Source organism: Triticum urartu, chromosome 2A (assembly GCF_056163025.1).
Source record: "Triticum urartu cultivar PI428250 chromosome 2A, HENAU_Tu73, whole genome shotgun sequence".
Lineage (NCBI taxonomy): Eukaryota > Viridiplantae > Streptophyta > Magnoliopsida > Poales > Poaceae > Triticum > Triticum urartu.
Genome location: NC_141874.1, coordinates 28,307,519 through 28,379,607, shown reverse-complemented (window position 1 = coordinate 28,379,607; position 72,089 = coordinate 28,307,519). Strand labels below are relative to the sequence as shown.

The following is a 72,089-nucleotide window of genomic DNA, read 5'->3' as shown; positions in this document are numbered from 1 at the left end:
TTAGCAATTACTACATTATTTGTGAAATCTTGCAGATAGGATGCCAAAAACCATTGTTTCCTCGACGATTTTTGAGGAAAGGTTGTATGTGATACAACCGGAAGGTTTTGTTAATCCTGAAAGATGCTAATAAGTATGCAAAGCTCCAGCAATCCTTCTAAGGACTGGAGTAAGCATCTCGGAGTTGGAATGTATGCTTTGATGATGATCAAAGATTTTGGGTTTATACAAAGTTTATGAGAAACTTGTATTTCCAAAGAAGTGAGTGGGAGCACTATAGAATTTCTGATAAATATATGTTGTTGACATATTGTTGATCAGAAATGACGTAGAATTTCTGGAAATCATATAGGGTTATTTGGAAAGTGTTTTTCAATGGAAAGCCTGGATTAAGCTACTTGAACATTGAGCATCAAGATCTATAAGGATAGATCAAAACGCTTACTGGTACTTTCAAATGAGCACATACCTTGACATAATCTTGAAGGTGTTCAAGATGGATCAGTCAAAGAAGGAGTTCTTGCCTGAGTTGTAAGGTATGAAGTTAAGACTTATAGCTCAACCACGGCAGAAGAAAGAGGAAGGACGAAGGTCGTCCCCTATGCTTTTATCATAGGCTCTCTATAGTATGCTATGTTGTGTACCACAGCCATGAGTTAGTCAAGGGGTACAAGAGTGATCCAAGAATGGATCACAGGACAGCGGTCAAAGTTATCCTTAGTAACTAGTGGACTAAGGAATTTTCTCGATTATGGAGGTGGTAAAAGAGTTCGTCGTAAAGGGTTACGCCGATGCAAACTTTGACACAGATTATTCTGAGTAGTAGACTGGATTCGTATAGTAGAACAGTTATTTGGAATAGCTCCAAATATAGCGTAGTAGCTGCATCTACAAGATGACATAGAGATTTGCGAAGTACATACGGATCTGAAAGATTCAGACCCGTTGACTATAACATCTCTCACAAGCATAACATGTTCAAACCCAGAACTCATCGAGTGTTAATCACATGGTAATGTGAACTAGATTATTGACTCTAGTAAACTCTTTGCGTGTTAGTCACATGGGGATGTGACCTTGAGTGTTAATCACATATCGATGTGAACTGGATTATTGACTCTAGTGCAAGTGGGAGACTGTTGGAAATATGCCCTAGAGGGAATAATAAATTAGTTATTATTATATTTCCTTGTTCATGATAATCGTTTATTATCCATGCTAGAATTGTATTGATAGGAAACTCAGATACATGTGTGGATACATAGACAACACCATGTCCCTAGTAAGCCTCTAGTTGACTAGCTCGTTGATCAATAGATGGTTACGGTTTCCTGACCATGGACAATGGATGTCATTGATAACAGGATCACATCATTAGGAGAATGATGTGATGGACAAAGACCCAATCCTAAGCCTAGCACAAGATCATGTAGTTCGTATGCTAAAGCTTTTCTAATGTCAAGTATCATTTCCTTAGACCATGAGATTGTGCAACTCCCGGATACCGTAGGAGTGCTTTGGGTGTGCCAAACGTCACAACGTAACTGGGTGGCTATAAAGGTACACTACAGGTATCTCCGAAAGTGTCTGTTGGGTTGGCACGAATTGAGACTGGGATTTGTCGCTCCGTGTAAACGGAGAGGTATCTCTGGGCCCACTCGGTAGGACATCATCATAATGTGCACAATGTGATCAAGGAGTTGATCACGGGATGATGTGTTACGGAACGAGTAAAGAGACTTGCCCGTAACGAGATTGAACAAGGTATCGGGATACCGATGATCGAATCTCGGGCAAGTATCGTACCGCTAGACAAAGGGAATTGTATACAGGATTGATTAAGTCCTTGACATCGTGGTTCATCCGATGAGATCATCGTGGAACATGTGGGAGCCAACATAGGTATCTAGATCCCGCTGTTGGTTATTGACCGGAGAGTCATCTCGGTCATGTCTGCATGTCTCCCGAACCCGTAGGGTCTACACACTTAAGGTTCGGTGACGCTAGGGTTATAGAGATATTAGTATGCGGTAACCCAAAAGTTGTTCGGAGTCCCGGATGAGATCCCGGACGTCACGAGGAGTTCCGGAATGGTTCAGAGGTAAAGAATTATATATATGAAGTGCTATTTCGGCTATCAGGACAAGTTTCGGGTTCACCGGTATTGTACCGGGACCACCGGAAGGGTCCCGGGGGTCCACCGGGTGGGGCCACCTGCCCCGGGGGGCCACATGGGCTGTAGGGGGTGCGCCTTGGCCTATATGGGCCAAGGGCACCAGCCCCAAGAGGCCCATGCGCCAAGAATGAAGGGAGAGGAAGAGTCCTAAAAGGGGAAGGCACCTCCGAGGTGCCTTGGGGAGGAGGGACTCCTCCCTGGCCGCACCCTTCCTTGGAGGAAGGGCCAAGGCTGCGCCTCCCCCCTCTCCCTTGGCCCTATATATAGTGGGGGGAAGGGAGGGCAGCCCAACCTAAGCCCTGGCGCCTCCCTCTCCCTCCCATGACACATCTCCCTCCTCCCGCAGCGCTTGGCGAAGCCCTGTTGGAATCCCGCTACTTCCACCACCACGCCGTCGTGCTGCTGGATCTCCATCAACCTCTCCTTCCCCCTTGCTGGATCAAGAAGGAGGAGACGTCGCTGCTCCGTACGTGTGTTGAACGCGGAGGTGCCGTCCGTTCGGCGCTAGGATCATCGGTGATTTGGATCACGACGAGTACGACTCCATCAACCCCATTCTCTTGAAAGCTTCCGCGCGCGATCTACAAGGGTATGTTGATGCACTCCTCCCTCGTTGCTAGATGACTCCATAGATTGATCTTGGTGACACGTAGGAAAATTTTGAATTATTGCTACGTTCCCCAACAAATGAAATGCCCGGTGTTTGTTGGTTGATCGAATCGCCTCGTTTGTTCTGTTTGAGATCGATGCACAACTGCTTAGCTACGTAGTGCAAGAATGTTGTACTATTCGTTATTGCAGTATGACTGGTATGATGAGCTCAAGTGCATGCATAATTTCCATGCCATTTACATTGGGGAATATATATATGTGTTGCCATGTTGAAGAAATCAGCTGCTTTGGTGGTTACTGCTGTCAACAACGTTTGCCCTCGACTTTTTTGGTGAATAATGTGCTTCTTCTGTTCATGACAATGCAGATGCCCTGTTATGCCCTGTCAACGATTTGCTTCCCTCGACGCTGCGAGTTATTAGTTCTCATGGCCCAATGAATTCTCTTCACTGTGCTCTAGGCAGTCAACTGTGGTAGATGCTAGAGTATTGTAACTGCATTTCACATGCCAAAGTAAATGTAGCCTATTAGGACAATATGATTATTTTAGAATAGTTAGAGGAGCATCGGTTTATTGCATCAGATGTGATATGTCAGGAGATTTATTCCATGTGTTAACATTTTCTTCCCAACAGTTCTGTCAAGATGAGATCTATCCATTGTCCATAATATATTGCTGAATAATAATATGTGTGGTGTCTTTGACATAAATAATAAATTGGAAGATGTTCAAAGATTTAGGCCAACTGGAACTTTAACAATATTGGTGATGATGACGAGTAGTTCTTATTATCTTCTGTGTTCACGTCTCTAGATTTTATCTCATGTGTTCACATCTATCTTAATACCTTGCCTTGCCTTATTCGGTTCTAGTGCATAAAGGTCTATGGTCAATTGATATTTGTGCTTCCACTACAGAAAGGTCTATGGTATATTTTGTCTGTCCTTTTCAAGTAAAGAAATCTAAATGTTATCTGTATAATACCTTGCCTTGTTTGGTTGTATCGGTTATACCTGTGTGTTGTCCAGTAGGTTTGTTAGGTTTGATAGCATAGAAGAAATAGACAGGGTACTCCATATGTTTTATGATCTGTTGTAAGGGTACTAATTGGTCTCTTCTGCTGCTTATCAGAGATGGCGGGAAGCAGCCACCGCCGCTCCGCGACACCGCAGTACGAGTTGGATGCTTCCGAGTTCTTCACTATCATACTTGGGACTTCAGTATCATCCATGACGCAGGTATATAAAACGAGAGATCTCCCCTTCACCCATCTCATTATGATATCTGTTGTTTTCCTACATCACTCATTGTCCCAAACTGCAGAGGCTGCCTGACAGTTTTAAGAACATGCTGATGGGTGAAGATCCGCCAAATAATGTGAAGGTGCGACAGGCCGGCAGCGGGTTTCGCATGCTATGGGATGTGGAGTTGGTGATCAAGGAGGGCCACATGTACTTGTCTCGTGGGTGGGAGAAGTTCTACCGTACGTGCCTACGACCTGCGGCTGGGGTACTTCCTTCTCTTCAGGTACGACGACGCCACCATGCTCATCGTGAAGGTGTTCAACGCGACTATGTGTCGCATGCGCTACGCTGAAGATTATGATGCCGGTACGTTCTGCCTCTTCTTATTCCTCTACATTTGGCTTTGTCTCACATCGATTGTTAACGGTCATTGTTGCATTTGGACAGGTAATGGGAGCAGCAGCAGCGACAATGGCTACAGCCAAAGCAGCAGCGACCATGGCTGTAGCGAAAGCAGCAGCGATTCTGGCTGTAGCAAAAGCAGCAGCGATTCTGGCAGCAGCATAGACAACAAGAAGGATGATCCGGACTGGAGTGCGGGAGAAGAGGAGCAGAGTGGGGATGAGGAGCTGCAGGATGGGGATGGGCATCAGGCTGAGGATGACCTAGCGCTGGTGGTGGCTGACCAAGGGCAAGAGATGGTGGTGGCTGACCATGGGCAAGAGATGGAGGTGGCTGAGGATGACCTAGCGATGGTCGTGCCTGAAGGTGGCCTCGCGATGGTGGTGGTGCCTGACAATGACCACGCACCGGTGGTGGCGCCGGTGATCCCACAGCTGGGCGACATGACCACGCCAATTGAGATAGAAGACTACATCCCACTGCCTCCACCGCCTCGCCGCTCTTGGCGCATCAGGCTGAGGAAGGAGAAGGAGAAGAACAATGCATGAGAACTGAACTTTGTCAGGTATGTCAGATCTCCAAAATGATATATATATATATATATATATATACTTAGTTACCTATGTTATCTCTAATATGCTTAGTTTCCTATAGGTTAGCTTCATGTTACCTAAGTTGGCTCTAATATGCTAACTTAGAGCTTATATGCTTAGTTTCCTATAGGTTAGCTCCAAAATAACTTATGTTAGCACAAAATGATCAAGTTTACATAATAAGCTTATAGTCTTTTTCTTATTCTTCTTCTTTTCCAAAATGACATAGGTTAGCTTCATTTTACCTAAGTTGGCTCTAATATGCTAACTTAGAGCTTATATGCTTAGTTTCCTATAGGTTAGCTCCAAAATAACTTATGTTAGCACAAAATGATCAAGTTTGCATAATAAGCTTATAGTCTTTTTCTTATTCTTCTTCTTTTCCAAAATGACATAGGTTAGCTTCATTTTACCTAAGTTGGCTCTAATATACTAACTTAGAGCTTATATGCTTAGTTTCCTATAGGTTAGCTCCAAAATAACTTATGTTAGCACAAAATGATCAAGTTTACATAATAAGCTTATAGTCTTCTTCTTATTTCTTTTCAAAAATTCTTCTTATTCTTCTTCTAGTGTTCTTCTTCTAGTATTCTTCTAGTCTTCTTCTTTTTCTTCTTCTAACTTCTTGTTTATCATTTTGCAGATTTGATTTAATTCACGGTAGCTTGCATGGATGGAGTGCTTCTTTTCCATTTGTGTTTTTATTTTGTATCAATGTGAAACTTTTGTGAATTGATGGATAACGGTGTTGGATGAACAATGTGAAACTTTTGTAATATGTAACGATGGAACTATGTGTTGGCTATGTATGTATATATGATGGAACTTGTGTGTTGGCTATGTATGTATATATGATGGAACTTGTGTGTTGGCTATGATTGTTATATGGATGCCTGTTGTATATATATGTGTTGGATATCTCATAGGTGAAATAGTGACATGAGACTAAGAAAAAAATAAAAAAATTGTTACTAATGGCGCACTAACGTGTGGTGCGCCATTAGTATAGCAGACACTAGTGGCGCACCGTGGGCAAAACTAATGGCGCACTGCCTGGTGTGCCATTAGTATACCAGATACTAATGGCGCACCACTGGTGCGCCATTAGTAAAAAATTCTAGTGGCGTGATACTAATGGCGCACCAGTGATGCGCCATTAGTAGGCAAAACTGGTGCGCCATTAGTAGCCCTTTTCCTAGTAGTGATTAACTCACCCATCCTCTTGCTGGGGTATGTCATACTCCTTGATAGGCCACTTACTTACGTCCGGATATTTCCCTGGTGTAATAAGATTTGCCTGACGCATATCGTGTGCTATAGCCATTCGCTATAAAGAGGATAGTGTTAAAGAACAATCATAAACAATATGTAAGAGCAATGGTACAAATGTTGGTTACATTACCAGTGCTTTAACAGTCCTCTCAGTCAGGTCCAGAGGATAGAGCGAATCGAGAGCTTGGAATTTTTCTTGATCATGTGCATGACCACGGTCATCCAGTGGCTATTGTCGATATTCAACGCGATATACGTCTAAAGTGCAAAAAACCATTACGGATCAAAAGAAATACTTGATGAACTATCCTGTAGTGATGAATCACAAACATTACGTACCTTATCACACACAGTATACTCTTTCGTGACTCTATTAACTGCTCCAGCTTTGGTCGGAGCACTATCCATGTTGCAGCTCGATGGCAATGGATCGTCATGTGCGATAGCATGATCTACAAGGAATTTGGACCTCCACGCTGGACAGAGGTAACGATCATGACCAACACGCAGCTCCAAATGTCCCATATAAGCATCAATAACCTGCATAGAATATCAGTGTATTACATGTTGAAAGTTGAGACATAGATTATTGAGCATTTTAAAAACAGGACATGCAAGTAGTACTTACATCGTCTGACAACCATCTATGAGCTAGTACCGGTAGAATCCTTTCGGAAGTCAGAGTTATGCCACGCCCTTCACTGTAGTAATTTTTTTGTTCTTGTTCTTCTCAGTGCTAGCAGCTAACTCAACAAATGAAATAGCTGCATCAATTATTTCCGGCGTCAACTCATCTGCCACAACCTTCGGCACATTATTGTTCGAAAATAGAGCTGCATGAAATAATATGAACGTCAACAATGGTGATCATATGCATTGGTAGTAAATAAAAAAATTAAGAATGTTAGTTACGATACCTCTAGTAGCAGTACTAGTACCAGAGGTTCTCTGACCACGGCTGGTACGCCTGCCGGGCTTGTCAAGTGCGTAGGGGGATTCAAATTTCTTGGGAATGGTCCGCTTCCGCTTACCGGACATAACCTCCTCATCCTTATCGATTGTTGCACCCTTTTTCCATTCGCCTTAGCCATGAACTTGCTGACAGAAGATGGACAAATGTCTATGTCCGATGAAGGTGCTAGAGTAGAAGTACCAACCACCCAAGGGTTTTCCGGTGTACCCCCACATACATCATTACGCTTAGCAGGTGAAGCTTCCTTGTGTCCATTCATCTTCGGTGGGGTTTTCTGTTTGGCAAACTAAATCGTGTGAACATTTCTAGACGTAAAAAAATTAAACGAGAAAATTATAGACAGAAAGATAAATACATAGTACCTCAGGTACGGTTTTATGATCGGGAAGCACTATATCAGGCTGCGTCATGTCAATGATCGGCTGTCCACCATTGTCCATGTCTTCCTTGTACACGAATTCCTTCTTTTCATATGGACCATTCTCGAACGAATCCACTTCGTCCAGATCATTCTCCACGGATGGCACGGCAGCAGCCGGCTTGTACATGACACCTGCTTTGTTCAACTTCTCCAACAACCTCTGCAATAGAAATATAAACTTAGTAATGGTAGCATGGTTTAAAACAGCAAACATACTGTAAACTATAAAGTTTGGGTGTGATACCTCAACAACTTGATCAGGGATTTGCCTCATCTCGGTGTGTATGAAGTCCATACACCGCTTCATTAGAAGCTCCATCAAATCTTCCGACAATGCGGCTGTCGTCGACTTCTTTGCGTTTCCAGTTGCAGGCTTGGTTTTTGGCTTCATGGTAGGCGTATTATTTGGGATATTGGGCTCCTGAGCCCTATACTCCTGGGTAATATTATTTTCGATCTGCATGCAATATTGAAGTACATGTGACGAATAAAAAATAAATAGTATTAAGTTAGAAAACATTTAAGAAAGACGAAACACAATGACTTACCCTTATGTTACCACGGCCGCGCCCATTGTCATAGTCGAACCTATCTCTCCTAGTGGCTGCACCTTCTGTCCAGTTCCTCATAAGAGGTTGTATGGACAAGTTGGGATTATAGGCGCATTCGCCTTCGACCGGTTGCACCTTCTCCCAGTACAAGTACTACAAAAAAATATAAGGATTTAGAGTTAGTAAAATACATCACATAAAATTGCAATGATATGATAATTGAGATTATGCAACAGGTCTCATATGTGTACCTGCAAGAGAGCCAAATTGCCTTTCGGCCATTGGCGGAGGTGTTTGCCTTTCTTCACTATGCGAAGGCAATCAAGGAGAACACGCATGGTGAAGGCATTCCAGTTAATCTTTGAAATACGTTTTACATCTTCGACCAAAGCGTAGTACTGCTTTGGCACAATCTTGCTCGACATGGGAGCAATAATTGTTCCTAATAGGACAAGCACTACTTTGCGAAGGAAATCGTCGTCGGTGGCTTTACTTTTAATTATGTCCTCAATGAGATTATCTATCACTATGTTTTCTGATGTCTTACTGAGAAATTGTGGCGGCACCCGCTCCTTCATGTCCTCGCCTTCTTCAGTCAGAATGTCCGAAGCGGACAGTCCTTGGTTCTCGAGGTTAAAGATGCACTCGACGTCGACCGCACCGAGAGTCACCTCCCCAACCTGCTCTTGTATAATGAATCTGCCCGTGCTGGCCTGAAAATTCTCAATCATATACCTAATCAGCAGGGTACGCATCTTAATAGATGGTATCTGCAGCATGCTGCGCAATGATGTATCAGCCACTCTAGCGCGTTGACCGCTCGATAGATCTGCAACAAGCTTGCACCATTTCTCAACTGCGCATACTATTTCTCCATTCAGCTCGTCCATCCTGTTGAAAGAAAATATATAACTTTGTGACATTAGCTAACACTAAAGCAAAAAGAAAAATAGACATGCAAAAATATAAAACTTTCTTTCAGTAGCTAACACTAATGCAAAAATAGCACTAATGGAAATACAAAACTATCACCATGTATACTGCAAAATGCAGCCAAGTGTGTGCTGACATGAGGCAATAAAAAAATAACTACAATTGGTAATTGAATTTACTTACATCTAATCAAGTTCTTTGAGTATCATATAAATTATATAATCAATAAATTTAATATGGTAAACTGTTAGTAATTCGTATGGTTGTCTTACTAACAGGGTTACAAATTGTTCAGCTGTAAATAAACTGGAGCCTATAGCAATGGTACCTATTTGAGGTTCATCAACATCTAATGTTAATAACTCTTTAATGTTCTATGTGCACAACAATATAATTGGATCGTGTGACAAAAATATAATTGGATCTTGTGACAAAAAATGTATTGCATCATGCTTCTCGAGAAACAACATCTTATTCTACCATGCTATGAAAGAACCAAAGAATGTTTTCATCTACGCCATCTGGTCAGAACGCATCTAGTCGAGTTCATACTAGTTGAAAATATGTGGTAAACCTAAGTCCATCAAAGCAACGAGACGGAGGAAGTAGCTTGCTATGAAGGCGCGAGGGAAGGAGGACAATTTACTTGATCGGTCGACGAAGATGAAAGAAGCCGGCGATGCGTTCTCGACGTAGTTCGTCGAGGTCGGCCTGCACGTGCGGACGACCTTGATCTTCTCGGGGTTTTTGTGGCGTGTGGGATGCGGCGGACGGAGCTGTCGACGCCTCGCCGGCAGGAGTCGATCTAGTTGACAACATGTGCGAGGAGGAGGAGATTATATACGAGGTCGACGCCTAGGTCGTCATAACTTCCCTGTGGCCAATCTCGCGATCTATATTTTCCTCCGTTGAAGCGAGGCTGAACGTTCTCCTCAATCGTAGGGATTAGGAACATATGGATTAGCACGATCCCAGAGTTGTGTAACAGAACGGCAACTACTCCCGTGATCGACGTGCGTGTGATCGACGTGCATGGAAAGCGCAGCGTTGTGGGCTCCACAATATGGATCCGACACTTATTTGCGGTCTGGGCCGGCCCACCTACCTGCATTGTTTCTTCCCTCAAAATAAATATCATTGGTTCATCCCTAAAACAACTCTTTGTGACACCTATTAGTTATTGTATACTTGTATATGTTCAACAATATTTATAGTATGTCTATCATTTCTACAATATTATACATGCATCGAGTGTCGGAAATGAACGATACTTGTCATGCATGCATGCCATGGTCATCGTAGGTTACGGATAAAGTTTGGGATCATTTCGTGAGATCGTAGGTTACGCATAAACCACTTTCAGACCTGCCGTCTGGCAGACCCGAATGGTCCTGCTTGTACATGGTACATGTGGAAGCATGCATGAGATGACCCCAACTTTTGGGAGCATGTGGGCTTGGCCAATGTGGTCCCCCAGGCAAGGTGTGCACGAATTCGGACACAAAACGCACGTTGCGTCATGTGGGGGCAGTGTTGTAGGGTTTTGTCGCCAGAAAACCCTAGAAAATGCATCGAGTGTCGCAAATGAACGATACTTGTCACGCATGCATGCCATGGTCATCGTAGGGTATGCATGAAGTTTGGGATCATTTGGTGGGACCGTCAAGGAAAACCAATTTCAGACCTGACCTCCGGCAGACCCGAATGGTTCTGCTTGTACATGGTGCATGTGGAAGCATGCATGAGATGACCCCAACTTTTGGGAGCTTGTGGGCTTGGCCAATGTGGTCCCCCAGGCAAGGTGTGCACGAATTCGGACACAAAACGCACGTTGCGTCACGTGGGGGTAGTGTTGTAGGGTTTTGTCGTCGGAAAACCCTAGAAAATGCATCGAGTGTCGCGAATGAACGATACTTGTCACGCATGCATGCCATGGTCATCGTAGGGTATGCATGAAGTTTGGGATCATTTGGTGGGACCGTCAAGGAAAACCAATTTCATACCTGACCTCCGGCAGACCCGAATGGTCCTGCTTGTACATAGTGCATGTGGGGGCATGCATGAGATGACCCCAACTTTTGGGAGCATGTGAGCATGGCCAATGTGCCCCCCCCAGGCAAGGTGTGCACAAGTTCGGACACAAAACACACGTTGCGTCACGTGGGGGCAGTGTTGTAGGGTTTTGTCGCCGGAAAAAACCCTAGAAAATGCATCAAGTTTTGGAAATGAACGATACTCGTCATGCATGCTTGCCATGGTCATCCTAGGGTGTGCATACAGTTTGGTCTGAATTGGTGAGACCGAGAAGATAAACATGCTTCTAGTACATGGTGCATGTGGAGGTATGCATGCGACTGTCCCAACAAGATTTGATTTAATAATATTTCAAGTATCAAATAGAAAATAAAATTTATAATTTGGAATGAAGAATTGAAATAATTAAGAAGAATTGAAATAATGAAGAAGTGCAATAGAACATAACATATTATCTTACATTTTGGAAATATTTCGAATATAAAGAAGAGAACAAATATTAGAATGAAGAAGTGAAATAAAACAGAACATTTTATCTTACAAACTAAAAATATTTCAAAAATAATAAAGATAAGAAATATTAGAATTAACAATTAAAATAAAACACACCATTTTAGTTTATATTTCGTAAATATTATCAATATACAAAAGAGAACGAACAAATGAAATAAAACATAACAGAATTTGTCATATTTTTTAAATTTTACTAAACACTTTTAGAAATAATATAGAAAAAAGAGATTTGATTTTAAATATTAGAAATATAAACAAGAAAAGAAACAAAGAAAATATAAAAAATATCAGCGCGCGGGTAAGGCTGCCCTGGGCCAGCCCGCCCGAATTGGGCCCAAGGCGGAGCCGCGCAGGGCACATCGCAGCGCACAGCCGTTGGGTGCTGGGAGTTTAGTCCCACCTCACCAAGCGAGGGAGCGCCGCACAGGTTTATATACCCGGCTGCGACTCCCCTCACAAGCTCCTATCAATTGCAGACAGTACATTGCCTAACTCTCGTCCCCTCTGCCCCATGGGGCCTACTAGCAGCAGAGATATTCTGCACCACGGGCCTGCATCCTGGCCCATGCACCGCAGGGTTCCTAGTCGTATGCAGGCCTTGGTGTATGAACTCTCCTGCTCTAGTAGGTGGGCACTTTTTTTTGGCATATTGCCATGTGTATTGATCTTCAAATCACACACTAAATTATACACATGCTCACTTGCATTCAATACACAATTTTTTGTGCATACATGACAAGTTAATGTTTTGACCTTCAAGTCATCTAATAAATTTTACATGTGCTCACTTACATGTAATACACATGGATATTAATTGGATTTCAACAAAGGTGGGTTTCCAAGTTTTTATATTTTTTTGAATTTTTTATTAATTTATAATGCCCTCTAGACTGACTGGTCAAAACATCGGTCTATACCTCAGGGGGGCATTGTAAAATATTGTTTTTCCAAATTTTCTTTCATAGCCATGATTGGCACATGTGGGTTACCATGTTCAAGAAAGTTTGTGTGATTTGGAGGTGGTGGGAAAAACCACATTTGTTCAAAAACTGGCTTAAGTTAACCAAATGGCCCCTCCGGAATGCGGTCATTTTTTCGACCACCTCCAAATGACCTCAACTTTGGCACACATGATCTATTGCACAAACAAAGGTGGGTTTCCAAGTTTTTATATTTTTTTGAATTTTTTATTAATTTATAACGCCCTCTAGACTGACTGGTCAAAATATCGGTCTATACCTCAGGGGGGCATTTTAAAATATTATTTTTCCAAATTTTCTTTCATAGCCATGATTGGCACATGTGGGTCACCATGTTCAAGAAAGTTTGTGTGATTTGGAGGTGGTGGGAAAAATCACATTTGTTCAAAAACTGGCTTAAGTTAGACCAAATGGCCCCTCCGGAATGCGGTCATTTTTTCGACCACCTCCAAATGACATCAACTTTGGCACACATGATCTATTGCACAAACAAAGGTGGGTTTCCAAGTTTTTATATTTTTTGAATTTTTTTATTAATTTATAATGCCATCTAGACTAACTGGTCAAAACATCGGTCTATACCTCAGGGGGGGCATTGTAAAATATTCTTTTTCCAAATTTTCTTTCATAGGCATGATTGGCACATGTGGGTCACCATGTTCAAGAAAGTTTGTGTGATTTGGAGGTGGTGAGAAAAATCACATTTGTTTAAAAACTGGCTTAAGTTAGACCAAATGGCCCCTCCGGAATGCGGTCATATTTCGACCACCTACAAATGACCTCAACTTTGGCACACATGATCTATTGCACAAACAAAGGTGGGTTTCCAAGCTTTTATATTTTTTTGAATTTTTTTATTAATTTATAATGCCCTCTAGACTGACTGGTCAAAACATCGGTCTATACCTCAGGGGGGCATTGTAAATATTCTTTTTCCAAATTTTCTTTCATACCCATGATTGGAACATGTGGGTCACCATGTTCAATAAAGTTTGTGTGATTTGGAGGTGGTGGGAAAAATCACATTTGTTCAAAGACTGGCTTAAGTTAGACCAAATGGCCCCTCCAGAATGCGGTCATTTTTTCGACCACCTACAAATGACCTCAACTTTGGCACACATGATCTATTGCACAAACAAAGGTGGGTTTCCAAGTTTTTATATTTTTTTGAATTTTTTATTAATTTATAATGCCCTCTAGACTGACTGGTCAAAACATCGGTCTATACCTCATAGGGGCATTGTAAAATATTCTTTTTCCAAATTTTCTTTCATAGCCATGATTGGAACATGTGGGTCACCATGTTCAAGAAAGTTTGTGTGATTTGGAGGTGGTGGGAAAAATCACATTTGTTCAAAAACTGGCTTAAGTTAACCAAATGGCCCCTCCGGAATGCGGTCATTTTTTCGACCACCTCCAAATGACCTCAACTTTGGCACATATGATCTATTGCACAAACAAAGGTGGGTTTCCAAGTTTTTATATTTTTTTGAATTTTTTATTAATTTATAATGCCCTCTAGACTGACTGGTCAAAACATCGGTCTATACCTCAGGGGGGCATTGTAAAATATTCTTTTTCCAAATTTTCTTTCATAGCCATGATTGGCACATGTGGGTCACCATGTTCAAGAAAGTTTGTGTGATTTGGAGGTGGTGGGAAAAATCACATTTGTTCAAAAACTGGCTTAAGTTAGACCAAATGGCCCGTCCGGAATGCGGTCATTTTTTCGACCACCTCCAAATGACATCAACTTTGGCACACATAATCTATTGCATAAACAAAGGTGGGTTTCCAAGTTTTTACATTTTTTTGAATTTTTTATTAATTTATAATGCCCTCTAGATTGACTGGTCAAAACATCGGTCTATACCTCAGGGGGGGCATTGTAAAATATTCTTTTTCCAAATTTTCTTTCATAGCCTTGATTGGCACATGTGGGTCACCATGTTCAAGAAAGTTTGTGTGATTTGGAGGTGGTGGGAAAAATCACATTTGTTCAAAAACTGGCTTAAGTTAACCAAATGGCCCCTCCGGAATGCGGTCATTTTTTCGACCACCTCCAAATAACCTCAACTTTGGCACACATGATCTATTGCACAAACAAAGGTGGGTTTCCAAGTTTTTATATTTTTTTGAATTTTTTATTAATTTATAATGCCCTCTAGACTGAATGGTCAAAACATCGGTCTATACCTCAGGGGGGCATTGTAAAATATTCTTTTTCCATTTTTGAATTTTTTTGAATTTATAATGCCCTCTTATATTTGTTTACTTTTTTAATGCCCTCTTATTTTTTTGAATTTTTTATTTATAAAGCTAGGTTTCCTAGATGGCTAGGATGGCCCATGCTTTTCCTTTTGTTTATTTTCCTTTTCCTTCACTTTACATAAAAATTACCTGAGCACTCAAAAAATAACATAAAAATTACATGACCCCTGAAATAATAACATACCAAAAAATCAAAGGTATTATTATCAAACACATATTTTTGAATATTTATATTTTCTTTTCTTATAAATAAGTGACATTTTCAAAATTCTAATACGTTGGGTAATATAACTTTATTACACAATAAAGTAGATCTTATTTCAAATTCCTTTTTTTGCACACATTATTTTTAACTAGTATTACATTACTCTTCTAAATTTACATTTAATTCCTTCATTCTCTGATGATGGAATATTTGCTCTCTAATTGCAACATAGGTTCAAATGATGGAACATTTGATCTTTTTGCTTATTCAAATTATGCGTTGATGGAATGTGTGAGGATGAATAATTATCAGTAACTTTACTAAACCCCATGTACTATAATTCATGACAGCCATTTTGGAACATTGCCACATTCAATATTTGGTATAATTGGCACATGGGCACAGCATGTTGCACTTGCGCATAGCATAGACAAGTGTGGCAGCATGTCTGAAGCAACACTAAAGCGCCATTTGTGATCATTGCACCATCGAAGCGTGCCAGGTGTGAAGCGTGCCAGTTCCATTCCAAACAGATACACCAACCAGCTCAAGCTCTCCAGACGATTCCTTTATCCTGGCCATTTTCGGTCTGGGGGCTCGACATCCTCGGCCCCTTTCCCCGAGCCGTCGGGGGCTTTGAGTACTTGTACGTTGCAATCGACAAGTTCACAAAGTGGCCGGAAGTGGAAGCAGTGAGGAAGGTGACAGCACAGTCAGCAGTCAAGTTCTTCAGGTCGATTGTTTGCCGCTTCGGGATCCCTAACAGGATAATCACCGACAACGGTACGCAATTCACGAGCCGCACCTTCATGCAGTATGTCCAAGATCTTGGCGCCAAGGTCTGCTTCGCTTCTGTTGCTCACCCGAGAAGCAACGGTCAAGCGGAGAGGGCAAATGCTGAAGTGTTGCGTGGGCTCAAGACCAGGACTTTCGACAGGCTGCACAAGTGCGGAAGAAACTAGATCGAGGAGCTGCCGGTGGTTCTTTGGTCGATCAGGACGACGCCAAATCGAGCCACTGGCCAGACACCTTTCGCTCTAGTCTATGGAGCAGAGGCAGTTCTCCCCACGGAACTCGTATACGGGTCTCCTCGAGTGCTCGCTTATGATGAGCTTGAGCAAGAGCAGCTGCGACAAGATGACGCGCTACTCCTTGAGGAAGACCGTCTTCAGGCTGCTGTACGAGCTGCTCGCTACCAGCAAGCTTTGCGCCGCTACCATAGCCGGAAAGTTAACGCCAGAAGTCTCGAGGAAGGCGACCTTGTTCTTCGGCGTGTTCAGTCCGCCAAGAATTCCAACAAGTTGACGCCGAAGTGGGAAGGCCCTTACCGGGTGAAACGAGTCACTAGGCCTGGCGCTGTCCACCTTGAGACCGAAGATAGCATTCCGGTGAGCAATTCCTGGAACATTGAGCATCTTCGTAAGTTTTACCCGTAAGGCGAGGTTGCCGGAACCTGTTCCAGCAACCACCTTTTGTACAAGTCTTGCCGCTGTTGCATGTAATCCTTTGTACAAAGCCGGGCGCAGACCCCGTGCATAAGTAAAGCTCATATGCTCCGCACATCTTGTCAATTTCATGCTTTCTATTTTTTGCATATGTGATCTGACACTTTGTGCAGCACCTACTCCCCGGTAAGCAATAACGAGCCGTAAGGCTCCATATCTTTATTTTCTCCTCTTTCTTTTTCCTCAAGGAAAGGAAGGTTCCCTCGCCCACAAGTTTGCCGGGGAGGAAGGGAGAAGATAATGGTATGGACCAGGCGTCGTTCAAGAAAGTTTCGCCTTACCGGGAAGCAAACAACAGAAAAGCTAAGTTGCCGAAGTTTGAGCAATCAGATTTTTTAAATTTTTTAAATTATCTCCCTTGAACGACCGCACTTTGTATGGAAAACCTGTGCGTGGAGAAACCAACTCGTAGCTAGTTGCGCTCTTACTTTGTTTCGAGTCCGCTCAACAACTTAAGTGAGCTGCGACTAGTTGCGACAAGGTTTCTTGTCGGTAGCGGCACCGCCAGCAGGCTGCTGACGTCCCGCACTCAGCGCTCGCGGCTAAGGTGCCTGCACCGGCAAGTTCTCTAAAAGCGTAGGGCAAAAACAAACAAAGGGAGGAATCAAGTAAAGGGAATAACATTGCAATCATTACCTGGAATAGAGTTATATTATAAGGTAGCTTGTTGCGGCTCTAACAGATTGTTCTCATAACATGACCAGCAGCGACAAGAAAAGAAGAAAACGGGCGGCCTAGTCTACGCGATCGCCCTCAATCCTCTTGATCCCGCTCACCTTATCCACAATGGGTGCGACAAGGGTCTTGAGCGCCTCCAGATCAGCATCCAGCGGCAGGGTCTTGAGGACGTTGGTGAGGTTGAGGCCCGGGTTACGGAAGGCCACCTTCACCAACACCTTTTGAAGAGCTCCTGCACAGATCTTGCGCGACTCGTCGGCCAGCTGCTTTGGGATCTTCTCCCGGAGCCGCTGGAGGGCCGTCGCCACGCCTTTGAAGAACAAGGTGAGCTTGGCGCTGGGTTGGAGGTTCTCATCAGAGGGATACCCGAGATCCTCCACCCCCAGTTGCGCTAGCTCCCTGTCGATATCTGCGGCAGCATTCACGAGACCCTCCGTCCAGTGCTCCACTTTCTCCCTAAAAGCATTCTGGGCGGCGGTAGCACTCGCCAGCAGCGCCTTGTCACCCTTGATCTCCTCCTTCAAGGCCACCTCCTGCTCCCTGGCGCCGTCCAGCGTCTTGGTCAAAGTGGTCAGCTTCAACTCAAGATCTGCGTTGGAGTCCTTGGCGGCGCTAAGCTCTTTGCCCTTCTCGGCGAGACGAACCTGCAGCTCTTAGTTGCTGTGGGCGTCCTTCTCCCGCTCACGCTTGAGCGCGGCAAGCTCTTCACCACTCACCTTGAGATCGGCCTCCAGCTGCGCCACCTTCGTCTCCAGCTCCTTCTTGGCGGCCTCGGCAACTGCGGCAGCATCCTCTGCTTGCTTAAGGGCTCCGCCGAATTTTTGCTCACGCGCGGCAAGCTCCTCCTCGTGGCTGTCGAGGTTAACTTTCCGTTGCACCAGCTCGCCCTCCTGCGCAGACAGCTTCTTAGAGGCAAGCCGGTGTTGCTCTTCAACTTCGGCCTTCTCGAGGAAGAAGGCCTTCTGCTCTTCGGCGAGTTGCTCCCGCTCCTCTGCCAGGGACCGGAGAGCTTCCTGGTTGAGACCCCGGAGCTCCTCCGCGCGCTTCTCGATGTCCGTTCCCGCCTTCGCGACAAGCGCCTCGCGGGATTCCAGCTTGGCTTGCCGCGCGCGGTAGAGCGACAACAGCTTCTGCAGCAGCCGCTCCTCCTCAAGCTCGCCGCTGCTGCTGCTCGGCGCATCAACTAGCGTCAGCCCAGCGAAGGCGAGCACCTCTCCATCAAAGCTCTCTCCCTCGACCGGCGCCCTGGAGCTTGACGCCCAGGGGAGGTTGATGAAGACGCCATCGCCGGCCTTCAAGTAGACGCCTGGCTGGGGCTCTTCGGAGCCTGGCGCTGCGGCAGCGGCGGACGGGTCAGCGGTCGACGTAGCGCCTGGCGCTCCTGCGGCCTCAGGGCCGTCAGTGCGATCGCCAGACCCCTCGCCAGCTGCTGCGGCGGCAGCTTTGGCGGCCTCGTCGCCGGCGGGATCATCAGTGCCGGCTACTTCTTCAGTGGCAGCGGCATCATCGGCAGCAACCTCGATCTCCATCGGCTCCGCAGCAGATGGGTCTGATGGCCGAAAAAGTGAGAAAAGTCAAGCAAATACCCAAAAAGAAGAAGAACCCAAGGGAAGATTTGAAGAGAAGATTACCTGTACTGGGTTCGGCAGTCGTAGTCTCCGCCGCCGGGGGGACGCTGGTGCTGTCCCTTGCCGGAGAACTCTCCCTTGGCATTTCGGGGGCGGCCTCCGGGCGCTCCTGGTGGGGCTGCTCTGCTCCTACGCAAACCAACAGTCAGATGTCAGCAAATAAAGAGTATCCATCCGCGCCTAACAGCGGAAAGCGAACCATATACTTACGCTGGGGGCTGCTCTGGAGAATAGTTGCCGGGTCCGGCAAGGTTGCCTCGGACGCACCCCCTGCTGTCGCGGTGGGTTCTTCCTCGATGACAATCACTGGGACCTTGGCTCTCTTCGCTGCTCTCTGGGCCAGAGTCCTAAAAAGGAATAAGTTCAGAGTAAAGCAAATGAGATACAAGACAAAACAGCAAGAATTGAAGAACTACAAGTACAACAAGAGAATCTTACTCTTCTTCTTCCTCGTTGGAGCTGAACGCGGAGAAGTCGAAGTCCGGCTCACGTCCGGCGCGAGGAGGCGGAGGAGTAGTTTCCCTTGGCCGCTTGGCGGGAACAGTGGCGGTGGTCTGAGACGACCCTGCTCCGGCTGCCGCCGCGGCGTGAGAAGCGGCAGGAGCAGAAGCGGTGGTCCGGGTGGACCCCGCTCCAGTTGCCGCAGCAGCGTGAGGTGCTCCCGCAGCAACAGTGCTTGCCGCGGTGGAGCGTGTCGCGCGGCGCGGCGACTGTTCACTCACCGCCGCCCCGCTACGTCCCCGGCCTTGCGGAGACGCCTTCTTGGTGGGGATGGAGGCTCTGCTTGCGGCGAGCTGCCTGAAGATGGGGAGGAAGAGGAGTTGATCTCCAGCGAGCCGCTCGTATCCTCGGCGGGCTCGCTCGACTCGACGTCATGCCCGGCAAGCTCTTTCTCGCCGACGAGCTCCTCTCGCTCGGCACGGCTTGCCGCCTCTGCTGCCTCTGCCTCCTCCACGGTGAATCCAAATTCGCCCGCGGCTGCGGCTGCCGCCGCCTCTTCCAGCCTAGTGGCGATGCGTGTCATCTCCGCATCGGTGGTGTCGCGGGTGAGGCTATTCTTTTTGTCGGAGCGGACCGGCACTTCTACCAAGCCGTCAAAGAACTCCTGCCCGACGTTGTCTGCAGGCTCTTGCCAAGTTCGGACAATTCCATGCGAATCGCACAGCGGCATCATTGCACGGATGCGGTCGAGCGCGGAGTTGTTGCACAGCGGAACGACACCCTTCGGCAACCTGAACACTTCGGGATGTTGAGGGTCGTACTTGAACAGCTCCTGGAGCATCGCGTTAAGCTCCAGAACAGTGAAGTTGAAGTTGAGGCCCGGACGCAGCCTCATGATATCCGCTGCATTCTTGAATTCCCAGGCGGGTCTCCTCCGTTCCTGCAGGGGGGCGATGCGGCGGCGAAGAAAATCTGCGCCAACAGTGAGCCCGGCAAGCCTGAGGCGTTGGATCCGGGTGACGGCAATCTTAAGCCTATCGTCTTCCGGGGCCACGTCACTCCAATCGCTGTCGCGTGCTACTGGGGCTTGGCGCCGGGCGGTAAACGGCTGCGGGTTCTCCTCGACAATCCAGCACCAGTCCGCTCTCCATTCCTCCCACTTGCCGCGGAACTCTCCCTCCAGATAAGTGTCCTTCTTGCCGGCCCTCGAGATCCAGGCGATTCCGCCGGATAAAGGCTCTCCTCTCTCTACTCGGGGCATAAAGAAGTGGCGAAAAAGGGCTACATTGGGATAGACTCCGACAAAGTTTTCGCAGAGATGTGCGAAAACTGCCATGGTCAGAACAGCATTGGGGGTGAAGTCAAGGAGGCGGAACCCGTAGGTGTTCATAATATCGCAGAAAAACTCAGAGAAGGGCGGGCAAAGCCCGCAGTAGAAGAACAAGGCGAAGAAAGGATATCCGTTTGGAGCCATTTTCCAAGCGGCGGCTGGAAGTACCTTCGTGCGCGGATGCGCTCGCGTCTCCGTCGACCAGAAGAGGTAGTAATTCTCCCTCAGCTTCCTCGCGGCGAGTTTGGGGGGGAAGATTGCCCGCTCCTTTCGTAGTGCCGCAAGCCGCTGCGCCTCGGTCGACTTCACAACCTTCCCTTTGTCGGCTCTCAGAGCCATGGCGGAAGTGGTGGAGGAGGTCGACGGCGTTGGTGGTGCTGGTGGCGATGGGGGGCGGGGCGCTGCTCTCTTTCAGCTTTGGGAAGACGAGGGAGCGGCGGAGGTTTCCGAGATTGGAGTAGCAACCGGCGAATGGGCGAACTACCCCTGTTTCCCATGCTTATAAAGAGGGAGGGGGCGGACGTTCCTCCTTTCCGAATAAAGAAACCACCCACGATCTATCCCACGACGCCGCATTCAACGTGTGCCGTTCGGGGAGGGCGCGGTGGATACGGGGAGAGATACGGTGTAACCCAGGCCGCGCGTGCCCGTGCCCTGTTTTGGGCCTGGCCCAACAGCGCTCGGCACCGTGTATGGCCCAGGCCCGGGGGCTCCTGTCGGTGTACTAGAGTAGGGGTACCCTAGTATCCCGAACTTGTGCACGGGCAGTCGCAGCATCCCGCGGCAAGGCTTGCCGGGTGACCGCCAAGGTCCTCCGTGGTTCCTTTGGAGCCATTCAAGGACAAAGTATCCAAGCCAAGGAGACAAGACCCCGGCAAGAGGAGCTTGCCGGGAAGGCCAACCAAGGCATCTCAAGGAACTTGCCGCGACGCGCCACGCGTCCCGGCAAGGCCCGGTGAGCGACAAGCTCCCGGACGCGACAAGACAACGACCACGGCAAGGCGCTTGCCGCGGCAAGCCACCACTCTGTGTCCGCGCTCCAGCACATCCACCAACGTGTCGCTCTGGGACCCTTCCAGGCATGCGTGGCGGGAGGCTGTGCAGCCAGCGGTGCGCGGTGGCAAGCGGCGCTGACAAGATTGCCATCGTGGTGAGCGGTGGCATCCCTGACGGTCCCTTTTACACTATTTAGGCGACGCAGACGGGCATTTAATGCCCTGGTCCCCTACCGTCAGGGTTAGGTATGATACACTGTAGCAGGTAGCTGTACCAACCGCAACACCTTTCCATTTTTACCTTTGTCTACGTTGCCACCTGTCGGTGACCCCTTGAGCATATAAAAGGAGGCCCATGCGCAACGTGGAGGGGGGGAGAAAGAGAACACCCACGCTCGATCTCGTTAGCTGCTGGGGTGTACTGTAGCACTCCGCGCTCCCGAGCAAGAACTCAATACAAACCACAAAGCAGGAGTAGGGTTTTACGCATCCGTGCGGCCCGAACCTGGGTAAACTGCTCGTGTGCTTCGCCTCGATCCGCTCTTCGTGCGACCCTCGCCCCCGCCGAATCGAAAGGGACTCGGTCCGCCGGTCCCATAGATGCTCGTGGATTAGTCCCCCGACACAAACCGGATACGTGTTTACATTAAACGGTGGAGCTGTCAGTTGGTGCAGTTCTAAACAAAGCGTCGTAGCGGGATCTACATGTGAAGCGGAGTACATAGCTGCTTCGGAAGCAGCAAATGAAGGAGTCTGGATGAAGGAGTTCATATCCGATCTAGGTGTCATACCTAGTGCATCGGGTCCAATGAAAATCTTTTGTGACAATACTGGTGCAATTGCCTTGGCAAAGGAATCCAGATTTCACAAGAGAACCAAGCACATCAAGAGACGCTTAAGTTGCATCCGGGATCTAGTCCAGGTGGGAGACATAGAGATTTGCAAGATACATACGGATCAAAATGTTGCAGACCCATTGACTAAGCCTCTTCCATGAGCAAAACATGATCAGCACCAAGACTCCATGGGTGTTAGAATCATTACTGTGTAATCTAGATTATTGACTCTAGTGCAAGTGGGAGACTGAAGGAAATATGCCCTAGAGGCAATAATAAAGTTATTATTTATTTCCTTATATCATGATAAATGTTTATTATTCATGCTAGAATTGTATTAACCGGAAACATAATACATGTGTGAATACATAGACAAACTTAGTGTCACTAGTATGCCTCTACTTGACTAGCTCGTTAATCAAAGATGGTTATGTTTCCTAACCATGAACAAAGAGTTGTTATTTGATTAACGGGATCACATCATTAAGTGAATGATCTGATTGACATGACCCATTCCATTAGCTTAGCACCCGATCGTTTAGTATGTTGCTATTGCTTTCTTCATGACTTATACATGTTCCTATGACTATGAGATTATGCAACTCCCGTTTGCCGGAGGAACACTTTGTGTGCTACCAAACGTCACAACGTAACTGGGTGATTATAAAGGAGCTCTACAGGTATCTCCAAAGGTAGATGTTGGGTTGGCGTATTTCGAGAATAGGATTTGTCACTCCGATTGTCGGAGAGGTATCTCTAGGCCCTCTCGGTAATGCACATCACATAAGCCTTGCAAGCATTGCAACTAATGAGTTAGTTGCGAGATGATGTATTACGGAACGAGTAAAGAGACTTGCCGGTAACGAGATTGAACTAGGTATTGGATACCGACGATCGAATCTCGGGCAAGTAACATACCGATGACAAAGGGAACAACGTATGTTGTTATGCGGTTTGACCGATAAAGATCTTCGTAGAATATGTAGGAGCCAATATGGGCATCCAGGTCCCGCTATTCGTTATTGACCGGAGATGTGTCTCAGTCATGTCTACATTGTTCTCGAACCATAGGGTCCGCATGCTTAACGTTACGATGACAGTTATTATGAGTTTATGCATTTTGATGTACCGAAGTTAGTTCGGAGTCCCGGATGTGATCACGGACATGACGAGGAGTCTCGAAATGGTTGAGACATAAAGATTGATATATTGGATGACTATACTCGGACACTGGAAGCGTTCCGGAGAAGGTTCGGATAAAACTGGAGCACCGGGGGGTTACCGGAACCCCCCGGGGGGTTAATGGGCCTCATGGGCCTAAAGTGGAGAAGAGGAAGGGGCTGCCAGGGCAGGCCGCGCGCCCCCTCTCCCCCTAGTCCTAATTGGACAAGGAGGGAGGGGCGGCGCCCCCCCTTTCCTCCTCTCCTTCCACCTCTCCTACTTGGACAAGGAAAAGGGAGGGGAGTCCTACTCCCGGTAGGAGTAGGACTCCTCCTGCGCGCCTCCATAGGGCCGGCCGAACCCCCCCCCCCCTTGGATCCTTTATATACGGAGGCAAGGGGGCACCCTAGGACACACAAGTTGATCCTCGTGATCGTTCCTTAGCCGTGTGCGGTGCCCCCTGCCACCATATTCCACCTCGATCATATCGTTGTAGTGCTTAGGCGAAGCCCTGCGTCGGTAGAACATCATCATCGTCACCACGCCGTTGTGCTGACGGAACTCATCCCCGAAGCTTTGCTGGATCGGAGCCTGGGGAGCGTCATCGAGCTGTACGTGTGCTAAGAACTCGGAGGTGCCGGAGTAACGGTGCTTGGATCGGTCGGATCGGGAAGACGTACGACTACTTCCTCTACGTTGCGTCAACGCTTCCGCGTCAGTCTACGAGGGTACATAGACAACACTCTCCCCTCTCGTTGCTATGCATCACCATGAACTTGCGTGTGCGTAGGAAATTTTTTGAAATTACTACGTTCCCCATCAGTATACACCAGTAAATTCCGCAGAAACTATAAGGTGCACCTGCAGAAGAATGATTCGAAAGGGTCTACCTTGCAAGCACATATTCCATGTACTGAAGCACTTGAACATATCTGAAATACCAAAGTGTTTAGTTCTTATTCGGTTCACGAAAGAAGCAAGGTTGGGACTGCCCGCGAGGCGCACAAGCGATCTGTTGGGATTTGGTTGGACTGGGGCCGGGGAAAGAATGAAATATAGCCAGGTCAGTGTGTTAGCGTCTGAAGCTATGCATGCGGCATGCAAACACCCTGCTTTGTGGGATCAGTTACAGGAGAGTTTGAAGGCTGTGATAGCTAAGAGTCATGAGTATGATCTGCTATAGGAAAATTTGTTGAAGCAAACAAATGACATCAGTAAGTGTGCAGTTGAATATGTGGACGATGGTGAAGGCAACATGATTGAGATTAAAGATCCTATGAAAGTGTCAAGAAAAGGTGCAACAAAGGCAGATGAGAGCTGCCCTGTCTCAAAAAATGATAGACCACTCTCTTTTGATGAGTTGAAAACCCGGTGCGGCGCTTGCAAATTGGTAGGACACACTAGACGTAGCAAGAAATGCAAACTAAATCAGAAGTAAGTGTTTTTATGCATTATGGATTATTAAAGTTTGTATCATTCATTAACTTAGCTTGTCTTCTATCAGGTGCAGAAAAGTGGAGAAGGAACAAGAGTAGAACACTTGCTTCAATTATTTACTGTGTTAATCGGCCGGCTCATACTTTGGCTAAGGTAGTTGTAGGCGCTTGTGTTTCTTTGGTTTGGAGGCTTTGGCCCCCTGATTGTATCCTTAGTGTATTAGTAGACGAGATCCCAGTCTTTGTTTAAATAAAGTAAGATGTTTCCCTGTAAACAAAAATCAAAAAAATTCTTTACTGTGTAATGACCGGGGCGGGAGGTAGAAATAATATTATTGTACATTTCCCCTGCCCACGTCCTAAATTCCATTAAATAAGTAACTGTACCACTCTCCTCCCCACCACACACTCACCCACCTCCCACGGGCGTCGGTTCGAACTCCCCTCTTATCCCCACCTACAGTAGATCGAGAATACCCTCGCCAGCGACCGCTGCAGCCGCCTCCATGGAGAGAAGCCTCGGCTGGCAGAGCGCGATGATGGACCTCGCCAGCGATGACGAGGGGTGCGCGTGCAGTTGACAGAGGTGTGCGGCTGGTTCCCCAGCATGGAGATGTTGGTCAACCACGCGCGTGGCCTCGTCAAAGTCCTCACCGACGCCAAGAGGAAGCGCGCCTTCCCCTACGACCGCGGCGTACCGCCGGCTGTCCTACTCGTGTGGGCAATGCGAGAGGCCACGCTGAGCGACTCCCCTGTTTAGCGCACAAGGTGGTGGATGTACCGCTCCACCACCATGACGCGGCGGCCAGATTCAGCACGTGTCGCGTCGAGGGCGGACCGCGTCGATGTCGAGCTCGCTGTCCCTGCGCCCGTCAGCCCGGACTACCAGGTCCGCCATGTGTCGAAGCGAGTGCTGCCGTTGGGCTCTGACGTCGTGGAGGATGACATGGAGGAGGTACTGGTCATCCCTGATGACCATGAGGAGGGCGAGGAGGACGCTGTGCAGATGGTAGCGCCGGTCGCCGTCAGGGTGGCAAGACAATGCCCATCGACGTCGAGCTCCTTCCCCTCCTCCCTGACATAGTGAAGGTGGAAGAAGAGTAGATGGCTCAGGATCAGGTGGCGCAGCTGTCCAACAGAACGGTGGTCAAGAAGAAGGCTTCTCCGTGTGTGGTGCGCCGCTCACGCCGCCTCAAATTTCTGAAGAAGTGAAGATGGGCACAGTTGCTGAAGTTGGAGGAAGCTGCTGGTTATCTTAAGTTAGGTATGCTGTTATATGTTTCAGCATATAAGTTAACATTATTTTGGGTTTGATGTTGGTTAGGTATGCTTTTATATGTAAGCATATAAGTTATGCAATCGGTACGGTTTGATCGGGTTCTTTGTGGCTGAAGAACTGAATATCTACTGCTCACTCTAAGTGCCAAGTTCAGTTAAATTTCTGAATATTGAATATGTATTATTGCTTTGCTTCAGTGTTGCATGGAAGCTGCTAGATGTTGCTCCTATGTTGCAACAAGACAATTAACTAGTCTGCTACATAAATCAGTAGTGTTGCTAGGTGATGTGCCCATGTGCATCACATACCAAATATAGAACATGCCAAAAGTGCATTGTCTGTCAAATACAGGACATGCCAAAAGTGCATTGTCGGCCAAATATAGAACATGCCAAAAGTGCATTGTCTACCAATCATGATGGCCCCATGTTATTTATGCTGCAATCTCTGTTACACTTTGCCCATAAACTGAATAGCAAATAATTCAGCATCAATTCATCATGTCAATTACAATGATGTCAATAACTTTATGACTTGCTAACTATGACAACAATCATAATGGCAAGCAGGCCAAGATATAGAAGACCTCCAAATCCTAAAATGCTATCCCTATAGAGCAATATCTCCTTGTGCATCTTAACCATTTCCCTCTTTTCTTTCTCATTCCTTTTAATTTCAGCTTCATATTCTCTAATCTTAGTCACCAGTTTCTTGTTCTTCATGGCAAGATACTTAATGACTGACTTTGCTTTGCTATTCCACTCCCCATCAACCCATTCAACATACTCAGAAGTGATATCATCCTAAATAAATCATGAGCAATTCAAGTCATTTTATAACTGAACTTGTCGCTGCAAGCGTTAAACACTGAACTTTTTGCAGCTTGACCGCAATAGCAGTACTAGTTTGAAGATCATGCTCAGTAGACTAACCTCAAACACACATCCCCCGAGTGCGCTGCCAAAATTGTCTGCATCTATGCAGACACGGCCACTAGGAGTTTCCTGATGACCACATAGATGGTGCTTGTCATGGCCACAGGTGATGAATTATGGGCGATAATGCTGGGATGTAAAGAACAATGGTAAAGAACTTACCTTTTTGCCACCAAAGTGTAGCACTGAAGAAACCCTAGCCGTGGGTTCTCCCAGCCCGTCGCCGCCCACGAAACCCCCGTCCCCTGTTCCACTAGATCCGCCTCCGCTGCCTCCTGTGCCACTGAATCCGGCCCACCTGCTTGTAGGACCCAGGGTTCGACCTAACTTGCGGTCGCCACCGCTCTTCTCGCCGCAGCCGCCGCCACCCGACGCCCAGCTCGCTGTCATGCTTTCGCCGTCAAGATTTGGAGGCGCAAATAGAGAGGGAGGGCTAGGGATTTGGAAAGGGAAACGAGAAAAGGGGAAATATCGATGTGAACCTGGCAAAATGGGCTGGTGTAGCGCTGCCGGGAAGATAGCCCGCCTGTGGGGCCCCTCACATGGTTAGATGGGCCGTGCCTGGCATTATGGTGAGTACAGAAAAAGTTAATTATACATATAATGAAAAAACGACGGGTTTGTAAAACAAAATAGAAAAACATGATGCCTGATAACACGCGATAGAGCCAACGAGCTAACATGACTAATTTTGATGAGTGTAATATTACATTTTGGCTTGATATATTTACTTATCTACCATGAATACTTTTCATAATAATGTGATGAGGGGGAATTTCTAGGAGATTATGCAAGATGATGACATGCAGATAGCTAAGGCAGAATGCTAAGCTTGGTAGAGTTTAAAAAAAGTTAAGATTGTGAAAATTTTAATATGAAACTTACGAGAGCAGTTGAAGAGAAAAATAGACTATTATAAAAAATTGGAGAAGGAGAAAAATATTAAGCAAGAACACTTGATAAGTGAAGCCGTGAAAAATACAATTATAAAAAAATGGAGAACGAGAAAAATATTAAGCAAGAACAATTGATAAGTGAAGCCAAAACTTTATTGGTACGACCAAATTGTCTTCTCCGAGCGAATTTTATGACCGAATTGTCTTGTACGAGCGAATTGTCTGACAGACACATACACATGCATGTGCCATGTTTATTACATAAAAATGATAGAACCCCTAAGATAATCATGCCGTCGAAACCTTCGACCGGACTAAATCCAAACCACTAAAACTTCAATCTTGCATGCCGCATGAATTCTTCAGGCGCGCCTTTTCCTTGCGATGTCGTGAATTTTGTTCTTCACACACTCCATCGAGTTTGAAGGTGACATAATCAACTCTGCGACGAAACGTCTTCTCCTTGCGTCAATGGTGGCCTACAAAAAAATGACATAAAGGTTACATGAACCGAAGTTGCTACACCACCATAGTAGCTAGTCTACAAACGAAAATAACAGCATACCTGTGTAAATTGGCGGGTGATTCGGTCCCGTCCCAATGTTCTAGACATTCTGTGACAAAAAGGCCACAAGAGTTCCTGGTACATATGAAAACATTAGCGGTGGGCAATACAAACATGTGTGTTGTTGTTTGATTGTGCATGATGTCCTATTCACTACTAGGAAAGGGCTAAAGATAGGATTGACACTAATGGCGCACCAGAGAAGTGGTGCGCCACTACTATATTCTAATGGCGCACCAGGTGGAGATACGCCATTAGTGTGGAAGACACTAATGGCGCACCAGGAAAAAGGTGCGCCACTAGTAAAACAATTTTTTTTCATTTTTTAAAACATACTAATGGCGCATCCTGGCAAAGTGCGCCACCGGCGACAGAGTGCGCCAGTAATTTTTTTTTTACTTTTTGGCAAAAAAACATTCTAATGGCGCACTGCTGCTGGGTGCACCATTAGTAAGCTTCCCCCCCACTCCACCTATTCCCCTCCCTCCCTTCCTCCCCACTCGACCTAACCGTACGCCCCCTCCGCCCCAACCATACGCCGCCGCTGCGCCTGCACGCCCCCTCTGTCCCCTGCCGCCGCCGCCCCGACCCCGCGCCCCTCCGTCCCCTCTGTCCCCTGCCGCCGCCACCCCGACCCCCGCGCCCCCACGCCCCCCACCACTGTAGCTCCCCGCGCCTGGTTGTGAACAGATAGCTAGCTAAGATCGATTGTATTTAAATCGTAGTCTTCATTTCTCGATTGTATTTCATGGGCACTTTTTGAATCATGAATATTTTTAAATTTCATGGGCACTTTTTGAATTCATGAGGACACTTGATCTCGATCCCCCTCCATCTCGATCTCGATTCCCCCTCCATCTCAATCTCGATCCCCCTCCATCTCAATCCCACCCTCCTCCGCTAGCTCCACCGCCGCCGACGACCCACCGCAACCCTCCCCCGCTCCACCGCCGCCGACGAGCACCCGGCCCCCCGCACCCTCCCCCGTTCCACCGCCGCCAACGGGCACCCCCCGCACCCTCCCCCGCTCCATCGCCGCCGCCGATGATATTTTCAAGTAACAAATTTGAACATATTTTTAAAAAATTATTACTGTTTTTATAAAAAATTATTACTGTTATGATTTAAACAAGTTTGAACATATTTAAACACAAATAAATATAAAAAACAGCATTTAAAATGCATAAAAAAATATTGGGGAGCCTGGGAATCAAACCCAGGACCTCCTGGTGTGTGTGCTGCATGCTGACCAGTCGGGCTAGTGGGTGGGTTCTGTTGTAGATAGGGTTAGGTTGTAGATAGGGCTAGTGTGGGCTAGATTAAAACAAAATTCTAATGGCGCACCGAGGGGTGGTGCGCCATTAGAATAGTCGTACTTATGGCGCACGAGGGGGTGGTGCGCCATTAGAAAGCTTCCCCCCACACTAAATCCCCAATCTCTCTAATCTCTCCCCTACCTCATCGATCTCACCCGCTGCCCCCAGTGTTCGCCGTCCTCCTCGCCGCCCCCTCGCCTCCTTCGTCGTCCCCGAGCCGAGCGCCGCCTCCCTCCGCCGCTCCGCCGTCGCCGTCGTTCTTGTCCCCGCCCCCCGCCCACCCGCCGCGCCCAGCGGCTGCTCCCACGAGATCACCGCCCTCCCGACTCCGACCCCACCGCCGTCCACTGCGACGAGCTCACCGTCGCCCTCCCCCTGGTCAGTCTCTCTCCCCCTCTCCCGCGCTCATCCCCATGCCCCCACGGGGCGGCGCCCTAGGGTTAGGAGCAGGAGCTCGCCGCCGCCGCCACGTCGTGCCGCTGCTGCTGCTTCGTGCCGACGCCGTTCCCGCACGCTCGTGCGCTGACACTATTAGAATGTTGGTCTTAGGTTCATAACAGTGTCAGAGCTTCAGGCTATGGCAACCTCTTTCTTTACTGTATTGCCTTGATCATGTGAATGTATCTCTGCTTAGCCTGGTTCCTCCGAGTATCCGTCTTCTTTAGGAAGATCAAAGCTCTTGTTTTTCTTTGCCCCAGTGTTTGTTTTGCTCAGCTTAGTGATCATCAGAAGTGGTCTGCTCCTTGCCTGATTGTTTGAGATCACCTACTAAAAAGAAAATGATGTTGGAAATATGCCCTAGAGGCAATAATAAATTAGTTATTATTATATTTCCTTGTTCATGATAATCGTTTATTATCCATGCTAGAATTGTATTGATAGGAAACTCAGATACATGTGTGGATACGTGTGTTGAACGCGGAGGTGCCGTCCGTTCGGCGCTAGGATCATCGGTGATTTGGATCACGACGAGTACGACTCCATCAACCCCATTCTCTTGAACGCTTCCGCGCGCGATCTACAAGGGTATGTAGATCCACTCCTCCCTCGTTGCTAGATGACTCCATAGATTGATCTTGGTGACACGTAGGAAAATTTTGAATTATTGCTACGTTCCCCAACAAATGAAATGCCCGGTGTTTGTTGGTTGATGGAATCGCCTCGTTTGTTCTGTTTGAGATCGATGCACAACTGCTTAGCTACGTAGTGCAGGAATGTTGTACTATTCGTTATTGCAGTATGTCTGGTATGATGAGCTCAAGTGCATGCATAATTTCCATGCCATTTACATTGGGGAATATATATATGTGTTGCCATGTTGAAGAAATCAGCTGCTTTGGTGGTTACTGCTGTCAACAACGTTTGCCCTCGACTTTTTTGGTGAATAATGTGCTTCTTCTGTTCATGACAATGCAGATGCCCTGTTATGCCCTGTCAACGATTTGCTTCCCTCGACGCTGCGAGTTATTAGTTCTCATGCCCCAATGAATTCTCTTCACTATGCTCTAGGCAGTCAACTGTGGTAGATGCTAGAGTATTGTAACTGCATTTCACATGCCAAAGTAAATGTAGCCTATTAGGACAATATGATTATTTTAGAATAGTTAGAGGAGCATCGGTTTATTGCATCAGATGTGATATGTCAGGAGATTTATTCCATGTGTTAACATTTTCTTCCCAATAGTTCTGTCAAGATGAGATCTATCCATTGTCCATAATATATTGCTGAATAATAATATGTGTGGTGTCTTTGACATAAATAATAAATTGGAAGATGTTCAAAGATTTAGGCCAACTGGAACTTTAACAATATTGGTGATGATGACGAGTAGTTCTTATTATCTTCTGTGTTCACGTCTCTAGATTTTATCTCATGTGTTCACATCTATCTTAATACCTTGCCTTGCCTTATTCGGTTCTAGTGCATAAAGGTCTATGATCAATTGATATTTGTGCTTCCACTACAGAAAGGTCTATGGTATATTTTGTCTGTCCTTTTCAAGTAAAGAAATCTAAATGTTATCTGTATAATACCTTGCCTTGTTTGGTTGTATCGGTTATACCTGTATGTTGTCCAGTAGGTTTGTTAGGTTTGATAGCATAGAAGAAATAGACAGGGTACTCCATATGTTTTATGATCTGTTGTAAGGGTACTAATTGGTCTCTTTTGCTGCTTATCAGAGATGGCGGGAAGCAGCCACCGCCGCTCTGCGACACCGCAGTACGAGTTGGATGCTTCCGAGTTCTTCACTATCATACTTGGGACTTCAGTATCATCCATGACGCAGGTATATAAAACAAGAGATCTCCCCTTCACCCATCTCATTATGATATCTGTTGTTTTCCTACATCACTCATTGTCCCAAACTGCAGAGGCTGCCTGACAGTTTTAAGAACATGCTGATGGGTGAAGATCCGCCAAATAATGTGAAGGTGCGACAGGCCGGCAGCGGGTTTCGCATGCTATGGGATGTGGAGTTGGTGATCAAGGAGGGCCACATGTACTTGTCTCGTGGGTGGGAGAAGTTCTACCGTACGTGCCTACGACCTGCGGCTGGGGTACTTCCTTCTCTTCAGGTACGACGACGCCACCATGCTCATCGTGAAGGTGTTCAACGCGACTATGTGTCGCATGCGCTACGCTGAAGATTATGATGCCGGTACGTTCTGCCTCTTCTTATTCCTCTACATTTGGCTTTGTCTCACATCGATTGTTAACGATCATTGTTGCATTTGGATAGGTAATGGGAGCAGCAGCAGGGACAATGGCTACAGCCAAAGCAGTAGCGACCATGGCTGTAGCGAAAGCAGCAGCGATTCTGGCTGTAGCAAAAGCAGCAGCGATTCTGGCAGCAGCATAGACAACAAGAAGGATGATCCGGACTGGAGTGCGGGAGAAGAGGAGCAGAGTGGGGATGAGGAGCTGCAGGATGGCGATGGGCATCAGGCTGAGGATGACCTAGCGCTGGTGGTGGCTGACCAAGGGCAAGAGATGGTGGTGGCTGACCATGGGCAAGAGATGGAGGTGGCTGAGGATGACCTAGCGATGGTCGTGCCTGAAGGTGGCCTCGCGATGGTGGTGGTGCCTGACAATGACCACGCACCGGTGGTGGCGCCGGTGATCCCACAGCTGGGCGACATGACCACGCCAATTGAGATAGAAGACTACATCCCACTGCCTCCACCGCCTCCACCGCCTCGCCGCTCTTGGCGCATCAGGCTGAGGAAGGAGAAGGAGAAGAACAATGCATGAAAACTGAACTTTGTCAGGTATGTCAGATCTCCAAAATGATATATATATATATATATACACACTTAGTTACCTATGTTATCTCTAATATGCTTAGTTTCCTATAGGTTAGCTTCATGTTACCTAAGTTGGCTCTAATATGCTAACTTAGAGCTTATATGCTTAGTTTCCTATAGGTTAGCTCCAAAATAACTTATGTTAGCACAAAATGATCAAGTTTACATAATAAGCTTATAGTCTTTTTCTTATTCTTCTTCTTTTCCAAAATGACATAGGTTAGCTTCATTTTACCTAAGTTGGCTCTAATATGCTAACTTAGAGCTTATATGCTTAGTTTCCTATAGGTTAGCTCCAAAATAACTTATGTTAGCACAAAATGATCAAGTTTGCATAATAAGCTTATAGTCTTTTTCTTATTCTTCTTCTTTTCCAAAATGACATAGGTTAGCTTCATTTTACCTAAGTTGGCTCTAATATACTAACTTAGAGCTTATATGCTTAGTTTCCTATAGGTTAGCTCCAAAATAACTTATGTTAGCACAAAATGATCAAGTTTACATAATAAGCTTATAGTCTTCTTCTTATTTCTTTTCCAAAATTCTTCTTATTCTTCTTCTAGTGTTCTTCTTCTAGTATTCTTCTAGTCTTCTTCTTTTTCTTCTTCTAACTTCTTGTTTATCATTTTGCAGATTTGATTTAATTCACGGAAGCTTGCATGGATGGAGTGCTTCTTTTCCATTTGTGTTTTTATTTTGTATCAATGTGAAACTTTTGTGAATTGATGGATAATGGTGTTGGATGAACAATGTGAAACTTTTGTAATATGTAACGATGGAACTATGTGTTGGCTATGTATGTATATATGATGGAACTTGTGTGTTGGCTATGTATGTATATATGATGGAACTTGTGTGTTGGCTATGATTGTTATATGGATGCCTGTTGTATATATATGTGTTGGATATCTCATAGGTGAAATAGTGACATGAGATTAAGAAAAAAAATAAAAAAAATTGTTACTAATGGCGCACTAACGTGTGGTGCGCCATTAGTATAGCAGACACTAGTGGCGCACCGTGGGCAAAACTAATGGCGCACTGCCTGGTGTGCCATTAGTATACCAGATACTAATGGCGCACCACTGGTGCGCCATTAGTACAAAATTCTAGTGGCGTGATACTAATGGCGCACCAGTGATGTGCCATTAGTAGGCAAAACTGGTGCGCCATTAGTAGCCCTTTTCCTAGTAGTGATTAACTCACCCATCCTCTTGCTGGGGTATGTCATACTCCTTGATAGGCCACTTACTTACGTCCGGATATTTCCCTGCTGTAATAAGATTTGCCTGACGCATATCGTGTGCTATAGCCATTCGCTATAAAGAGGATAGTGTTAAAGAACAATCATAAACAATATGTAAGAGCAATGGTACAAATGTTGGTTACATTACCAGTGCTTTAACAGTCCTCTCAGTCAGGTCCAGAGGATAGAGCGAATCGAGAGCTTGGAATTTTTCTTGATCATGTGCATGACCACGGTCATCCAGTGGCTATTGTCGATATTCAACGCGATATACGTCTAAAGTGCAAAAAACCATTACGGATCAAAAGAAATACTTGATGAACTATCCTGTAGTGATGAATCACAAACATTACGTACCTTATCACGCACAGTATACTCTTTCGTGACTCTATTAACTGCTCCAGCTTTGGTCAGAGCACTATCCATGTTGCAGCTCGATGGCAATGGATCGTCATGTGCGATAGCATGATCTACAAGGAATTTGGACCTCCACGCTGGACAGAGGTAACGATCATGACCAACACGCAGCTCCAAATGTCCCATATAAGCATCAATAACCTGCATAGAATATCAGCGTATTACATGTTGAAAGTTGAAACATAGATTATTGAGCATTTTAAAAACAGGACATGCAAGTAGTACTTACATCGTCTGACAACCATCTATGAGCTAGTACCGGTAGAATCCTTTCGGAAGTCAGAGTTATGCCACGCCCTTCACTGTAGTAATTTTTTGTTCTTGTTCTTCTCAGTGCTAGCAGCTAACTCAACAAATGAAATAGCTGCATCAATTATTTCCGGCGTCAACTCATCTGCCACAACCTCCGGCACATTATTGTTAGAAAATAGAGCTGCATGAAATAATATGAACGTCAACAATGGTGATCATATGCATTGGTAGTAAATAAAAAAAATTAAGAATGTTAGTTACGATACCTCTAGTAGCAGTACTAGTACCAGAGGTTCTCTGACCACGGCTGGTACGCCTGCCGGGCTTGTCAAGTGCGTAGGGGGATTCAAATTTCTTGGGAATGGTCCGCTTCCGCTTACCGGACATAACCTCCTCATCCTTATCGATTGTTGCACCCTTTTTCCATTCGCCTTAGCCATGAACTTGCTGACAGAAGATGGACAAATGTCTATGTCCGATGAAGGTGCTAGAGTAGAAGTACCAACCACCCAAGGGTTTTCCGGTGTACCCCCACATACATCATTACGCTTAGCAGGTGAAGCTTCCTTGTGTCCATTCATCTTCGGTGGGGTTTTCTGTTTGGCAAACTAAATCGTGTGAACATTTCTAGACGTAAAAAAATTAAACGAGAAAATTATAGACAGAAAGATAAATACATAGTACCTCAGGTACGGTTTTATGATCGGGAAGCACTATATCAGGCTGCGTCATGTCAATGATCGGCTGTCCACCATTGTCCATGTCTTCCTTGTACACGAATTCCTTCTTTTCATATGGACCATTCTCGAACGAATCCACTTCGTCCAGATCATTCTCCGCGGATGGCACGGCAGCAGCCGGCTTGTACATGACACCTGCTTTGTTCAACTTCTCCAACAACCTCTGCAATAGAAATATAAACTTAGTAATGGTAGCATGGTTTAAAACAGCAAACATACTGTAAACTATAAAGTTTGGGTGTGATACCTCAGCAACTTGATCAGGGATTTGCCTCATCTGGGTGTGTATGAAGTCCATACACCGCTTCATTAGAAGCTCCATCAAATCTTCCGACAATGCGGCTGCCGTCGACTTCTTTGCGTTTCCAGTTGCAGGCTTGGTTTTTGGCTTCATGGTAGGCGCATTATTTGGGATGTTGGGCTCCTGAGCCCTATACTCCTGGGTAATATTATTTTCGATCTGCATGCAATATTGAAGTACATGTGATGAATAAAAAATAAATAGTATTAAGTTAGAAAACATTTAAGAAAGACGAAACACAATGACTTACCCTTACGTTACCACGGCCGCGCCCATTGTCATAGTCGAACCTATCTCTCCTAGTGGCTGCACCTTCTGTCCAGTTCCTCATAAGAGGTTGTATGGACAAGTTGGGATTATAGGCGCATTCGCCTTCGACCAGTTGCACCTTCTCCCAGTACAAGTACTACAAAAAAATATAAGGATTTAGAGTTAGTAAAATACATCACATAAAATTGCAATGATATGATAATTGAGATTATGCAACAGGTCTCATATGTGTACCTGCAAGAGAGCCAAATTGCCTTTCGGCCATTGGCGGAGGTGTTTGCCTTTCTTCACTATGCGAAGGCAATCAAGGAGAACACGCATGGTGAAGGCATTCCAGTTAATCTTTGAAATACGTTTTACATCTTCGACCAAAGCGTAGTACTGCTTTGGCACAATCTTGCTCGACATGGGAGCAATAATTGTTCCTAATAGGACAAGCACTACTTTGCGAAGGAAATCGTCGTCGGTGGCTTTACTTTTAATTATGTCCTCAATGAGATTATCTATCACTATGTTTTCTGATGTCTTACTGAGAAATTGTGGCGGCACCCGCTCCTTCATGTCCTCGCCTTCTTCAGTCAGAATGTCCGAAGCAGACAGTCCTTGGTTCTCGAGGTTAAAGATGCACTCGACGTCGACCGCACCGAGAGTCACCTCCCCAACCTGCTCTTGTATAATGAATCTGCCCGTGCTGGCCTGAAAATTCTCAATCATATACCTAATCAGCAGGGTACGCATCTTAATAGATGGTATCTGCAGCATGCTGCGCAATGATGTATCAGCCACTCTAGCGCGTTGACCGCTCGATAGATCTGCAACAAGCTTGCACCATTTCTCAACTGCGCATACTATTTCTCCATTCAGCTCGTCCATCCTGTTGAAAGAAAATATATAACTTTGTGACATTAGCTAACACTAAAGCAAAAATAAAAATAGACATGCAAAAATATAAAACTTTCTTTCAGTAGCTAACACTAATGCAAAAATAGCACTAATGGAAATACAAAACTATCACCATGTATACTGCAAAATGCAGCCAAGTGTGTGCTGACATGAGGCAATAAAAAAATAACTACAATTGGTAATTGAATTTACTTGCATCTAATCAAGTTCTTTGAGTATCATATAAATTATATAATCAATAAATTTAATATGGTAAACTGTTAGTAATTCGTATGGTTGTCTTACTAACAGGGTTACAAATTGTTCAGCTGTAAATAAACTGGAGCCTATAGCAATGGTACCTATTTGAGGTTCATCAACATCTAATGTTAATAACTCTTTAATGTTCTATGTGCACAACAATATAATTGGATCGTGTGACAAAAATATAATTGGATCTTGTGACAAAAAATGTATTGCATCATGCTTCTCGAGAAACAACATCTTATTCTACCATGCTATGAAAGAACCAAAGAATGTTTTCATCTACGCCATCTGGTCAGAACGCATCTAGTCGAGTTCATACTAGTTGAAAATATGTGGTAAACCTAAGTCCATCAAAGCAACGAGACGGAGGAAGTAGCTTGCTATGAAGGCGCGAGGGAAGGAGGACAATTTACTTGATCGGTCGACGAAGATGAAAGAAGTCGGCGATGCGTTCTCGACGTAGTTCGTCGAGGTCGGCCTGCACGTGCGGACGACCTTGATCTTCTCGGGGTTTTTGTGGCGTGTGGGATGCGGCGGACGGAGCTGTCGACGCCTCGCCGGCAGGAGTCGATCTAGTCGACAACATGTGCGAGGAGGAGGAGATTATATACGAGGTCGACGCCTAGGTCGTCGTAACTTCCCTGTGGCCAATCTCGCGATCTATATTTTCCTCCGTTGAAGCGAGGCTGAACGTGCTCCTCAATCGTAGGGATTAGGAACATATGGATTAGCACGATCCCAGAGTTGTGTAACAGAACGGCAACTACTCCCGTGATCGACGTGCGTGTGATCGACGTGCATGGAAAGCGCAGCGTTGTGGGCTCCACAATATGGATCCAACACTTATTTGCGGTCTGGGCCGGCCCACCTACCTGCATTGTTTCTTCCCTCAAAATAAATATCATTGGTTCATCCCTAAAACAACTCTTTGTGACACCTATTAGTTATTGTATACTTGTATATGTTCAACAATATTTATAGTATGTCTATCATTTCTACAATATTATACATGCATCGAGTGTCGGAAATGAACGATACTTGTCATGCATGCATGCCATGGTCATCGTAGGTTACGGATAAAGTTTGGGATCATTTCGTGAGATCGTAGGTTACGCATAAACCACTTTCAGACCTGCCGTCTGGCAGACCCGAATGGTCCTGCTTGTACATGGTACATGTGGAAGCATGCATGAGATGACCCCAACTTTTGGGAGCATGTGGGCTTGGCTAATGTGGTCCCCCAGGCAAGGTGTGCACGAATTCGGACACAAAACGCAGGTTGCGTCATGTGGGGGCAGTATTGTAGGGTTTTGTCGCCAGAAAACCCTAGAAAATGCATCGAGTGTTGCAAATGAACGATACTTGTCACGCATGCATGCCATGGTCATCGTAGGGTATGCATGAAGTTTGGGATCATTTGGTGGGACCGTCAAGGAAAACCAATTTCAGACCTGACCTCCGGCAGACCCGAATGGTTCTGCTTGTACATGGTGCATGTGGAAGCATGCATGAGATGACCCCAACTTTTGGGAGCTCGTGGGCTTGGCCAATGTGGTCCCCCAGGCAAGGTGTGCACGAATTCGGACACAAAACACACGTTGCGTCACGTGGGGGTAGTGTTGTAGGGTTTTGTCGCCGGAAAACCCTAGAAAATGCATCGAGTGTCGCAAATGAACGATGCTTGTCACGCATGCATGCCATGGTCATCGTAGGGTATGCATGAAGTTTGGGATCATTTGGTGGGACCGTCAAGGAAAACCAATTTCATACCTGACCTCCGGCAGACCCGAATGGTCCTGCTTGTACATAGTGCATGTGGGGGCATGCATGAGATGACCCCAACTTTTGGGAGCATGTGAGCATGGCCAATGTGCCCCCCCAGGCAAGGTGTGCACAAGTTCGGACACAAAACACACGTTGCGTCACGTGGGGGCAGTGTTGTAGGGTTTTGTCGCCGGAAAAAACCCTAGAAAATGCATCAAGTTTTGGAAATGAACGATACTCGTCATGCATGCTTGCCATGGTCATCCTAGGGTGTGCATACAGTTTGGTCTGAATTGGTGAGACCGAGAAGATAAACATGCTTCTAGTACATGGTGCATGTGGAGGTATGCATGCGACTGTCCCAACAAGATTTGATTTAATAATATTTCAAGTATCAAACAGAAAATAAAATTTATAATTTGGAATGAAGAATTGAAATAATTAAGAAGAATTGAAATAATGAAGAAGTGCAATAGAACATAACATATTATCTTACATTTTGGAAATATTTCGAATATAAAGAAGAGAACAAATATTAGAATGAAGAAGTGAAATAAAACAGAACATTTTATCTTACAAACTAAAAATATTTCAAAAATAATAAAGATAATAAATATTAGAATTAACAATTAAAATAAAACACACCATTTTAGTTTATATTTCGTAAATATTATCAATATACAAAAGAGAACGAACAAATGAAATAAAACATAACAGAATTTGTCATATTTTTTAAATTTTACTAAACACTTTTAGAAATAATATAGAAAAAAGAGATTTGATTTTAAATATTAGAAATATAAACAAGAAAAGAAACAAAGAAAATATAAAACATATCAGCGCGCGGGTAAGGCTGCCCTGGGCCAGCCCGCCCGAATTGGGCCCAAGGCGGAGCCGCGCAGGGCACATCGCAGCGCACAGCCGTTGGGTGGTGGGAGTTTAGTCCCACCTCGCCAAGCGAGGGAGCGCCGCACCGGTTTATATGCCCGGCTGCGACTCCTCTCACAAGCTCCTATCAATTGCAGACAGTACATTGCCTAACTCTCGTCCCCTCTGCCCCATGGGGCCTACTAGCAGCAGAGATATTCTGCACCACGGGCCTGCATCCTGGCCCATGCACCGCAGGGTTCCTAGTCGTATGCAGGCCTTGGTGTATGAACTCTCCTGCTCTGGTAGGTGGGCACTTTTTTTTGGCATATTGCCATTTGTATTGATCTTCAAATCACACACTAAATTATACACATGCTCACTTGCATTCAATACACAATTTTTTGTGCATACATGACAAGTTAATGTTTTGACCTTCAAGTCATCTAATAAATTTTACACGTGCTCACTTACATGTAATACACATGGATATTAATTGGATTTCAACAAAGGTGGGTTTCCAAGTTTTTATATTTTTTTGAATTTTTTATTAATTTATAATGCCCTCTAGACTGACTGGTCAAAACATCGGTCTATACCTCAGGGGGGCATTGTAAAATATTGTTTTTCCAAATTTTCTTTCATAGCCATGATTGGCACATGTGGGTTACCATGTTCAAGAAAGTTTGTGTGATTTGGAGGTGGTGGGAAAAATCACATTTGTTCAAAAACTGGCTTAAGTTAACCAAATGGCCCCTCCGGAATGCGGTCATTTTTTCGACCACCTCCAAATGACCTCAACTTTGGCACACATGATCTATTGCACAAACAAAGGTGGGTTTCCAAGTTTTTATATTTTTTTGAATTTTTTATTAATTTATAATGCCCTCTAGACTGACTGGTCAAAATATCGGTCTATACCTCAGGGGGGCATTGTAAAATATTCTTTTTCCAAATTTTCTTTCATAGCCATGATTGGCACATGTGGGTCACCATGTTCAAGAAAGTTTGTGTGATTTGGAGGTGGTGGGAAAAATCACATTTGTTCAAAAACTGGCTTAAGTTAGACCAAATGGCCCCTCCGGAATGCGGTCATTTTTTCGACCACCTCCAAATGACATCAACTTTGGCACACATGATCTATTGCACAAACAAAGGTGGGTTTCCAAGTTTTTATATTTTTTGAATTTTTTATTAATTTATAATGCCATCTAGACTAACTGGTCAAAACATCGGTCTATACCTCAGGGGGGCATTGTAAAATATTCTTTTTCCAAATTTTCTTTCATAGCCATGATTGGCACATGTGGGTCACCATGTTCAAGAAAGTTTGTGTGATTTGGAGGTGGTGGGAAAAATCACATTTGTTTAAAAACTGGCTTAAGTGACCAAATGGCCCCTCCGGAATGCGGTCATTTTTTCGACCACCTCCAAATGACCTCAACTTTGGCACACATGATCTATTGCACAAAAAAAGGTGGGTTTCCAAGTTTTTATATTTTTTTGAATTTTTTTATTAATTTATAATGCCCTCTAGACTGACTGGTCAAAACATCGGTCTATACCTCAGGGGGGCATTGTAAATATTCTTTTTCCAAATTTTCTTTCATACCCATGATTGGAACATGTGGGTCACCATGTTCAATAAAGTTTGTGTGATTTGGAGGTGGTGGGAAAAATCACATTTGTTCAAAAACTGGCTTAAGTTAGACCAAATGGCCCCTCCGGAATGCGGTCATTTTTTCGACCACCTCCAAATGACCTCAACTTTGGCACACATGATCTATTGCACAAACAAAGGTGGGTTTCCAAGTTTTTATATTTTTTTGAATTTTTTATTAATTTATAATGCCCTCTAGACTGACTGGTCAAAACATCGGTCTATACCTCAGGGGGGCATTGTAAAATATTCTTTTTCCAAATTTTCTTTCATAGCCATGATTGGCACATGTGGGTCACCATGTTCAAGAAAGTTTGTGTGATTTGGAGGTGGTGGGAAAAATCACATTTGTTCAAAAACTGGCTTAAGTGACCAAATGGCCCCTCTGGAATGCGGTCATTTTTTCGACCACCTCCAAATGACATCAACTTTGGCACACATGATCTATTGCACAAACAAAGGTGGGTTTCCAAGTTTTTATATTTTTTTGAATTTTTTATTAATTTATAATGCCCTCTAGATTGACTGGTCAAAACATCGGTCTATACCTCAGGGGGAGCATTGTAAAATATTCTTTTTCCAAATTTTCTTTCATAGCCATGATTGGCACATGTGGGTCACCATGTTCAAGAAAGTTTGTGTGATTTGGAGGTGGTGGGAAAAATCACATTTTTTCAAAAACTGGCTTAAGTTAGACCAAATGGCCCCTCCGGAATGCGGTCATTTTTTCGACCACCTCCAAATGACCTCAACTTTGGCACACATGATCTATTGCACAAACAAAGGTGGGTTTCCATGTTTTTATATTTTTTTTCAATTTTTTATTAATTTATAATGCCCTCTAGACTGACTGGTCAAAACATCGGTCTATACCTCATAGGGGCATTGTAAAATATTCTTTTTCCAAATTTTCTTTCATAGCCATGATTGGAACATGTGGGTCACCATGTTCAAGAAATTTTGTGTGATTTGGAGGTGGTGGGAAAAAATCACATTTGTTCAAAAACTGGCTTAAGTTAGACCAAATGGCCCCTCCGGAATGCGGTCATTTTTTCAACCACCTCCAAATAACCTCAACTTTGGCACACATGATCTATTGCACAAACAAAGGTGGGTTTCCAAGTTTTTATATTTTTTTGAATTTTTTATTAATTTATAATGCCCTCTAGACTGAATGGTCAAAACATCGGTCTATACCTCAGGGGGGCATTGTAAAATATTCTTTTTCCATTTTTGAATTTTTTTGAATTTATAATGCCCTCTTATATTTGTTTACTTTTTTAATGCCCTCTTATTTTTTTGAATTTTTTATTTATAAAGCTAGGTTTCCTAGATGGCTAGGATGGCCCATGCTTTTCCTTTTGTTTATTTTCCTTTTCCTTCACTTTACATAAAAATTACCTGAGCACTCAAAAAATAACATAAAAATTACATGACCCCTGAAATAATAACATACCAAAAAATCAAAGGTATTATTATCAAACACATCTTTTTGAATATTTATATTTTCTTTCTTATAAATAAGTGACATTTTCAAAATTCTAATACGTTGGGTAATATAACTTTATTACAAAATAAAGTAGATCTTATTTCAAATTCCTTTTTTTGCACACATTATTTTTAACTAGTATTACATTACTCTTCTAAATTTACATTTAATTCCTTCATACTTTGATGATGGAATATTTGCTCTCTAATTGCAACATAGGTTCAAATGATGGAACATTTGATCTTTTTGCTTATTCAAATTATGCGTTGATGGAATGTGTGAGGACGAATAATTATCAGTAACTTTACTAAACCCCATGTACTATAATTCATGACAGCCATTTTGGAACATTGCCACATTCAATATTTGGTATAATTGGCACATGGGCACAGCATGTTGCACTTGCCCATAGCATAGACAAGTGTTGCAGCATGTCTGAAGCAACACTGAAGCGCCATTTGTGATCATTGCACCATCGAAACAACAACTAAACATGAAGGAAGCATTCACCACCAATAAAGTTAAGGCCACACATATTTAGATAGCATTCTAGGTTACCACCACAGGTAGCAGGCAGTTCACAACAGATCCAGTTCAGACACACATTACATTACATTACATTAATATAGCTAGTTTCCAAGCAGTTCAGACCCAGATGCAGCTTTCCAAAAGTAAAACATCATCAAATATACTGATGATGAGTACGGCTTCCAGCTTCCGATGATCAGCATGATGTACGACTAGAGGTCAGGGTTTCTCGGGACCTTCAGGAGGGCAGAATGCTGAGCCATGATCTTGCACTCATGACTGGAGATCGATGTAGCCCGGCAATGTTCCATCAGATGCTCCAATAACCCAGACCTGGGCTCGGGCTTGCTGCAGTAGGGGCATCTGTACTTTTCATTCCTCCAGTTGTAGTACTTAGCAGGTCCTTGGGCCCTGATCTTCAACACCTCCTTCTCTTCAAAGGACTCGACATTCCCCTCGACCACATCATCTCCAGATTCATACTGCACACATTAATGACTGACATTAATACATTATGCATTCAAAAACTATAAACACATAATACTAAATCAATGCAGAAATAACATTTCAACTACGCCTTACCTCGTACGGCTCATCTTCATCTGAGTCATACGGGTAGAACCCAGTCTTGTCCCACTTCCTCTTGTTGCCCACAAGATCCTCCTCCTGCTGCTATATTGTCAAACAAGCACATCAATTACAATGAATTGAATTGCAGTTCACAGAATGTCATTACAAACAAAATTGTGAATGTGAACCACATTGGTATGTTGCAAGTGACCAAATGCTTTCCTTATAAATACAGAATCTAAGCAATCAATCAACAGACAAATGATGTCCTTCATAAATGCTAATGAAAATGCAAGCTGGATTCTTGACATTCCCTGGATTAACCCAACACTTATCTTTTGAGGGAATCCCCCCCCCCCCACACTACTTAATGGAAATATATACTATATTTTCTTGCTAGGATCCTGCCTTGGAATATTTACTTCACACTTTACATATAGTACATACTAATTACAGAAGCCAACTACAAATTTTAATATGCACAAATTACTGTTTTTGGGATAATGCAGCAAAGCTCCTACACATATTAACATAATGCAGTAGTTAATTAGGTACAACTTCAACTATAAATGCATACATCTCCAACAAACATCTAAAATTTCATTACTTACCTAAACAACAACAAATTATTCTATAGATGAATCTTGTTTCATCTAAATCAATTCATTGGCACATCTTAATTAATGCATTCCAAATCAATTGTGTTTCCATCCAGTATCATTGAACCACAGATCAAATCAAATAATCATAAATGTCAGTAGCATTGAACTACATATCTAATAATCATATGACATATATCTGACCTTAAATTGCCCCTTAAATAAGGTATTCAACCTCATACTAATTAAAATCTAACAAGCAAAAATCCAACTACTAATATAATAAGCATCTGAAAAAAGCCCAAGATGCTTTTATCTTTGAAGCAACGGCATTGCAGAGGATGTTCAATGCTGTCAATATCTCTGAAGCAACGACAAAATTCCACTACTAACCCAAACTAAATAAGCATAGACTGCCCCTTCCCCTCGACCACGCTTCCCCTCTCCTTCAGAAGCCCCAATCCAGCACAAAAAATCCAGCCCTTGAGAAGCTCTTTTTGATTAACATGACAACACCCAGTACATGAGCACATCCTTCACTATATTTACAACCAAACTAATGCACCATCTAATCACCTCACGTAGACAATTTCCAAAAACACAAGGCCATGCACAACCCATCTCATAGCCTCTGCCTGACAGGCATCAATCAAGCATCAAATAACTGCAACTATGACAACATGCATCAATCAAGCATCTAAGAATTGTAACTATGACAGCCATAATCCCTAGAACTAAGCATCCATTTAATTAATCATCAAGCCGAAGAACTAAAGCAGGCACCAACCCAAACCAATAGAGAAGTATATATTTGACTAATCCATCGTCTAATCCTCAAGCCAGACACCTAAAGAATTGCAAAAATTCCACTACTAATCTAATAAGCATCTGAAAAAACCCCATCCCTCAATCCGGCTACTTCTAACCTAATCTAATAATCATATGTGTTTCACCATTCTTGCACGAATCAAATACAGAAAAACCCTAATGCAGAGAAAACCCTACCTCCAACAAATCTAACCAAACAAAGTTCTGGCCACAAACCCTACAATCTAATAACTACCAACTTAAAGTGAGCCGCAGATACCTTCTGCTCCGCTTCCTCCTCGCCGGAGCCGGCCTCCACCTTCTCCACCTTCTCCACCTCGTGCGCCTCGCCAGAGCCCGCCCCCACCTTCTGCGCCTCGCCAGAGCCCGCCTCCACCTTCTGCGCCTCGCCGGAGTTTGCCAGAGCGGGCGCATCTGGCTGGACCGCGCCACTGCAGCCCGCCCCCGCCTTCTCCAGATCTCCAGCGGAGGGAGCACCGCGCTGGACGCTGGCACGCCCCCTCACAAAGGTGCCCGCAGCGACCTGCCGCGCCTGCTCCACCAGATCTGCGCCCCAATCGGGGCGCTCGTCTCCTGCGTCCGCCATGGCGATGGAGAGGATGCTGTGAGGGAGACGAGGAGGTTGGAGAGGAGAGGGAGTGGGGAGTGGGGAGTGGAGAGAGGGAGACGATGCGGCAGGGGGAAATGGTGGGCGATGCGGCCGGAGGTGGTTGCCGTCCACATTTATATGATGGGACAGTTTTGGCAACTACCCGTGACACGTGTTGCCCCACGCACGGGCGGCTTCACGCGTGCACGAAAGGCGGCCGTATACAAATAAATACGTATACGGACGGGCATATGATCTAACCGGACCCGTACGGGCCTCCCAGGGCTCCTCGGCGGCTATACGCAGGGGCAACAAAGACGATCGTGCCCCTCGTTATGAACCGTTTTTGGTTCATCCTGACCGTCGATGTGTTTTTCCACCCCGCGTTCAGCCCAGGGGAGCACCGGAGCAGAAACGATGAAAGTGCAGTCATCACTCGTCGGTGTCTACCACCGTACCACGTACTCCTCTGCCACTCTTCGTTTCGTGCGTCCGTAACTAACGGACAAGAGAAGCCTTTCTCAAAAAAAAAAACGGACAAGAGAAGCCGGTCTTGTTTTCGCCACAGGATTTTCCTAGGAAACCACGGCACAGCCAAGGTCCATGCATGTACCATATCACAAATTGACCTTATAATAATTATCCAATTAACCAGCGATGCTATTCGGCTCAGCCTACAAAGTCAACAGTTGGTAGAATCTGGCGACGACCAACTCGACGATGGTGGCAGAGCCAGAGTCTATGGGTGCATGCATAACTTTTGCATAACAAGACATCATAACTTTTGCATAATACTAGTATGTTTTTTCCTTGGAAGGAAAAAATGCTTTACGTTGTCCTCAGGGTTCAGGCAGACGCAGTTGTGATGTGCCCCTGCGCGTAAGCAATGCCAGAAACCAGTTTGTTAATCATTCTTCTGCCATGCATCCATATGCATGCATGGTCCTTGTTCAACCTTCAAAGATTGCGTGCAGTCTGCCTTGGCATATAATATTGCCCGGTTTCAGCTTTGCCAACGTGGTCGATCGATGGAAACTGGGTCCAGCAACCTCTCACATGCATGGGTGCATGCACCCACGCGTGCTAGCTAGGAGTAGATCGGTAGCGTCTGTTATGATAAATCAAGTGGCAACTCGGACATATGCTAAATAAACAGATGATCACGTGTTCTGATCTGCTTCTGTGTTCCATAGCAGCACTGCATACATGTTCACACCAGGGCATGCATAGAAACACCTACGAATGATCACATATGAAGAGTGGAGTCGCGGAGCGTTGCTGTAAATAGGATACGCATCACACCGAAATAAATGGTCGGCGAGACACATGAGACGTCGAACACGAGAGCTGATTCAGTCATGTGTTGTTAGGGAATTAGGCAGATTTCATTTAAGCTTAATTCAAGTTGGCAGCATCACAAGGTTACTGACATGGCAAATCACATACAACAGCCTAGGAACATCTAGCAGGCGTCGCTCCGCTTGGGGCGACTAGGGAGGCGACGAAACCCTAGCCGCCAGTCCTCCCACCCCTCCTCCTTCCCCCCTTGTCGCCGTCTGAGGAGGCCTCAGGCGAACTCCGCGTGACCACCAAGGACGGCGGCGGCGAGGATCTGGCTGCTCCTGCGCGGAGGGCTTCGGGCGTCGAGGCGGCGGCCTCAGGCAGTGAGGCGGCGCCATCTTCTACAGCGAGCGGTGTTGCAGTTGTTGCCCCTATGTCTCCTCGCGGGAGTTGTCGCCGGTCGTAGCGGGTGGTGCGTCCCCCTGGCTCGTGTCCAGATCTAAAGGCGGCCTCCCTCCCCCCTCCCCCCTGCAGCGCTGCTTCACGCCGGATCTGGTCGTCGGTGGCCTTTGGTCGCAGGCGCCGATGAAGGTGAACTGCCACGAGTCGCGAACTTGGACCAGGAGAAATCCTTGGCTGGTTCTCTGGCCATGGCGGCGGTGACACCGGCCAGTGTCGTTCCCCTCCTCGGAGGCGTCGTCGAGGTTCAGTTCCTCTCCCTCCCGCTTCTTTTCCGGGAGAAATCCCTTGTCTTGCATAGACTGGAGGGCAATGGCACGGCGTGCGTCGCCTCCTTCCTGAAGGTGCTATCTTGGGCAAGGTGGGAGCGTGCAGTGGGGCGTCGTGATGGCTGCGCCTTCGTCGAGGGAGATGGAACATGGTGCTTTGTTTCTGAATTAGTGAAGCTCGGCATTCCTTATGATTTGTTCAGTTGCCGGTCAGTTTCTACTTGATCGGCGTCATTGCCTTGGGCAGGGAGGGGATAGGGGTCCTCACTAGCAATTGCTCAAATGCATTAGCACGAACATGGCTGATTTCTACGGGCCTGAGCTAATTCCAATTATGGTGATCCATCTCTTTTCTCTGTATATTTGTTCAGTGACAGCTTCCTTGTGCAGTTTTTCCTCTTCGTGCTTGTACCAGAGAGCCTCGGTGTGGATATCCTTCGGGTTTCCTTCGTGCAGCGGCAGATCGGGCTGAGTATCTCCCTTGGTGGCCGGAACCTTGTCCGTTCTTTGCTCTAGGGTGAGCAATTCCATCTTCCGGCGGTCCAGCGCCTTTCGAGCCAAGGTGAGCGGGCAGGGGGCTCCTCCGGATTTGGAGAACAGCGGCACAATTTCGGTGTCCACCTTCCTGGGTAGATGAGGGCGCGGTCTGGTGTTCCTCTCTGTTCGCTCTTCTGGGCCAAGTTCACTCGGAGGACCCCGTCGACTACAAGCTAGTGCTTATTTAGAATTCTTATGTAGGGCTTGTAGTCTTTGGTGCTTGTAAGCTGCTTGGCAACACTTTATATCAGCTGTAGCATTTCCTTTCTGTTTCCTGTTGGTTGTAGTGGTGGCCTTGTGTAATCCCTGACCGGTTGATGGCTTTGTTAATTCAACGTCGGGCTCCTCTTGAGCTTTCGTTCTAAAAAAATATCTAGCACATACGCATATGCACCAATCACATACGTCAAGAGAGAGGGTGTTAGAACATATGAGGCTCCGGAGACTCCGGTGCAGCACCGTCTTCGGACATGGTGGTAAAGACAGGGTGGTTGTCTGCCGTAGAGGAAGTAATCGAAGCAGGTGGATGAGTGTGAAGAATGTAATCGAACTCGAGCGAGCAGTCACGCCGAGATGCTCCTTGTTGCACCTCGCCCGGTGCAGGTTTTCAAGGGATGCGGTTTCAGAGAACTGCTCTCCCAGACAGATGTGCACATAGTTATCATGATGGGGTCGCCAGAGAAGCATCTCGACCCAAAGGAACTCAGCATACGCTTGGGTTTTGTTCTGTCTATTTTGCTATGTGTAAACTCTCTCCTTGTCATGAAGGAGATGCCTGGGAGAGCAAAGAGATGTAACCGACATGTGGTGAAAGACTCTGAGCATCGAAAATGTGTCCACGGTGAGCTCATGTATTGGCACGTACACCTAAAACTAGGCAATGCGCCGCCGAGGAAATTTTTTAGTTCTTCCTACAAGGTGCATAACATTGTCCAAACTCGAACTCAATTCACACGACACACGCTTTGCGTGAAGTGAAGTGGGTGATGAGTGAGGACGCGCGTTATTGCTCTCGTTTCTTATGCTACCCGAGTAGTAGAATAGCCCATTCTTTTATATTGATGTTTCTTCCACTTCACTAGCAACATGGTATTAAACTTCACATTTGCCATGCAACTTAAATGGGCATTTGAATTTCAGAATTTTAACTGGGCCGAGTACAAGATTTAGTGGGCCGAGACCCATAAACTCTAACATGCAACTGTTCTCCACATAGAATCCATTAGTTTTTTTTTTCTTTTAGTTTTGGCTAGGAGTGTGGGAACATATATAACCCATTTTTAAGCACCTTGCCTATGTTTAGTTCTTCACATCCACTTTCTCCTTTATACTCATTCTGATTCTCATTGCACAACTTTGGTTATAAATTTTACTTATTGTATGCCTACAAGATTAGTATAAGGACACGTGGAATACAATTGTTTCGCAAGGCGAATATGAGGATACCATTTATACATGTTTCATCCATGTATTTTGGTGCATATTAATGGTCAAAGCATGCATCAATATAATGCAAAAATGAAACGCACTGTACATTTTGGAAAGGACAAAGGAGGGGGTATGACAGGATCCAGCACCGTGTATTGCAGCGCTAAGATTTACTAACACACACATGCATGGCATGGCATGGCAAATCATAGTCTGGGGTTATCTTGCCAAGTCACGAGCAACAGATTTGTCTTGTCTTGACAGAGTCCGCTCCGGCTCCACCCTGCACCCACTCCTTGCTCGGAAAGCTCCATGTCGAGATCTGAACGCGACCGCTGACAGGGACGACTGCCGGAAGCCTTGAACTACACACCAACCGTCGTGGATGCATGCATGATCTATCCATCTAAAAAGAAAAGAAGAAGAAAAACCAGGAGAGACACATCCGGCTACCCGTCATCATCATGCGTGGATGCATGTGTGTGGTTCCTGGACGCGGCGCGACGCGCGGATGCGCTCCAAATGACGCGATCCCGTCGCCGGACCGCCGGCGGAGCGAGCAAGCCGGTCGACACTTGCATGCATGCATGCATGCCGCCTTGATTTGTCCGCACTCTGCTGCTGCGGCTGTGCCCCCCGAAGTCGTTCTCGTCTCATGGACAAGAGGGTGAAATCGTGTCCGTCTCTCCGCGTCCGCCAAATGAATGAGTAATAACAATTTTATTTTGCAAAAATAAATGAATAAACAACTGATCGAGACGCGCATTGATCCTCTGCCATTTGTTATCGCGCCACCGATCATGGTGCTCATCGATCCGATCTTCTCTGTGTGTATACGAAATGGGAAAATATTCCCTTTGTCTCATAATATAAAACTTTTTTTTTCTTTGACACTACACACATCGCATGGCACGTTTGATGCTTTCGTCACTGTCATTCTTCCGTGCGTATTGCATGACGAAGGCGTCTTGTTACAAGGTTTTTAAATTTATCAATGGTAGAGGTAGAAGGCATCTGAGTTTGTAGTAGTATACGCAAGGTTAATCAATGTTTCAGGGAGAGAAACACAGTCCTTGACGCAGCACGTGGAGGACGGGCTCGTGAGCTAGCCGTGACTCGCCACCGGGAAAAGTCAAAACCGCCACGAGCCTAGCTAGCTAGAGAAAGCTCCCCGAAGCAACTGCCGGCTCACCGAATGATTTGATTTCTGCGGAGATGCACGAGGCATCGCCGAGGCTCGAAGTTAATCCCGTATACGCAAAGCTTCCATATCTCATTTCATTGATAGAAAGAATTAGAATGAATACAAAGAACACATAACACATCACGACCGCAAGAAGGTGTTGATATGGTACTGGAGTGGAGAGACAATGAATGCCCGGTTCAAACAGAGGATATAACACAGCTAAACCCGTCTAGCCCGGGCTACAGCCATAGAAGGCGAGGAGACAGGACTTGGGATAACCAAACCGCGTCACGACCATCACGATGCACCTCTGTCACGCGGCCATGGCTCCAAACTCGATTCGATCAATGTACCCTCATCAAGAATGCCAGGAGATTTGCAAGCGAGCCGTAAGACATGACTAGGCTGGAGGCGGCAGCTGCCATGGGGAGGCACCAACAAAGTCGTGCATATCGCCCTGGGTGTTTTTATTTGTGCCACTCTTCGGCCATCGAGAAAAACCCTAGTTCTGGTTCTTTGGATCGGATGATGACGGTGTCACGACGTGGGCATCCATGATTTCATGAAGGGGTTGTCCTGTTTGTTGGCGGGGTCCCCGATATTGGATTTGGAGAATGTTGGACACGGTGTTGGTTCGGCCTGCCTCTCAAGGCGCGGGCATTCGGGCCGCTATGCTGGACTTTGCCGGTCAAATGTTCGCCCGCTTATTGAAGTTTGAAAACTTGTTTCCATCAGGGGTGCTTAATATTGATCATCCTGGGTGTAGTGGGGTGCGATAGGTAGTCTGAACCAAGTCAAGGTGAAACACCTAGGCAAATCATGTATACGATGATCTTTTTTCTTTTCTTTTGTTGGAATATGTGAGGATCTCTTTGACCATCTCCATGTCAAAACGAAGATTGCTTTAGGCATATACATAGTCTCCTATAGATGATGTTGACCAGTATGAGTTAACTTGTTGTTAAGAAAAGAAAAGTGATTTTGTGACCCTGTCCAGTAGCGGGAAGCTTCACTAGCATCAAGCTGTGACTACAAGCTCAAAGTTTGACCCATCAACTTAAATATCGGGTCATTTTGGTCCAACATGTACAAAAAAAGTATAAATTTGATCTTGTTACACAACAAAATTGATTTAATCAATGACTTGGTGATTATTTCTTGCAAATTAGCAGCTCAATCAACAACAAAACAAAAACATAAATCCAGAAGAAAACAGAAAAAATCTGAAAGAAATAGAAAACATTTTTTCATTTCAAAAAACTCATGTAATAATTGTGTGTGGACAGCGCGGGGGGGGGGGGGGGGGGGGTTGATAGGGTTGCATACGAGTTGAGTTGGCTTAGCCTCAGTTCAACTTACACTAAAATTCGAGCGAGCTCAAACTAAGCGAAGCTCAAGTCGAGCTATAGAAAGTGGCTCGTGCTCAGCTTATGACGATCTCGAGCGAGTGAACTGGACGGGAACGAAGAACTGGCTAGTGAATTCAAATTAGAGTCACTTGCAGATTTCTTCAAATTGATGTAGTGTAGTACTGTGGTTTTTCAGTAAAGCATCTCGCCCGGCAAATGGGAAATCTTGGTTGTTATCTTAATTCGAGTTGGCCGTCGGGGCTGAAGCCGCCAGGATGTCGACAAGTCGAAGAAGCTGGAAGGGACATAGCTTCTAGGACGCCGAAGGCAGAGTCGCGCGAGTGAATGACGCCAGTGAGTCGTGGACGCTGGAGGACATAGGTCCAGGGTCCTCGAGGCTAGAGCTGCACCAGCTATGGCCCCGTCACGAGGCCTCACGCGCCCGCTGCGCCACCACAGGTAGGCATCGTTGGGGAATCAACAACCACCCCACCAAACCACCGTGTCAAAGTCATCACTGCAACCCGAATGAAGGCGCCGCCGAAGATGTGGAGAGCAGGATGCACCCCAGCCTAGAGGCATGCCCAGGCGCCCCGGCTAGCACTGTCGCGACCCGGCCGAATCCAGCTCCTACACCAATGCCCAGCAGCCTCATGCACCCTACCCAGTAGCAGCGCATGCAACAAGAGGAGAGGTTGGCCGAGCCTTCAGGGGTCAAGCACTTGAAGGGAAGGGGAAGCCGCAGACTAAGGGTTAATGCAACATCTAGAGAAAACGAGTCTCGGGGGGCGGAGGGACAAGCCACGTCGACAAAAACCAAGTGTTATGTTGCCTCCTTCCTTGGGGTCACCCTGAGCTTCGACGAGGGGCGCCCTTCGGTGACGGCGAGACGAGGGGGAGGACTTAGGGTTTTTTCTCTAGCCGCTGGGGAAGATGACATGAGGGCCGGTCAAATGTCCGCCTGTTTTATTAAAGTTTGAACACTATCGGAGGTTCTTAATATGGTCATCCAGGGTGCAGTCAGGTGCCATATGTAGTCTAAACCAAGTCAAGGCGAAACACTTTCTAGGCAAATCATTTATACAATGATCTTTTTTTCTTTTGTGTTTGCGGGGATATGTGAGGATCTCTTTGACCAGCTCCATGTCAAAACAAAGATTGATTTAGACATATACATAGTCCCCTATGGATGATGTTGACTAGTATCAGTTAACTTGTTGTTAAGAGAAGGAAAGGTGATATTTGTGACCCTCTCTAGTAGCGGGAAGCTTCACCAGCTTGCGTTCATACCCGAGTAGCACGAGGCTTTTACTTTAAAAAAAAAAGGATGACCCCCGGCCTCTGCATCTGGGAGATGCATACGGCCACTTTATTGATTATTCTCGAGGACCTTACAAAGTATTACAAACAATATACCTGAATCCACCATCTTGGCAACATATGCCACTACTCCTATCCATATGATGAAGGGGTGCTAGTTGGGCCACTACCCAAACCACTCACCTAAGCCTAACATCAAAAGCCAGAAGCCCCAGCCGAGCCACATACCGGGTCTGGGGCACAATCCGGTCAGACGCACTCGTGTGTCGTCGCCGCCATCTTCCACAGTTCCGTCTTCAGATCATATTGAGGCTTCTACCTTGTCTGGCCACTCTGCCATCGACGTCACCATGACGCCAGACAGCTACCTCCTCCTGCGCGAGTCCATCTCCGCGCATCGAACGCCGAGCCTCCGCAGCGCCATGCCGCCGATCTCCACCGCCATCAATGTGTGAGATGAAGTACCGCTCCACCATCCCCCCAACCATCACTTGCTCCAAAACGATGCCCCCAGGGGGGAAAGCGATAAAACGCCATCATCGTCCGATTCGGAAGACCCAGATCTAGGGTTTTCCCCGGAGCGTCCCGAGCCTGATGACGCAGACTGCAACGACGATGCCTCGACAAGGGAACGACATCTAAAACGCTGTCATCGTCAGCCATGACTGTAGTCGGCGCGATTTTCATCGGCAGTTGCTCCACCAGACGTGCGCCACCGACGCCGCTGGTCCCTTCAACCGGAGTAAACTCCAAAACAATGCCCTAAAGAGGGACTACAACGCAAAATCGCCGTCATCGCTCAATCCCAAGGAGATCTAGGGTTTCCCCCGGAGTTGCCCGCGCTGTCATGGACCAGACAAGGATAGAATCCCGGCGGATCTGCCCAGCTGCCGACGAGCCGCACCCGCCACCGTGCCGACGGCAGACGAGCGATCAAGTCCCACGCTTGGGCATAGATCCGGCCGCGCCGCCGCGACCCGATCCGGTCATGCCGCCGCCGTCCCTGGCGACCGCGATGCACCAGATCGCGAGGCCTCCTGCCGCGGGGGAGCGAAGTCGCCGAGGCGCCGCCACCACCCGCCGTGGCGTCCGGCCCGCCGCCACGCTCCGGCCCGGGGGCGCCGGCCCGCGCTAGCCCCACGCGAGCGAGAGGGCCCGATTCCCCGCCGCCGCCGGCGACGACCAGGCTTCACCTGGGCGCGCCCTTGGGCGGCGGCGAGGGAAGAGGAGGAGGAGTGGGGGGGCGGCCGACGAGATCTGGGGGCCTCCCGGCCGCCCACGCGGGGGGCGACTTGGGGAGGGGAGGGGAGGGGGTTGACTCCAGACGAGGCTTTTACTACAAGCTTAAAGTTGGCCCATGAACAAATATCGGGTCATTCTGGTCCCGCAAGTATCAAAACCGTATAAATTTGATATTGTGACACAACGAAAACGATTTAAACAATGGCTTGGTGATTACTTCTCTGAAATTAGTAGCTCAATCAACAACAAAACAAAAACACAAATCTAGAAGGAAAAAAGATATCTGAAAGAAATAAAAAAAACATGGTTTATGTCATTTTTAAAAACTCAAGTATAATTGTTTGTGTGTGTGTGGGTGGGGGGGGGGGGGTGATAATAAAATCTAGGAAGCAAATAGGAGTTATTTGTAAGGAGAAAAAAGATTTAATGAGAAGATTTGCAGGGAAACGGGAAAAAGCATAAATAAAATTGGAATGATTATGAAAATTCATGAATATTCTAAGAAAGGTATCGAGAAAATAAGAGAAGTCAAAAATTGAAGAAGAAAGAAAGTTTAGTTACACTACCCAATTCCATGCACGGTTTTCCAAAATATCTCGTATATTGTCATAAAAGTTGCTAAAAAATCCCTAAAGATTGAGCAACTTCAATAAAAAACATGCTTGTTTTTCAAAATACTTTTCCTGACTGCTTTCACTCCATATCCTTCCTGGTTTTTTTTTCTCTCCAAATCATGCAGGACTAGACTGCCACATGTGCGAATCAGTCACCATGCCATCATCAAAACCCTTTTTCGTTGGCGCGAGAGACCATATATTATCTGACTAGGAAAAAATTCTTGTATGGAACACTGTTGTTAAGCGGTTGTTCGGTGGTCTTAAAATCTCGATTTAATTTCTATTATATTTGTTTGAAGTGCTTGGTCCTTCGGGTGAACTTTGATGATAGATCCGGATCATTTTTGGGAAGAAAAAAAATCGACGGTACGTAAAGGTAAAGCCAGGCCAGACACATCTATCATCAAACACATGGTAAAAGCGTAAGATACTTATGAAATTCCCCTGCAAGTACCTGCGAGAAACAGTCCACGGACGGATAGATCCGGGAAGGCCAAAAGAGAAGCCAAGCGAGCTGCCCCGCCACCAACCCCGGCCACCGGATCAACCGTTGCTTTGTTTATCCATCCATCCATTCTACTTCCACCCCGCGCGAGCAGATGGATGACACCGGCCTCGACCTCAACGTGCTCCTCCCCCTCCCTCCCTTCCGCTCCGCCGAATATTCAAAGCCGCGTGCGTGCGTTGGTGAGTACACTGTGCGGTGCGCGCACGCGTCCTCACCCCTCACTCCTCAGGCGTTTAAAATCACATCATTCCTAGTCATTTTTCACCGTCTCCCTCCTCCTCCTCCTCCTCTTCGGCTCTTCCCCCCAGCTCTAGTCCAAGACCCCCTCTCCTGCTGCCTGCCTGCTCCTCTGTCCCGGAATGCGCGATGCCGGGCACTCGCGGTACAGGCGGCGGGCCGGCCTGCCGGTGCTCTCTCTTCTGCTCGCGCTCGCGCTGTTCGCCGGGGGTGCCAGCGGGCAGCGGCCGGCCCCGCCGCTGCCGCCGGAGATGAGGGGCGTGCAGGCGCAGCTCACGGGGCTCACCAACGACGTCGCCAGGACCATCTCCGACCGCTTCAGCTTCTGCGTCTCCGACACGTGAGTAGTACTAGTAGTACATACACTCCGCCCCGCCCGCATCCCCTGTTTCTGTTTCCGTTTCCGGTGGTGCTCTCTTCTCCCGTACGAGCCTCACGGCTTTGGTTCGGCGGCGGCGATTGATCCCGGTTGCGATCTGCGCAGGCAGGAGGACTGGAACGGGGCCTTCAACTACACCTCCGACCTCGGCTTCGTGGAGCGCTGCCTCGCCGAGACCAGAGGTGATCCATCCGTCCATCCATCCATTTCCATGCTCGATCCATTCATTCGTGCGTGCGTGCAGCTCAGGTGTTTGCTGAATTGCGTCCTTCCTGGTTGTTGCTCATTGACCGCTGCTACCAGTTCCCTTGCGGCGATTTGCTTCCGCTTTCTTGACTTTTATAATTCCGCGTTGAAGATTCTCTGTGGCTACACACAGCCAGTGCTGAATTAAATAGTTGCTGGCGACGGGCTAACCTGTGTCCGGTCTTCTTGACCGGATCACATCCATATGCTCCAGTCCAAGGCCCAGCTAGGCTCATTTCTTAAATACAGTATGCTCCTTCCGTTGCTAACAAATTCCATTCCAAATTCTACTTCTTTGTGAACCGTGAGTGAACAGACTTGGAATTCGCAACGGTGGTTTTCTGTTGCCACCCAAACAAAAAACTGTAAACTTCCACTCCCTGGTATTGTGAAGCCATATTGTGTTGGGGAAGCAACATACTATGTAGATTGAGATGGTTTCTTTTGGAACTCTTCTCCGGCACATTTCCTCGAGTTGGAAGGGTCTGATAGGGACATGGTATTAGGTGGTCATGACAAGTGGCGTTCCAACGCAAATTTTATCTGTTTAATAATACTTGAATGTGACCTCAACAACATTGGGCTTGACAGGATCAACTCTAAACAATGTTGTCTGCTCTGATCATTTGTATGATCGTCACGAGTTAGCCACTAGTTTGACTTGTGATCTTTCTGACAAATCTGACCTTCTTATTTTTATTTTACATTTTCACATTTTCTTTTTGCGGGGACAAGAACATCCCAGGCTCACAACTGAAAAATCCCTTTCCCATTGTATCATACAGAAAGAGACTAGTTTCAGATAATGACTAAGGTGTCTGATGTGTGAATGATGCACTCACTCAGGTGACATGCCGCAGCGATTATGTACGCCGGCAGAAGCGAAATTCTACTTCACAAGCCTGTTTAACCCGAAAGGCGAGAAAAACCTCTTCCTGGAGACCAACATAAACTGCGGCATCTCCGCTTGGTCGCCGGGTTGTGAGCCGGGGTGGGCTTGCTCTGTTGGTCCGATCCCTGCCGCCAACGACAACGAGACCATCCCGCTGAGAGCTACCAACTGCCAGGCGTGCTGCGAGGGCTTCTTCTGTCCCCGTGGCCTCACCTGCATGCTCCGTAAGTTTCCTTCGGACACTTCCACGTAACTGTATTTGTTATGAACTGAAATTTGTCGAGTCGAAAAAAATGAACTGAAATTTGCAGCAAAGATCATGCATCGGCTTGTGAAATGACTCGAGCTTTTGTGTCTCCTATGTCTATATAGCTTGTCCGTTGGGATCATACTGTCCGCGCGCCAAAGGGAACTCAACCACTGGTCTTTGTGATCCGTAAGATGTCCTCTTTGTATATTTCTTTAGGCATTTTGTTTTGTGATATACAAATGCAGAAGCCATGTTAACTGAGTTGCTAAATTTATCTCTCTCAGGTACAAGTACCAGATAACTCCAAACTCGACCAATGGCTGCGGTGGCGCTGACAAATGGGCTGATTTTGGGAGCACTGAAGAAATCTTCTGTCCTGCTGGTTACCACTGCCCAAGCACAACATCTAAATTGTCCTGTACCAGTGGGTAATGATCTATGGCCTCTCTATCTCGCGTTACACACTACATAATCTGTTTTTAATTTGTTTCTTGGTTGTTTCCTCTGCAGGCATTATTGCAAATTGGGTTCCACCAAAGAAGAGAGTAAGCACAACCAGCATGCCTTCACCAATATCATCTTTAATGATGCCACCATTGTATTCATTCTTGGATAAGCTGACTTTTACATTAAAAATTTCAGAATGCGTCATTAAAGGCTCATGTAAGGAAAACAAAGAGAATGACAACGTCATCATTTTGGGCGCTTGTTTAGTGGTAAATCCTGTAATGCCAATCCAGCATTTCGATATTTTTGCTAGCTTAACAAGTGCTGTGTTTGCATCATGGAGTACCAAACTCAGGCTTGCTACTTGATGCAGGGTATAATAGGCGTGTCGCTCTTGGTCGTGTACAACTGCTCGGGTCAGTTCCTCACTATTCGTGAACGGAGGAAAGCAAGGTCGAGGGAGAACGCGATCCAGCTTGCTCGGCAGCAGCTCAGGGCTCACCAGGGATGGAAGGCGGCCAAACAGATCGCGAGGAAACATGTGACTGGCGTGCAGGACCATCTGTCACGCACATTTTCGCGCAGGAGATCCTTTCGTCAGCAGACAGATCTCGAGAATTCTAGCCACAGGGTGCAGGAAGCACGCCTGATGGGTTCGACCGGGCCAGATGAAAGGTCAGACTCCATAGTGTTTTCAGCTCAGAACACAAGCGAGATATCCGAAGTCATGCCTTCGGTCGTCATGGACATAAGCGGCGATGGAGAAGTTGTTGCTGCCAATGACAAACCGGCACCCAAAGGCAAGCACAGATCAACTCAAACTCAAATATTCAAGTACGCGTACGGCGAGATAGAGTTGGAGAAGGCCAGGCAGGAAGAGAACAAGAACATGTCCTTCACCGGAGTGCTTGCCAAGGTGAAGGAGCTACAAAAGGAGATGACCAGGCCTTTGCTCAAGGTTGAGTTCAAGAACCTGACATTGTCACTTGGAAAAAGGAAGCTGCTGAGGTCTGTCACAGGCGAACTCCAGCCAGGCCGTGTCACCGCCGTCATGGGACCCTCTGGAGCCGGCAAGACCACGTTCCTTAATGCTGTGGCCGGGAAGGTGACTGGTTATCAAGTGACCGGTTCAGTCCTTGTTAATGGAGCACCTGGAAGTATACGTTCCTACAAGAAGATCATTGGCTTTGTGCCTCAGGACGACGTCGTTCATGGGAACTTAACTGTGGAGGAGAACCTTTGGTTCAGCGCAAATTGCAGGTAATGGTTTCTTGTTTAATCATATACGCTTTTCAGGAACTATCTCATGAGTTTCTGAGCATTTATATTGTAAATCCTTCAGGCTCCCTGCGAGAATGTCACACCGTGACAGGGTTCTCATAGTGGAAAGGGTTATAGACTCCTTGGACCTTCAGGGGGTCAGAAATTCGGTGGTTGGGACGGTGGAGAAGCGTGGAATCTCTGGCGGCCAGAAGAAGCGTGTCAATGTGGGGATTGAAATGGTGATGGAACCATCTCTTCTGATCCTGGATGAACCAACCTCTGGCTTGGACAGTTCCTCATCACAACTTCTCCTCAAAGCTCTTCGTCACGAGGCACTTGAAGGCGTGAACATTTGCGCCGTGGTTCACCAACCAAGGTAGTTCTTGAACCAAAATCTGTTTTCCTTGAGATAACTCTGATCTTTCTGAAAGGGTTCTTATATCTTCTTCTATTCATTCTTCAGCTACACATTGTACAACATGTTTGATGATTTGATACTTCTGGCAAAAGGAGGCCTTATTGTTTACAATGGTCCCATCAAGACCATTGAGGACTACTTCTCAACTCTTGGAATTCATGTCCCCGACCGTGTAAACCCGCCAGACCATTACATTGACATTCTTGAAGGCATTGTGAAGGCTGAGTCAGGCATTAAGGCGAAGCATTTACCAGTTCATTGGATGCAGTACAAAGGCTACGAAGTGCCAAGTGACATGCAAGATGATCTCAAGGCAATGGGTGAACAAATCCCCGACATCGATATCAATCGTTCAATGTCTGGATCAACCCCTCACTGCCTCCCTGCAGGTGTAGGTAACGCTTTTGCACAAGAACGCAACCGTCTTGAGCACCGTTTGTCGAAACCTAGTGATCTGTCCAGCAGAAGAACACCAGGAATCCTAAAGCAATACAAGTTCTTCCTTGGAAGGTACACTCAGTATATACAGTTACAAGCTTCTTCTGAAAAAAAAATGAATGCATATCTGATCAGTTGTTACTTCATGCATTTCTCTGCAGAGTTACAAAACAGCGGCTACGTGAAGGTAGACTGCTTGGGGTTGATTTCCTGATACTAGGTCTAGCTGGGATCTGCTTGGGGACAATTGCAAAACTCAGTGACCCGACATTTGGGATGCCTGGCTATATTTACACTATCATTGCCGTTTGTAAGTTCAATTATTCAGACACCACCTTGTTATACCTAACCTTGTGAAAGCTCTCTGACTTAAGTTACTATGAATCTATGGTGCAGCTCTTCTGTGCAAGATTGCGGCATTAAGATCATTTTCACTTGAGCGATTGCAGTACTTGAGGGAAAGAGAATCTGGGATGAGCACATTGGCATACTTTCTTGCCAGGGATACAATCGATCATTTCAACACAGCTTTAAAGCCAATAATTTACCTCTCCATGTTTTACTACTTCAACAATCCGAGATCATCAATTGGCAGTAATTACATCATACTCCTCTCACTTGTGTATTGTGTGACTGGGATAGGATACACTTTCGCCATATGTTTCAATCCTGGCTCGGCGCAGCTGGTACGTATCGTGCTGATTAATCATACTGTCCAGCTTCTCACCCGATGATTCGTCACATATTCAGAGACTAACTCACCTGTTTTTTTTTCTGCAGTGCTCTGCGCTGATACCTGTTGTTCTGACCTTGTTATCCACTCAAAGGACCACCCCTGCATTTCTGAAGAATATGAGCTACCCAAAGTGGGCACTAGAGGGCTTCATAATTGCAAACGCGAAAAGGTTATTTCTTTCTCATGAACACCTGTCAATGAACAATGCATCCAAATGCGAGATTGCCACGTTATGTAGTTTGTAAACTTCCATTCATGCTCACTTTGCTACTCTGTTTCTTTCAGGTATCCTGGAGTTTGGCTAATAACTCGCTGCGGCTTGCTGTTCAGGAGTGGTTTCGATATTCACAACTACCAACTCTGTATTGTGGTTCTGTTCATGTATGGTCTGTTCTTCAGGATTGTTGCATTTGTGGCAATGGTTCTGCTGAAGAAGAGATGAGGGGAGTGCAATTGCACCAATTTTTTCATATTTAATCTCTTCATTTTTTTCCCCTGTACATTTGTAAATATTTTTTGATGTTTTTTCTTACTGAAAATTATAGAATAGTCACAGAGAGATACAAATAACAGAATTCAGACACAGATGTACAAAAGAGTCGACACTGTTGACACCATTTTGTTTGCCCACATTAATTTTCGCCACTCGACATGTACAACTGCCCTTTCATATATTTGAAGTTCATAGGTTCCTTTTTCTTTTGCGGGTAACATGTTCTTAGATCCAACTTACTTGTTTATGTCATGATTCAAAAGAAATCAAATCAAACTAAAATATAAAAAAAATCTATGTTTTACATAATTGAATTAATGTTTAAATTTCAGAATGTTATTGGACCCTAAAGTACAAGATGCATTAAAATTTAAGTGTCTTGTTTTAACGTGTAAATTTAAGTTCCACCAAATAGACTGCCATTTAGAACTTTTTGGGCAATGAACTAACTTTAGTTTAATAAAATTCCGATAGTAATTAAGCAACAGAGTTATGTACAGGTGTACCGCCAAAAAACATCTCACCCCAAATAGACTTCCTTTCGCTTTTTTTGTTAGGAATGGTTTTTCCGGTTTATTTAGTTTTTTCAATTCCATTTTCTTTTTTTACTTTTTCATATATTTGGATTTTTTTTTAAATTTGTTAAATTTTCTCAAAATGTTGTGAAATTTTCTCAAATTCATAAACTTTTTTCATTTTTGTATTTTTTTCAAATTTATGAAACTTTTCATATTAGTATTTTTTATTAAAGTTTTGATTTTTTCTCAAATTAATGAGATTCCAATATTCTGATGTTTTTCAAATTCATTAACTTCTAAAAAAAACTAAACACGTAGTGAGCAATCTTGTCCCAGTTTTTCTGACGCTTATGAAAATTTCTCAGACGATTTTGGAAATCTTTTTGAGATATCCTTTTGCTTTTTTATCTTTCTTGTCAAGACTGGTTTTTCCGGTTTATTTAGTTTTTCATTTCCATTTTTTTACTTTTCATATATTTGGATTTTTTATTTTTTAAATTTTCTCAAAATGTTGTGAAATTTTCTCAAATTCATAAACTTTTTTCATTTTTGTATTTTTTTCAAATTTATGGAATTTTTCATATTAGTATTTTTTATTAAAGTTTTGAATTTTTCTCAAATTAATGAAAATTTCCAATATTTCGATGTTTTTCAAATTCATTAACTTCTAAAAAATTTATCTGCTTTTTTGCAATTAGGAAACATTTTTTAAACTTAATATTCATGAATTTTTCTCAAATATGATGACCTTGTTAAAGTCATCTATCAACTAGTGAACCTGTTAGTGGTCAACCAGTCAATGGTCGAGCGGTCAAACTTGAAAAGCGAGCGAGGGGGAGCGAGAAGTGCTCTGTTCCTTGCTGGCTGGCCCACTTGAGTAGCTCATGAGGGCCGCTGCGCTTACTTGGCATAGAAAGCGCTAGTTAGGAGTAACCTTCCCGGACGTCAAATAGGAGTGTGACGCACATGCGCGAAGAAAACTGCGCCACCCCATTCTGTGGCACCGCATCGAGTAGTAGCGTGGACAGAAAAATCGCCTAAAACTATGCATGCTCAATTCGACTCGATCTCGATACACAAGATTGTTGAGCACCGTATTTCATGAGTTCTCGTTGCACATTTGCAGCGCGAACATATAACAAAGAATAGCAGCGGCAGAATTAAAGGCATTGTCTACAAAGAGTGAATAATAATTCAACATTTGATATTTTTTTGTAAGATTAGCACAATTTTTGTCAAACACAAACAATTTCAATCTTTTTGGACAAATTTTGAAATTATGAACAGAATTTGAAATCCCCGAACAATTCTTGATTTTTCTTTATTTCCAAACAAGAAAATGTGTTTCTTTACAAATTTTCCAACATTTTACAAATGCAAACATTTAAAACATCATTTTGTAAAAATGGGAACTTTTTGAAATACCAAGAAATTTTTTCATTTTTGAAAAATAATCCCGAACATTTTTTTAATTTGCGATTTTTTTTAAAAAAGCATGAACCCTTTTTTGAAATTCCAAACAATTTTGAAACATGTCGTTTTTTGAATTGGTGAACAAAATTTTAAAAACGGGATCATTTTTTTAAACAGGAATATTTTTTGAAACGTGAAAGTTCTTTTTATTTTAAACTAATACTTGAAATTGCCGAACAATTTTTTTATAAAGGAAAAATAAAAACGAAAAAGAAAAGAAAAGAGAAAACATAAACGAAAAGAAAGAAGGAACGAAACATATAAACCACAATGAAAACTGTAAGGCAGAAAAACAACAAAATAAACGTCTATGAACCATCAAGAACCAGAGAAAATAAACCAGGAACCTTCGCAAAAGCAATATTCCTGTACAAGCTAAACTACTCAAATGGGCCGGCCCATCTTTGATTGCTACGTGCGAAACAATGGCGACTTGCCGTAATGCGGCGAATAGGGAATTCCTAACCTTCCCCGTGCCCGGCCAGACGCTGCGGCGCGGTGGTTTCAAGCCCGTAGGCTCACCTCAGCCATCACCTGTGACGCCTAGTTCTTCTCGCTATTGTCCTGCCGTACAGTGCTCCTGCCAGATGGGCTCTTCTGAATGTTGGGATGGGCTGCTAGGTCGAATGTCCTCTAGCACGACCCTTCATCTAGCGTTTTGACTCTAGACTTTGCACGGCAGGGACTCCCTATATGATGCATTAAGCGTCAAGTTGTTGCTTTTTTGAAACCTGAACACAAAATTTTGCAACTGTAGAGACTCTAGACTTTGCCACACGGGAGCCTCGAGAACAAATTTCAAAATTTCAAACATTTTTCAAACATCACATTAAAAAAAACTTTTAAAAACTCAAAACTATTTTTGAAATTTCTAAGTTTATCAAAAATGGGATATTTTTTTTGAGATTTTTGAACATTTTAAAAAAGTGTCATAAATTTAGAAGTTCTGCATTTTTTTTCTAAAATTTCAAGATTACTTCTTAAAACACAACTTTGAAATTCCATTTTTTTTGAAAAATTCAAGCATTGTACCAAAACATGAACAAATATTTGTAATTGTGAACACTTTTTCAAGTTTCATTTTTTTTCAAAATTGAAGGATTTTTAAAATTCCAATTTTTTAATAAGCATGAAATTTTAATTCCAAACAATTTTGGAGAAGTTTGTTTTTTATTGAAAAAGGAACATAAAAGATAGAAAAGGCCAATAAATATAACATGCCTGAGAATATCAAGTTTAGGAACCTTTTAGAAGGTTCCCAAAACCAGGGCCAAAGTACATTAGGAACTTGTAACATATTGGTGTCTTGCCACCAACCGTGTTAAATTGGATTCCGGGCCATGGCAAGCGATTCTTATCTGCTGCTCGGTGCAAAACGAGGTAACTAAACGCGAGATCTATTTCTCACTCATATCGATTCCTATTAGGACCATCTAAGGATGGGAAATAGCAGGCCAGCCTAATGCTGTAGCGCAGATTTCGCTGTTGTTATTTTTTTATATCGGAGAGCAACTAATTGAGGAGCGCTTTTTTGGAAGCCTCCCAACGATTACTTACGGGTGGACTGAGAGCGCGTCAACCACCACGTGTCGCGCTCTGAACGCTTCCTTCAGATTTTTTTTTATTTTTTTCGCACACGTTTTCGGATTTTTACATGGATTTTTTTAGTTTTTTTCGGCTATTTAGGTTTTCACCAGCCTTTCTTAGCTTTTAAAAAAAATTGCGTGGAAAATGTGTTTTTTCTTCCGTGAGAGGCAAACAAAAAAGACCGTTTTCTCTTTTTTTTTCCTTCTATAAAATTTATGGTTTTGCTTCCGCGAGAGGCACGACCGTGCCTCTCGAAAACGAAAAAGAGTTTTCTTTTTTATCTTCGTGAGAGGCATGGTTTTGCTTCCCGTGAGAGGCACGGCCGTACCTCTCGAAAACGAAAAAATACATGCTTTTTTCCTATCATGAGAGGCATGGTTTTGCTTCCGCGAAAGACATGGTTGTGCTTCCACGAGAGGCACAGCCGTGCCTCTCGAAAAAGGATAAAAAATGTGTTTTTTTTCCTTCCGTGAGAAGCATGGTTTTGCTTCCGCAAGAGGGCACGGTTCTGCTTCTGTGAGAGACATGGCCGTGCTTCTCGGAAAGGAGAAAAAACATGCTCTTGGTTTATTTTTTTGTCCGTTCTTTCATGATTTTTTTGACAGAACCTATGAACATGAGATCTAATTTTGAAGATCTCGATGTGAGTATTCCAACGGTGAAAACGGTTCGAGTTTTGGATGCACGGTTTATGAGATAAAACATTTTGAATAAACGGATCTACGAAAAAAAAAGAAAACTCTTAGGTTGCAACAAGTGGCACAGGGAGGTGGGAGTGGGAGTACTCCTTAATTAGTGATTTCTGCATGTCAACTGTTGTGTAGCTCGGTTTTTCTTGGGCCTTTTTTTCCTGATTTTGTTTCTCCCTTTTTATTCTTTGGTTTTCTTTGTTTTTTTTTTCAGTTACTTTTTCCTTTTTCTCATTCATCGATTTTATTATATCATTTTCATTTTTCTCAACATGTGTCTACTTTTGCTCGCATAATTTACATTTTTGGTTTACATCACACATATTTTTATTTACACATTTAACATTTTCAAGATACGTGATGGCCATTTTTAATATATTTTTTAATATACATTAATGACGATTCTTTCGTATACATCACTATATATTTTTAATGACTATTTTTTCATATACATTATATTTTTTTGAATACGTCAGTATATTTTTTAGACATGTTTAGTATTTTTCAAATAAATGATTGATATTTTTATAAATATATGTTTAGATGTCTATTTTTGCCAACACATGTTTAAATTTTGTCATATACATTTGTTTTTTTGATTAAAATACAATACAAATCCTAAAATTAATCATGGGGTGTCCAGTTAGTCATAATACCATAAAAATGTGTAACTGGTTCCTAGAAGTTTCCCAAGTGGTCACCCGCAGCCATATCCGCGATGCATCAGCTTCGACTTGCATAAGTGGCAGGTTGACTACTGTTGTGTGGCAAATTTTGGCAACCCCCCCCCCCCCACCCCCAAAGATCATCTCTTTTAATTATGTGGTCCTCCACCTTGCACACATCCCCCCCTTGCCTTCCTCTACTCCTCCGATGGCCATAGTACACCTCGACGCCTCCACATCGTGAGCATGATGAGCTCCTTCGGCACGCCGCTGCTGGAAGCACCCTAAGACATCTACCTTCGCCGCTTGGGAAGGATTGTTTGTTCTTGGAAAGAAGTGAGGATGGAGCCATCTAGACTTCTGCGTGACGGTGGAAGGGGGAGAATTGAGGTTAGAGTCTGCCTACTCGCTTCTTTTCGCCACCGCCCTCCCGTATACATAGTCGGCGCCACGCGCCTTTGGGGAAGGCTGCCATTTCCGTGGCCATCGCATGGGAAAGCAACACTGGGATGGCGGTGATTGGATCATGCGAGAAAATCGGGGGAAGGGGATGGACAGGTTGATGATTAGACGGCATCCATGTAGATTTGTGGAAATAGGAGGGCGACAAATTAGAAGATAGGACATTTTTATACACCATAGACAATTTTTCATACATATTACAAATTTATCATATGCACCTATTTTTTATATAGGTTTAACAATTCTGATATACATGATTAACATTTATTAATACATATTTTTTGATGTTTACTTTTTTCATACACATTGTATATTTCTCATATACAGCCGAAACATTTCTTATACATGTTCAACTTTTTTAAATAGAAGCTTAATATTTTTTACACATGATTAATATTTTTCGAATACATATTTTCATGACCACCATTTTCACATACATTGCACATTTTTCGTGTACATCATGCACATTCTTTGATACATGTTTAATATTCTCTCAAATACATGCCTAACTTTTTTTAGTGCGATGAACATTTAAAATCCAAAATATAAATTAGGAAATTGATATAAAGACGAAAGAGAAAAACAGAAACATTAATTAAAAAGAGAAAAGAAAAAAAAGAAGAAAAAGAGGGCGTGACATCAGTCTTAATGGGCCGCCCATCAATCGGTTTGTTTACAAAAAAGGTAACTAAATGGGTTTGTTTATAACTCGTTTTGAGCTAGTGATGTGGAAGTATCGCGCGCTATGCGCGCTTGCATGGGCCTGGACAAGTAAGCTCCGGTGATAGAAAAAGTTAGAGAGGAGATACTTTGGAGACAACGTGCGAGGTTGGAATGGCTAGTACACGGTGATAAAAATACGTACTTTTTTCACCTAGGCGCGAGCAGACGCCGAAGAAAGAACTTGATCAAGGCGCTGGCACGGCCTGATGGAAGTCTGACGGAGGACAGAATAGAGATGGAAAATTTGACTACAGATTTTTATAAGGATCTGTACACATCGGAGGGAGTAAACACTATAGAGGAGGTGTTGCAATCTGTTCCAGTTAAGGTAACATACCAGATGAACACCATGCTTAATGCTCCCTACGAGAACGAGGAGGTAAAGCGGGCACTTTTTCAGATGTTTCCGATCAAGGCGCCGGGGCCGGATGGTTTCCCCGCTCACTTTTTCCAGTGTCACTGGTGAAAGAACATGTGGTGCCCCCATGTTTGGTTTTGGTAAGTGATGACAATCTCTATGGACTAATGGTTGCCTTGAGTTATATTTGAAGGTTTTGTCCATAGGCTTTTTTTGGAGTACATGTGTTGGTTTCAAGGAGAGTTTGTGTCGACCAAGGTGCTATTTAAGGAAATACCTAAAGATTGGTCTTGTGAGAGGTTGATCAAGACTAAGTTAAAGAGTGAATCAAGATGATCAACCCACAAAGCATAAAAGATGTACCGAGAGAGATCAAGTGATCTCATGGTATGGTAAGCATTGTCAATTACGCTTTGTGTACTAACCCATGGTCTTCGTGAGGGTTCTTTGTGGGGTTAGGTTGCGGTGTGCAAGTTCAAGTGGAGCATCACGAAGAGATCAAGTGCTTGAAGCTTGCCGTCCTTTGTGGTGACAATGGACTTGTGAAGATGTGCGGAAGAGTCGCTCACCCATAGTGGAGTATGGGGGAGCAATCAACTAGTCTTCATCGAGTCAACCCAATCAAGAAAGGTGGTCCAACTTGAGGGAGTCAAGATCGTCATCATCTAGCTCAAGTGGACCATGTGCAAGGCAAAAGTTTGCCCTTGGTAGGTCTTCTATTTTACCGGTCTCATGATGGTAGTTGGGAGACCGGGTTATAGGATCGATTGCCGTACTATCAAGGGGGGCTCTCGATGAGTAGCTTGATCGTATCGTTCATAGAGAGCTCAAACCATTGCATCCTTGCATAATCTTTCTTGGTTCTTGTTTGGTTCTCTTTGTGAGTCTTAGAGCTTATGGTCATCTTGATGACAAGCTTGAGTTCATCGAAAACGGAGTTCGCATGCATCTTCTATGATGTTTTCGATGTTGGAGGTTTTGCCGGTTCTTCTCGGTTGGAGGTTTCACTCCTCTATTTGTTGGCATACCTCCCTTGCCTCTTCTTTCTATAACTAGTCGCTGTTTTGATGCTACTCGTCGTCTTGTTTCCAACAAGCTTGAGTTTGCTCAATTCGGAGCTCATATGCAGAAGTTATGGCAGTTCTGGTTTTCTTGAGTGTGGTTTTTGTCAGGGTCCCAGCGGTAGTACCGTGGTACCAAGCGGTAGTACGGCTGAGGAGTCACAAGCGGTAGTACCGTGGTACCCAGCGGTAGTACCGCTGAGGAGTCACAAGCGGCAGTACCGCTCCGCAACGGTAGTACCGGCGGTGACTCCGCAGCAGTACTACCGCTGGCTTACCAGGTCCCTACCGCATCGATTCGAGGGGTCTTTTTCTATGTCGGATTGTGCGGTACCTCGCCGCGGCAGTAGTGCGGCAGTACCGCTCCTTAGCGGCAGTGCCGCCCTTCCTCCGCGGTAGTACCGCCCGGTCCCTCTTTCCCTTTACCCTTCGTTCTGTGCGGCAGTACCGCCGAAGGGAGCGGTAGTACCGCTGTCTCCTGCAGTACTACCGCCCCAAGGTTCATGTTTTGTTGCTCCTTTTTCCCTGTTTCTTCCACCTGAGCGGTAGTACCGCTCGTGTGCGGGCTGAGCACATAACGGTTGGATTTTCCCCCTCCTATAAAAGGGGGTCTTCTTCCCCAATGAACCTTATCTCTTGAGCTCGTGTTCTTCCCCCATTGTTTACCTTCTTCGAGCTTGCTAACTCTCAATCCCTCCATGGATTCTTGCTAGTTTTTGAGGGAAAAGAGAGAGGAGATCTAGATCCACATTTCCACCAATCACTTTCTTCTATGTGAGGGGAACCCCTTGGATCTAGATCTTGGAGTTCTTGGTGTTCTCTTCCTTGTTCTTCCTCTCATTTTCCTCCCTAGCATTAGTTGCTTCGGTGGGATTTGAGAGAGAAGGACTTGGGCACTCTGTGTGCCCTTGCCATTGCATTTGGTGCATCGGTTTGAGTTCTCCACGTGATACGTGGAAGTTACAAGTTGAGAAGCTTATTACTCTTGGGTGCTTGGTACCCTTGAGCTTGTTCCTCTTGGGTGCTTGGGCGCCCTAGACGGTTGTTGGTGTTCGGAGCTCAATCATTGTGGTGCAAAGCTCCGGGAAAGCATCGAGGTGTCCAATTAGGTTGTGGAGATCGCCCCGAGCAATTTGACGGGTACCGGTGACCGCCCCCAAGGGTTGCCAAAGTGTACGGGTTCGGTGACCGCCCCCAAGGGTTGCCAAAGTGTACGGGTTCGGTGACCGCCCCCAAGGGTTGCCATTTGTACGGGTTCGGTGACCGCCCTCAAGGGTCCCTTAGTGGAATCACGGCATCTTGCATTGTGCGAGAGCGTGAGGAGATTACAGTGGCCCTAGTGGCTTCTTGGGGAGCATTGTGCCTCCACACCGCTCCAAACGGAGATTAGCATCCGCAAGGGTGTGAACTTCGGGATACATCGTCGTCTCCTCGTGCCTCGGTTATCTCTTACCCGAGCCCTTTACTTATGCACTTTACTTTGTGATAGCCATATTGTTTCTTGTCATATATCTTGCTATCACATAGTTGCTTATCTTTCTTAGCATAAGTTGTTGGTGCACATAGGTGAGCCTAGTTGTTTTAGGTTTTGTGCTTGGCAAATTAACCGCTAGGTTTATTCCGCATTTGTTCGAGCCTAAACCGTAATAATTTTAAAACGCCTATTCACCCCCCTCTAGGCGACATCCACGATCTTTCAATTGGTATCAGAGCCTCGTCTCTCTTTGTTAGGCCTAACTGCCTAGAGAGTAAAGATGTCGACTAGGGGATTAGGATTCTCTGACACTCTTAGTTTCGATGG

At 45.2% G+C, this 72,089-nt stretch overlaps 2 protein-coding genes across 2 annotated transcripts; one reads left to right on the top strand and one right to left on the bottom strand.

Annotated features, from left to right (window-relative positions):
* Window positions 1-44,383: 44,383 nt before the first annotated feature.
* Window positions 44,384-46,754, bottom strand: LOC147983141 (uncharacterized). The gene is made up of 3 exons (XM_087540657.1): window positions 46,428-46,754; window positions 44,754-44,837; window positions 44,384-44,653 (listed from the first exon to the last, which is right to left on the bottom strand). The coding sequence occupies exons 1-3, from the start codon at window positions 46,752-46,754 to the stop codon at window positions 44,384-44,386; spliced, it is 681 nt and encodes a 226-aa protein (XP_087396783.1).
* A 10,401-nt stretch (window positions 46,755-57,155) lies between these two features.
* LOC125535250 (ABC transporter G family member 25) lies at window positions 57,156-62,958 on the top strand. The gene is made up of 14 exons (XM_048698298.2): window positions 57,156-57,530; window positions 57,675-57,751; window positions 58,662-58,931; window positions 59,080-59,143; window positions 59,242-59,385; window positions 59,468-59,502; window positions 59,600-59,673; window positions 59,778-60,664; window positions 60,747-61,043; window positions 61,131-61,595; window positions 61,685-61,833; window positions 61,920-62,209; window positions 62,304-62,428; window positions 62,545-62,958. Exons 1-14 carry the CDS (start codon window positions 57,313-57,315, stop codon window positions 62,699-62,701), a joined length of 3,252 nt encoding a protein of 1,083 aa, XP_048554255.2. The 5' UTR covers window positions 57,156-57,312; the 3' UTR covers window positions 62,702-62,958.
* Window positions 62,959-72,089: the final 9,131 nt, after the last annotated feature.

Excerpts from the sequence above, each read along its gene's own strand:
- LOC125535250 (XM_048698298.2), top strand. The coding sequence starts at position 57,313 with ATGCGCGATGCCGGGCACTCGCGGTACAGGCGGCGGGCCGGCCTGCCG. Across the intron at positions 61,596-61,684 it reads TACAAGTTCTTCCTTGGAAG|AGTTACAAAACAGCGGCTAC; the intron begins GTACACTCAGTA and ends ATTTCTCTGCAG. Across the intron at positions 62,429-62,544 it reads ATAATTGCAAACGCGAAAAG|GTATCCTGGAGTTTGGCTAA; the intron begins GTTATTTCTTTC and ends TGTTTCTTTCAG.
- LOC147983141 (XM_087540657.1), bottom strand. The coding sequence starts at position 46,754 with ATGGCGGACGCAGGAGACGAGCGCCCCGATTGGGGCGCAGATCTGGTG. Across the intron at positions 44,838-46,427 it reads AGGAGGAAGCGGAGCAGAAG|GAGGAGGATCTTGTGGGCAA; the intron begins GTATCTGCGGCT and ends ATATAGCAGCAG. Across the intron at positions 44,654-44,753 it reads ATGAAGATGAGCCGTACGAG|TATGAATCTGGAGATGATGT; the intron begins GTAAGGCGTAGT and ends TAATGTGTGCAG.